The sequence below is a fragment of the Hyla sarda genome, chromosome 2 (genome assembly GCF_029499605.1).
Source record: "Hyla sarda isolate aHylSar1 chromosome 2, aHylSar1.hap1, whole genome shotgun sequence".
Classification (NCBI taxonomy): Eukaryota; Metazoa; Chordata; class Amphibia; order Anura; family Hylidae; genus Hyla; species Hyla sarda.
The window spans coordinates 65,148,816-65,220,904 of NC_079190.1; the positions used below are offsets into that span (position 1 = coordinate 65,148,816).

The 72,089-nt window shown below is 42.7% G+C and overlaps 1 long non-coding RNA gene across 1 annotated transcript; it reads right to left on the bottom strand.

The window, feature by feature from the left end:
• Nucleotides 1-32,739: 32,739 nt before the first annotated feature.
• Nucleotides 32,740-60,637, bottom strand: LOC130357624 (uncharacterized). The gene is made up of 4 exons (XR_008889198.1): nt 60,516-60,637; nt 41,048-41,151; nt 40,161-40,266; nt 32,740-33,141 (listed from the first exon to the last, which is right to left on the bottom strand). It is a non-coding gene; the product is annotated as an uncharacterized LOC130357624 (long non-coding RNA).
• Between the last annotated feature and the right edge of the window lie 11,452 nt (nt 60,638-72,089).

A 72,089-nucleotide genomic window follows, 5' to 3' on the forward strand; every position in this document is an offset into this window, starting at 1 on the left:
CCTATGCATTTTGCCTTTGCAAATTTGTTAAAGAATGGGTCCTTTTAAAGAGCTCTGTGAATTCAGGTGTGGTTCTGTTTTTTCCCCTCGTAGGCTAGGTTCACACTATGGAATTTCTGCCTGCAATTCCGCTTTGATATTGCAGGCAGAAATTCCACTTGCCAAAATGTACTGTATAGTGAATGGTTTTCCGTTCACAAATTCACACTTTGGAATATGTGAAGTGGAATTCGTGAACAGAAAATCTGCTTGGAAATTTCCGCCTGAAGAATGGTGTTGCTCATTCTTCAGGCGGAAATACTTGTGAAACACATTGCAGTCTAATGGAGACCGCTGGCCGCATTCCGAATCTCCAGACGGAAATTTTCCACCCGGAGATTCCACAGTTTGAATCTAGCCTTAGGGTCTATTCACATGGCAGAATTCCACCTCGTGGAATTCCACCTCAAATTAAAGCTCATAGACTTATATGGCCTTTCGCACTCCCATTTACACTTCTGAATTTTCGCTTGCAAAATTCTGCAAGTGGAAATTCAGAAGTGTGAATGGGAGGGCAGCATCCCATAGAAGTCTATGGGCTTCAATTTGAGGCAGAATTCCTCAAGCGGAAAGTCTGCCATGTGAATAGACCCTAAGGCTAGGTTCAAACTGCGAAATCTCCGGGTAGAAAATTTCTGCCCTGAGATTCCGAGTGTGTCCAGCACTGACTGAATCAGTCGGCGCTAGGACCGTGCAGACACTGCAGTCTCCAATAGACTGCAATGTGTTTCGCGATTATTTCCGCCTGAAGAATGAGCAACGCCATTCTTCAGGCAGGAATTTTCAAGCAGATTTTCCGCTGTGAATGGAAACCCATTCACTATACAGTACATATTAGTCATGAATTTGTGTTGACTTCCAAACTGCATTCTTATCCAGCAATCTGGGAAGAGGTTCAGCCACAGTTGCTTTATCTTTTAGAAATAAATGATAAAAATTTAGAAGACCCAAAAATACTTGTAATTATGTTTTACTTCTGGGAATTGGGGCTTCACGAATTGCTTTGACTTTTTTGTCTGTGTAATGAATTCCGAACGCATCAACCCTGTATCCAAGGAATTCGACACTAGGCACCCCAAACATACATTTTTCTTTTTTAAAGTTTTAATCCAACATCTTTAAATTTCTGTAATACTGTGCTAATACTTCTATTGAGTCTGCGGCAACAAGGACATCATCACAATAGGGAACAACAAGTCCAGCTAGTAGGTCATCCATTAAACTTCTCTGTAAGTCTGTCCATTTTAAGATCTGTCCAGAGTAGGAGAAAATCCTCATAGCAAACATATGCTGCTCTGGACAGTTCCTAAAATGGACAGAGATGTCAGCAGAGAGCACTGTGCTCGTGATTCAGAGGAGAGCACTGTGTTCCAAAAAGAAAATAATTTCCTCTGTAGTATTGAGCAGCTAATAAGTACTGGAAGGATTAAGATTTTTTTTTAATAGAAGTAATTTACAAATCTTCAAAAGAAGAGTGTAATGTCCGGCACTGCTGCTGATATTCTCACGTTACTGGACTATGGGGACGTGTAGGAGTGTTCCCCGAAGTGTTGGTGGTGCTCTGACTGTTGGTAGTGAATCACAAATCTTGAAGCAAAGAGGAATAGTAGAAAAAGTCGGCAGACTCACCATAAACTTCTTTTCCAGGGTAATTTCTTTATTGCATACTCACATATAAAAAAGCTGATACAAAAAGAGGGAGAGAGGGATCACTGTGGGGGCTATTCACTGTCTGGCGACAGACTCTGTTTCGCTCGGTGCTCGAGCTTCTTCTGGCCTCTTTCCCTCTTTTTGTATCAGCTTTTTTATATGTGAGTATGCAATAAAGAAATTACCCTGGAAAAGAAGTTTATGGTGAGTCTGACGAATTTTTTTACTATTCCTCTTTGCTTCATAATTTACAAATCTGTTTAACTTTCTGGCACCAGTTGATTTAAAAAAACAAAACAAAGTTTACCACTGGAGTACCGCTTTAATGACGAAGGGCATACCTGTATGCAGTTAAGTCCTTGAGGGGTTAAGAGACATAACTTTTATTTTTTCATCCACAGACCCATATGATGGCTTATTTTTCGCACGACCAATTGTACTTTGTAATGACACCCTTTATTTTACCATATACTCTTACAGCAAAACAAAAAAATATATTATTTTTGGGAGGAAATTGTTTTTAAACAGTGCACTTTATCCTCTTGGGGACTCCGGAGTTTTTCCGCTTTTGCACTTTCGGTTTTTCCTTCTCACCTTTTAAAAACCATAACCCTTTCAATTTTGCACCTACAGACCTATATTATGGCTTATTTTTTGTGCCACCAATTCTACTTTGTATTGACATTAGTCATTGTACCCAAAAATCTATAGCAAAAAAAAAATAAAAAAAATAATAATAATTGTGCTTTTTTGTAATTTTTGGAGGCATCCGTTTCTACGCAGTGCATTTTTTGGTACAAATGACACCTTTTCTTTATTCTGTAGGTCCATACAGTTAAAATGATACCCTACTTATATAGGTTTGATTTAGTCTTACTTCTGGAAAAAATAACTACATACACGAAAATTAATACGTTTAAAAATGTCATCTTCTGACCCCTATAACTTTTTTATTTTTCCGCATATGGGAATGTATGTGGGCTCACAAAGTGACCCAAAATACGCTATTGTGGACTATGGAATTTTTTTATGTGTACGCCATTGACCGTGCGGTTTAATTAACAATATATTTTTATAGTTTGGACATTTACGCATGTGCCGATACCACATATGTTTATATTTATTTTTATTTAAAAAAAAAAATTTAAATGGGAAAAGGGGGGTGATTCAAACTTTTATTAGGGAAGAGGTTAAATCACATTTATTAACTCTTTTTTTACACTTTTTATTTTTGGAATGTTATAGTCCCCATAGGGGGAACTCAGGCTTTGAACAATCAATCGCCAATCAGACGTGCTGGAGGCAGGTAAGGGACCCTCCGCTTGCGTTCTAGCTGATCGGGACACCGCGGTTTCCCCGTGGTGGTCCCGATCAGCCTGACTGAGCTGCCGGGAATGCTTTTTTTTACATTTTAGACGCGACGATCAACTTTGATTGCCGCGTCTAAAGGATTAATAGATCGGTGACGCGCGCTATTAGCCCAGGGTCCTGGCTATCATTAGCCGCCATGACCTACCCGATTTCACCGGGTGACCACGCGTTATATTGCGGGAATGGGCGCAGGACATATAGGTACCCAAAAATCTACTGCAAAAAAAATTAAATAATAATAATTGTGCTTTTTTGTAATTTTTGGAGGCATCCGTTTCTACACAGTGCATTTTTTGGTAAAAATGACACCTTCCCCAAGAGGTTATAATAAAAATGACATGCTATCTTTATTTTATTGGTCAATGCAATTAAAATGATACCCATGTTATATTGTTTTTCTATTATTGTACTACTTAAAAAAAGTATATTATTTATTTATTTTGCTTTTTAAATTGATTATCTTTTTATTGACACGCTGTTTTATATATATATATATATATATATATATATATATATATATATATATATATCAAAAAGGAACAGTAATATCACAGTAAGGTCATGAGAGCTCATACATAATGATGAAAAAGTAGACAGTCCACTTAAAGTGAAAAATCAGAAAGGAAATATCAGTATCGCAATTAAATAGAGCAACCGGCATAATTATCTTTACAAAGATTGGGAGCTCATGTAACAAAAAAAAAAAAAAACAGAATGTAAACAACGTAACCAGGGAGAAGGGAGGAGGGGGAAGGAAAATGTAGTGAGGGAGTGGGGTAGAGGTAGGATAGTTCCCTACTGAGGCATTTTAGGACTTCAGGTTCCACTTCCAGATGGGGAGGAGGAGGTAGTAGACAATGTGGGTAAAGAAGGGTTGTAGTGTGAGAGTTCCTCCAGGGGGGACCAAAGGGCCACAAAACTCTCATGGGTCCTATTAGACCAGCTAATCAATTGTTCAAATCTGCAAATATCCTTAATTTTATCCGACCACGCGAGGATGGTTGGGGGCGAGGTCTGTTTCCACTTCAAAGTAATATTAAAACTTTGGCAGTAAAAAATTTTAAACAAAATGTGTAATGTGGAATTTTTATCAGTACTATCTTTGATGGAACTTTTTTTTATCACTTTTTATTCATTTTTTTCTTATATATAATGTGACCAAAAATAAACATTTTTAGCATTTGGTATTTTTTTTCATGTTTACGTCGTTCACTGTGTGGTATCATAAACATTAAATATTAATGGTTTGGACATTTACACATGTGGCGATACCAAACATGTTTATTATTTTTATTTACTTTATCTTATTTGTAAAATGGGAAAAGAAGGGGGGATTTTCTTTTTTATTGGGGGGGGGGGAGGGGCTTTTATATAATTTTAAAAACATTGGTTTTTTATTTACTCTAAGGTTTAAATAGATTTGAACAATAAACATCCCATTCTCTGAATGGTGGGGGGAAGGACTGTCCGAACATTTTCTGCTTTTTATTTTGTAACGGCAATGACAAAGCACAGATACATTTTTACCCCTGTGAGATATTTGGTGTCCCATTCATTATTCCTAGAAGGATTTCATGCCTAGTAGACTTTGTCGTCTCATGACCGCTACAAGTTGTCACTTGCCCTATTGTCTGTACTACCACAAGGCTCCTCTGGAGAATAAAAAGACCTCTAAAAGTTCAAATGGAGTTCATTGGATACGTTGCGGATACAGCTGGTTAAATAATGAGACTTACCAAGGTATTTATTGGCTTCCACAACGCATCTTTTGCATTTTTTCTCCTAAAATCCTTTTACACAATTGCCCCAAGAAACATGTCAAAGGTGATCTCACACTCATCCATCTTTTCTACAACATCTTATTCATAATAAATGACAGGGCCATGAGATAACTCTTAGGAAGTCGACTGGCTGACTAAATGCCCTCAGTGCATTGCTTGGTACCGGAGTTATCCCTCTATAGACATAGACACGTTCCTTAGGATCCTTGTCAGACGCAGACATTTGTATTGTGTATATTTCTGCCTGAGGCTATTTTAAAATGTCTTTATTTTCTCTATTTCCCTATTGTATTGACTCTGTACACCAACCATGATTTATCAATAGAAAACAAAAGCAAGAAAATGTAAACATTCAAACAAACTGGTGGATAACTGCATAAGAAGATACATGTAAATATACAAAATACATTGCACAAAAAGTAAAGGTGGTCGTACATATTAGATGAGTTCTGGCCAAACACAATGGATTTTGGAGGATTTCCTTTCTATCTAATGTGTGTGAAGGGTTGTACCTTTCAGATGCACCTGATTCACCTTGTTCCCTGTTGAAAGAAACAAGGGATCAAATCTATCAATATCTATCAATGTTTATCTATCTATTTATCTATCTATCTATCTCATATCTATCTATCTATCTATCTATCAATCAATATCTATATATCCCATATCTATCTATCTATCTATCTATCTATCTATCTTTCTCATATCTAGCTATCTATCTATCAATATCTATCTATCTATCTCATATCTATCTATCTATCAATATCTATCTCATATCATCTATCACCTATCTATCTATCTATCTATCAATATCTATCTATCTTATATCTATCTATCAATATCTATCCCATATCTATCTAGTTCATATCTATCTATCTATCTTTCTTTGTTACCTTTTTTCTTTTTTTCTATATTTATCTCAGCTAGATAGATATGAGATAGATATAGAAAGATAGATAGATACTGTATGAAATATATCTATGTCATCTCTCTCTCTCATATCTATCTATCTATCTATTTCATATCTATCTATCTATCTATTATCTATTTATCTATCTCATATCTATCAATCTATCTCATATCTATCTCATATCTATCTATCTATCTATCTCATATCTATCTATCTATCTATCTCATATCTATCTATCTATCTATCTATCTTAAATCTATCTATCTATCTCAAATCTATCTATCTATCTATCTCATATCTATCTATCTATCTCATATCTATCTATCTCATATCAATCTATCTATCTATCTATCTCATATCTATCTATCTCCATTTCCATTACCCCTGCTACCCCTTGTCCCCTTAATGTTTGTTTGCTCAGTATAAATTATAATTCTAAATACACTTACCAGAGTAAACAGCATTAAATAGCTGTAAGACACAGGTCACAGGGTTATGGCTGTTATGGAGTTATTTATGTTAGAAAGTAAAACAAAAAATGTTGAGTGCAAAGTAAAGGATAAGTATTCCCTAGGGAATGTATATCACATGCCATATGGTGTCACTGTTTAGCTGCTCTTGTTCTCAGTGGAAAAAAACTCAGGGAAAACAAAAAAACAAAAAACAAAAAAAAAAAATATATATATATATCATAAAAAAATTATTATATATTTCTGTTACGTTATGCGCTCTGTTACGTTATGCCACACACGCTGGCCGTGAGCGCATGGTCCCCTTACTTACTCAGTTCTGATGAGATCTGCAGATTTGATGCTGAGGTCAGTCATTTAGTTTACACTGAAATCTGCACTGTACATTTGAATACATCCTAAAACAAAAACAAAAAATGGGGTTAGACGATGAAATGAACACTGGCGTGAGATATACTAAATCATGTCAATGTTCAATATAATTTATTACCATCCTATGGAAAAGTTTATTACATATATATGAGAGAACAAAATAAATAAATAAACAAACAAACACATATGACGCTTAAAGGAAGCAAAGTGAATCATAAAGTCAATGATTTATGTTAACTTTTATGTACTTTTTAGACAGAATGTTAAAGTAAATTGGTTACAACACAATGGAGGTCGGGGAGTAAAGCTTTCTAATTATGTCTCCTCATTTGCAGTTAAATTATATGGTAGTAGATAAAAAGTTCATTTCTGTTTGTATACATTGAGTGCTGCCTAAGCCGCAGCTTCCTGGTTCACAATACTTAATATATTAAAATGTGAGGAAGTTTGGGAAAATCAGGGGATTGTCAAGATAACAAAGTATCAAGTATCAGACTCGCAAGTTCCATGCGTGATATTTTTGAAATATGATTGAACCCCTAATACACAATATATTTTGGACCTTATGGGGAATAGAGTATCTGCATATTTACTGTATGAATTAAGTTATACAACTTTTAATTTAATTTATGTAATGTCCTTTTATGTTTCTGTTCCTTTCCATTTTCAAGATATTTATTTGCTGTCAGTGAATCAGGACACAGTTAGGGTCCATTTTCCTCGAAAATTTTGGTACAGCAGCCTGGTATTGTTTTCAATGGGATTCTGCTGAACCATTCACACTGCGGCGGACATGTTCATTCCTAGCGCCGGCTTGTTCCGCTGGTGCCTGCTGCCCAATTTGACCCAGGATTTCTATGGACCCTTAAATGCCAGGAGCAGGAAATCCCTACATAGTTAGTTCTGCTGTCAGTTGTCAATGTTATCCTGTTTAGTTGTTGCCCTACAAGCAAGACATTTTGTTTTGGGTCCGGCACCCTTGGCTGCACAGTTGTCTAAAGCCTTTTAACAGTAACCGTAAAGGGCATATTAGCCACCATAAAAATATTAAAGGGTATATTGCATATATTGTTAAACATCGGAAACAGCACTTGTAATAAGGTCAGCAGGTCACTAGATAGCAGAACTGGACTTCCTCTACAGCAGTCACCTTCTTGGGTCCTAATTGTAGCTCCCAGTACTCAGCTACCCTCAGGACTTACAGTAGAGCCTATCTGTATGACAGTCAGTCACAGGAAAAACATGCAAAGCACATATGAAGACTTGCAGGTAACAAGAACAAGAATAGAAACTCCCCAATAGAAAACAGAAATGAAAGATGATAGAATGGAGGATGGCACAAATGAATGATTTTAAAGACTGGGACCGCACACTGGGACCCCCGCGATCTCCTGTACGGGGTCCAAGCATTGCCGCAGCTGTGCACGGCAATAAAACACATGAATGCAGCTGGGCTGAAATAAAACAAACAAAGCTTTAGGATTAGTGATGGTGAGTGTCCATGATATAGGCAAAAAAATGTAGTTCTTCTTTAAAAGGGTACTCCGGTGGAAAACTTTTTTTTAATTTTTTTAAATCAACTGGTGCCAGAAACTTAACAGATTTGTAAATTACTTCTATTAAAAAATCTGAATCCTTCCAGTACTTATTAGCTGCTGATTAATACAGGGGGAATTATTTTCTTTTTGGAACACAGAGCTCTCTGCTTACATCACGAACACAGTGCTCTCTACTGACATCTCTGTCCATTTTTAAGAACTGTCCAGAGTAAGAGAAAATCCCCATAGCAAAAACATACTGCTCTGGACAGTTCCTAAAATGGACAGCAATGTCAGCAGAGAGCATTGTCCACAAGATGTCAGCAGAGAGCAATGTGTTAAAAAAAAAAAAAAAATTCCTCAACAAATTCAGTATTCAGTATTCAGCAGCTAATGAGTACTGGAAGGATTAAGATTTTTAAAATAGAAGTAATTTACAAATCTGTTAACTTTCTGGCACCAGTTGATTTAAAAAAAAAAAAAAAAAAAAAAAAGGGTTTCCACCGGAGTTCCCCTTTAAGTACAGTTCTGCATTGTTCACCCACTCCAGATTTATGCACACCTGTCAAAAAATCTGGTGTCTTTGAGGCTGACACCAGCTCTGAGCTAGTGTAGCTTTTTACTACAATTTATGCCTCATTGGAAGGGTAAATTGAAATCAATTCGGTGCATTGCAAGGCTAACCCCCCTTTAAACCACGCAGTGCCCCCGCCACTTGGTAAGTGCGTTGCAAACCATGACTTTCTCATAGGTCTGCACCTGACATGGCCTTCATATATCCGGGTCCCTGTTCCTGTTTATAAAAAGAAATACATCTGAGCAAACAGGAGTACTTGTGTGTACTGGTGGGTGAACAGCACGCTAAGTATGCCAAGCAACAAGTGTAAAAAAGAAGTTAATTCTATGTTTGAATAAAACCAACCATTATGTGCTATACTGTCTCCTACAGAAAACCTGGCAAAATCTTGAGCACGAAACCGTAAGAACAACAGAAGAGAGTTGGAATGGATTCTTTGGTGGATTGATGGAAGATGCTTACTTTATAATAAAAGGAACAATTTGTATTGTTTAGCTTTAGAAAAATGATTCATTGGAAGTGACTTTATCATAATATAAAAAATATGTCGAGACAGAGACAAGAATGAATTGGGATGATTTCATTTGGGAAGGCACAATTGGACTCAAATGCACAGATGTTTCATTTTTTTCATCTTCCTGTTAACCACATTTGAGAAAAACATAAAGACATTTTTAATAATAAAAACAAGTGGTATGCACAGTTTTTACTAAGCTGCAAAGATAAAATAAGTCTATTGACACGATAACAATGAAATCAGTTTTGGCAATAAGCAACTGATAGGCATGAAGCAATATCCTGTGACACATCAACCTCTGGGAGAATCTCCTCAGCCAAAAAGAAAGGAAAAAAATTGGAACAAACAATTCTAGCTGTAAGCACGTTGTTATTGGAAATAGAATGCTGGAAATATTAAGTGAATTCTTACTTTTAAACTCACGTTTGAATGTTGGCGAAATATTTTACCATCCAATCATCTTCCAATGTATTTCCTGTCAAACTATTAATCCTCCTAATTTTAAGAACATCACTGGGTCGAGGGTTCAATATGCAAACTTATGTTAAATCACTTTCATACTTAGAATTTTTTTTATTATACCTTTATACCTTCTCATTTTCTGTATTCATATGTACTCAATTTTAATTACGGCTTCATACATCTTATCCCCTATCCAAAGGATAGGGGATAAGATGCAAGATTACAGGGGTCCCACCATTGTGAACCCCCGCGATCTCGGTGCAGCCCTCAGCATTCTGTGTCGGGTACTGCCTCTGAAACAAGGCTGTCTTGCCCCCTCCCATAGACATGAATGGATGGGGCATGGCGTGATGTCACTAGGGGCATGGTCGTAACGTCACATCCTCATCTCAGAGGCAGCCCCCGGCACAGAATGTATAAAGCCGGAATACCCCTTGAAGCTGAATTACATTGTGTTCAGACCTATTGGTGCACATGAAATGATCCAAGCAGTAGTACTCATTTGTATGGTCACAGCGCAATCAAAGTTGATCGCGGCATCTAAACCGGGAGAATACACTGCCAGTTAGTTCAGCAGAGCTGTTTGGGACTGCAGCGGCGAAATTACAGCATCTCGAACAGCTGAGAGGACAGCGGGAGGTGCCTTACCGTGCTTCACGCTGTCCGATCGGTGTTTGATTGCTCCAATCCTGAGATTGTTCAATGTATGCAATCAAAGTATTGCAAGTAATAGTCCACTATGGGGGCAAAAAAAAAGTGTAAAAATAGTTTTAAAAAAAGTGAATAAATGTGATTTAACCCCTTCCTAAATAAAAAATAGAATCCCCCCCCCCTTTTCCCATAAAAAAATAAATATATGTATGTAAACAAAAATAAAAATAAACATATATGGTAAAGGTCCGTGTGTAAATGTCCGAACTATAAAAATATAATGTTAATTGAACCGCACGATCAATGGCGTACACAAAAGAAAAACTTCCAAAGTCCAAAATTGCGTACTTTTTGTCACTTTGTATACCCTATAAAAAATTATAAAAAGTGATCAAAAAGTCAGATCAAAACAAAAATAGTACCAATAAAAACCTTTATGTCATGGAGTAGTCTGAAATTATGGAGACATCCATCACAATTGGTGTCTTAGTCTGCATAGACATTGTCAGGGCTGAGTACACTATTCTAATGCATCTCATAAATCATGGATTTTTCTGCTAGGGAATATGTGTAACTTTTATCTAGGTGTTTATTTGTGATATGGAAATGTTCTTAGATTGTTCTGATAAAGCCTCTGGATTTCCATCTGCTTCCAGACATAACAGTCATGAGTCTGACCCATAGTTTACAGGCATCAATAAATTTTACTTAAGAGAAGGAAGGGTCATGTGGTTTTCCAGCAGGCAGAAACCTGCACGTTGAGGGATCTATATTGCTTTCAAGTTTGGGGTTGATTCAGATTCTTTGCTCACCATCTGCAGAGACTGAATTGTGTGTCTTATATTTGACACATCTGTCAACAGAATACTTGGAGCAGCATGTTCAAAGACACTTGTGTTTGCATAAATGTCACAGAGAGAAACTAGTAAGAGCATTGGATGGGTTTAAATATGGTCAGCAATGTCTTTAAACTTATCCCATATGTCCATTTTGCAGCCACATGTGTCTGGTATTTGTACTTATGATTCTTATCACAGCGGCATCAGATAAATAATGATTTTTACATTTATTGTTGTTGTTCTGCGTGATACAGTACTTCAAGGGAATACTTAATTTATATAGTGCCGACATATTCCACAATGTTGTACAGACACAGAGAAACCTTTTTCCCCTTAAGGACTGAGCCCTTTTTTGCAATTCTGAACACTGTCACTTTATGCATTAATAACTCTGGGATGATTTTACCGATTATTCTGATTCCGAGATAGTTTTTTCGTGACATATTCTACTTTAACATAGTGGCAAATTTTAGTTGTTATCTACATCCTTTCTTTGTGAAACATCCCCAAATTTCATGAAAATTTTGAAAATGTTGCATTTTTCTAACTTTGAAACTCTCTGTCTGTAAGGAAATGGATATTGCAAATAAATTATATTTTGATTCACAAATACAATATGTCTACTTTATGTTTGCATCATAAAGTTGACATGTTTTTACTTTTGGAAGACATCAGAGAGCTGCAAAGTTCATCAGCGATTTTCCAATTTTTCACAAAATTTTCTAAATCTGAATTTTTCAGGGACCAGTTCAGTTTTGAAGTGGATTTGAGGGGTCTTCATATTAGAAATACCCCATAAATGACCCCATTATAGAAATTGAACCCCAGAAGTATTCAAAATGACATTCAGAAAGTGTGTTAACCCTTTAGGTGTTTCACAAAAAATAGCAGCAAGGTGAAGGAGAAAATTCTAAATCTTCATTTTTTACACTCGCATGTTCTTGTAGACCCAGTTTTTGAAATTTTACAAGGGATAAAAGGAGAAAAAGCCCCCCAAAATTTGTAACCCAATTTCTCTTGAGTAAGAAATACCTCATATGTGGATGTCAAGTGCTCTGTGGGTGCACTACAAGGCTCAGAAGGGAAGGACCGACAATGGGATTTTGGAGAGTGAGCTTTTCTGAAATGGCTTTTGGGGGGCATGTCACATTTAGGAAGCCCCTATGGTGCCAGAACAGAAAAAAAAAAAAAAAAAAAAAAAAAAAAAAATATGGCATACTATTTTGGAAACTACACCCCTCAAAGAATGTAACAAGGGGTCCGCTGAGCCTTAACACCCCACAGGTGTTTGACGACTTTTTGTTAAAGTCGGATGTGTAAATGAATTTTTTTTTCACTAAAATGCTGGTTTTCAACCAAAATTTTATAGGGGGTATAGGAGAAAATGCCCCCCAAAATTTGTAACCCCATCTCTTCTGGGTATGGAAATACCCCATGTGTGGACGTCAAGTGCACTGTGGGAGAACTACAATGCTCAGAAGAGGAGGAGTAACATTTTGGTTTTGGAAAGCAAATTTTGCTGAAATTGTTTTTGGGGGGCATGTCGCATTTAGGAAGCCCCAATGCCAGAACAGCAAAAATAAATAAAAAAATAAAAACACATGGCATACAATTTTGGAAACAACACCCCTCAAGGAATGTAACAAGTGGTAAAGTGAGCTTTAACACCCCACAGGTGCTTGACAAATTTACGCTAACGTTGGACATGAAAATTAAAAATTAGATTTTTTTTCACTAAAATGCTGGTGGTACCCCAAATTTTTTCATTTTCACAAGGGGTAATTGGAGAAAAAGCCTCCCAAAATTATGTGTATAAAATATGTGGATGCAAAGTGCTCTGTGGGTGAACTACAATGCTCAGAAGAGAAGGAGCAACATTGAGCTTTTGGTGAAAGAATTTGGTTGAAATAAAAGTGGGAGGCCATGTGCGTTTACAAAGCCCCCCCCCCCCCCCGTGGTTCCAGAACAGTAGACCCCCACATGTGACCTCATTTTGGAAACTACACCCCTCACAGAAAAGGGGTGCAGTGAGTATTTATACTCCACTGGCATTTGACAGATCTTGGGAACAGTGGGCCGTTGAAAGGAAAAATAAAATTTTTCATTTTCACAGACCACTGTTCCAAAAATCTGTCAGACACCTGTGGGGCGTCACTGCACCCCTTATTACATTACATGAGGTGTGTAGTTTCCAAAATGGGGTCACATGTGAGGGGGTCCACTGTTCTGGCACTATGGGGCTTTGTAAACACACATGGCCTTCAATTTTGGACACATTCTCTTGCCAAAAGCCCAATGGCGCTCCTTCTCTTCTGAGCATTGTAGTTCACCTGCAGAGCACTTTACATCCACATATGGGATATGCTCTTACTCATACGAAATGGGGCTACAAATTTTGGGGGGCTTTTTTCCTATTCTCCCTTGTGAAAATGAAAAATGTAGGGTAACACCAGCATTTTAGTGAAAATTTTTTTTTTTTTTTATTTTCACATCCAACTTTAACGGAAATTTATCAAACACCTGTGTAGTCTTAAGGCTCATTTTACCCCTTGTTACATTCCTTGAGGGGTGTAGTTTCCAAAATGGGGTCATTATCTGGGTATTTATTGTTTTGCGTTTATGTCAGAACGGCTTTAAAATCAGCCACCTCTGTGCAAATATTTTAGACCTCAAATGTACATGGAACGCTCTCACTCCCAAGCCATGTTGTGCGCCCGCAGAGCACTTTACGCCCACATATGGGGTAGTTCTGTACTCAGGAGAAATTGCCTTACAAATTTTGGGTGTCTTTTTTTCCATTTACCGCTTGTGAAAATTTAAATGATGGAGCAACACCAGCATGTTAGTGTAAAAATATATATTTTTTACACTAACATGCTGGTGTAGACCCCAACTTTACCTTTTCATAAGGGGTAAATAGAGAAAAAGCCCCACAAAATTTGTAACGCAATTTCTCCCGAGTACGGAGATACCCCATATGTGGCCCTAAACTGTTTCCTTGGACATTTGAGGCCTAAATTGGGGATTTGAATCCACCACAAAAATACCCTATGGCAGTGTTTCCCAAACAGGGTGTCTCAAACTGACAGCCCCATTCACCCTTTTTTTCTGGGTCACCAGGTCACCAGAGACCCAATTGACCCGGAATAGCCGCAAATCGCAGTTCTGAATTGACCGGTGATTTACGGCGATCGCCGACATGGGGGGGGGGGGGGGGGGGTTCTCAGGACCCCCCCAGGGGTTTGCACGGTATGCCTGCTGATAGATATCTGGATATGCCCTGTGTCCTTAAGGACTCAGGATGCAGGGCGTATGCATACGCCCTTTGTCCTGAAGAGGTTAATTGCTGCAAGGAAAGAATGCTAACAACTGAGTGACTGTGCTGCATATAATAGAGATATATATTATTTTACACAATGTAAAGTCTATGAAAAGGATACATAGTTTCCCAATAGTAAGGAAATATATTGGTAAGAAGTGATAGAATATTTGCGTCTAACAGGCTGGCTGACAATTTATACTGCGTAAAATTCAACCACATATTTCATTTTCCCCACTGATTTTTTTTTGCCATAAAGCGAAGAAATCAGGAAATAAAATGTTTCTCATTGAGACTATAGCCTTAGCATGCAGTCCTATTATGAGGCATATATATACAGTAACCCCCCGACCTACGATGGCCCCGACATATGATAAAATCGACATACGATGGCCTCTCAGAGGCCATCGCATGTCGATGTCAGCATCGACATACGATGCTTTTAAATGTCGGGGCCATCGCATTAACTGCTATCCGACAGCGCAAAATGCTTAAGCTGCTGTCGGATAGCAGTTTAAGCATCCCTGGCAGGTTCCCTTACCTATTCCCGCTCCGGGTCCACTTCGCGATCCTGCGGTGTCTTGCGCATCTTCTCCAGGGTCCAGGCCTCGCTTTCCGGCGTCGTTATTATGTCACTATGCACGCCGCGCCGGCGCAGCAGCGTAATAACGTCACCAGAAAGCGAGGCCCAGACCTTGCAGAAGATGCGGAGGATCGCGAAGAAGACACCGGAGCAGCGGGACAGCATCGGGAGCCCCTGGGACAGCATCGGGAGTGGTGAGGACCTGGTCCGGAGCGACGGGGACAGGTGAGTACAGCTTCCTATACTTTACATTGCACGGATCCCTCAACTTATGATGGATTCGACAAACGATGGGTCGTTTGGAACGAATTACCATCGTATGTTGAGGGACCACTGTATATATATATATATATATAAATATATATATATATATATATATATATATATATATATATATATATTAGAGATAAGCGAATTTCTGAAAAATTCAATTCGGACGATTCGCAGAATTTTCTGAAAAAATTTGGTTTGGCGAATTGCTATTAAAAACGGCTATTTCTGGCCTACAGAGAGGCTCTATAGGGGTGTAGAACACATTTGCCTTGTCCTAACACGCATAGGGAGTGTGCTGTGTTAGTGAAATAATACTGTTATTCAGTATGACATGAAAATTACAGGCATCACTATTAGAATCACTGCTGCAGAGTGTCTGGATGTGGTAGATTTTTAATGTAATTTTTTTTTTATTTGAATTTATTTAAATTTTTTGATTACCCATACTGGTGAGCCTCGAGCTGTTGGTCCTCTGCGCCAGACAAGATACCACCTGTTCCAGCCCCTACCTCTCAGGGCCCCCCTGACTGTGAAAGTGCAAATGTTTAATTTAATCAGTTATGGTTCATTGTTATCGCTCCAAGCTGTTTAATTGGATTCTTGTGATAATTCCCCATGTAATATGACGATGAAAAGACTATATCAATTTTTTTTAAATTTAAGTTTTATGTTAGATTCCAAGTTTAATGTTCTGGTGTTTAACTCGAACTAATACTGTATGACCACAAACCCAATCTAACAAGGAATCACATGGCTGCACAAAAACAGAGCCTAGAGGTGGCAGCAGCATAAGGAGACCATAATCTGGTAGAATGACACAGCTTGAAATTGGCGGAAGGAAGAGGAGATAATAGGGCTTCACAATCCATAAGATTAAAAAATGAATTTTCTATTTTAAATTGAAGATTTATGCTAGCTAGTGCTTCCATAAAATTATTTAGGTAATGTTCCAGGCCCAGCAGCTTCAGTAAACCATATAGTGGCTGAATGACAAAGCCTGAATCTAAAGGCAGCATGAGGAGACAATAGGGCTTCAAAATCCCTAGGATTAAAAGAAGATTTTTCAAATTTAAATTGAAGATTTATGGTAGCTAGTGCTACCATAAAATGTTTTAGGTAATGTCCCAGTCCCAGCAGCATGAGTAAACCATATAGTGGCTAAATGACACAGCCTGGAGATGGCGGTAGCATGAGGAGACCATATAGTGACTGAATGACACAGCCTGGAGTTGGCGGCAGCATGAGTAGCACACATAATGGCTGAATGGTACAGCTTGAAGTTGGCGCAGATGAGGAGACCATATAGTGGCTTAATGTCACAGACTGGAGTTGGCGGCAGCATGAGGATAACATATAGTGGCTGAATAGTACATCCTGGAGGTGGTGGAAGCATGAGGAGACCATATAGTGGCTAAATGACACAGCCTGGAGGTGGCGGAAGAATGAGGAGACCATATAGTGGCTGAATGGCACAGCCTGGAGTTGGCGGCAGCATTAGTCAAACATATAGTGGTTGAAAGGCACAGCCTGGAGTTGGTGGCAGATGGGAAGACCATATAATGGCTGAATGGCACAGCCTGGAGTTGGCGGCAGCATGAGTAGAACATATAGTGGCTGAATGACACAGCGTGGAGGTGGCAGCAGCATGAGGAGACCATATAGTGGCTGAATGGCAAAGCCTGAAGTTGGCTGCAGCATGAGGATAACATATAGTTGCTGAATCGAACAACCTGGAAGTGGTGGAAGAATGAGACCAAATAGTGGCTGAATGGCACAGACTGGAGTTGGCGGCAGCATGAGAACAAATAGTGGCTAAAAGGCACAGCCTGGAATTGGCGCAAGCATGAGGAAACCATATAGTGGCTGAATGGCAAAGCCAGTAGTTGGCAGCAGATGTGGAGACCATATAGTGGCTAAATGGCACAGCCTGGAGTTGGCGGCAGCATGAGAAGACCATATGGTGGCAGAATGAGACAGCCTGTAGGTGGCAGCAGCATCAGGAGTCCTGAAAGTGACCCTGTGACAGAGTGATGAGGTGGGTGGCAATACCAGTACCTGGTGACAAAGGAGGGTGAAAAAAGGTCTGATGCGGAGGAATGTTTGTAACTGGGGAGCAGCGCCTTAAATCTGTTTGGCAAGTGTGGGTGGGACACCATGGTCAATCTACTCTAATGCATCAGGCATTGGTCGGTGGAAATCCAGGCTGATCCATCCCTGATTCATCTTCACAAAGGTCAGTCTCTCCACATTTTTCGTGGACAGACAAGTTCTTCTTGGGGTGACTATGGATGGTTCCTGATGCACTAAATACCTGCTCTGATGGCACAGTACTGGACGGGCAGGACAGCTTTCCAGGGCAAACTCTGCTAGTAGCGGTCACAAATCAAGTTTGGCTGCCCAGAAGTTCAGTGGATCTTCAAGATGTGTTGGCATGGGCATGTCAAGGTATGCCACCACCTGCTTGTTCAGTTCCTGCTCCAGGTCTACCTGCTGCTGATGAGTTTCTTCTCTATGCGGGTGAAGAAAGGAACTCATCAGCGACTGTAGACTCAGGCTGCTGCTGATGGAGCTTGTAGTGCTCCTGCCACCCCACCCTTCCCCAGCAGCCATGGCAGTGGAAGGTGAGCGCAGAGGGCCCCCCGATTCAGATCTGCGAGAGGTTTGATGATGGCGCCGATAGGACTCAGCCAACTTATTACGTAGGATGTCTCTGTAGTAGGTCAGTTTGTCCTCCCTCTCAGTGGGTGTATAAAAAGGCCATCATTTTGTAGCGTTAGCGAGGGTCCAATATGGTGGAGAGCCAGAAGTCATCCCGCTGCCGAATGTTGACAATTTGGAGGTCACTACGTAAGCAAGTGTGCATGCATCGTGGCATTTGCGCAAGTCAATCCGAGGGACTCCCTACCTCCATCTCCACTGCATACTGCCACGGTGTGTCTGGGTCCTCTGTCCCGCTTTCCTCATAACCCTCTAGCTCCTCTGGCTGCTCCTGCTCCTCCTCTCCTGTCAGATAACTAGAAAAAATGTGGGTTCATGGCTCAGTCTTCTTTGTCACAGCGCAGACAAGATGTTCTTCCCATTATCGGTCACCATTTCCAGTTTTCGTGGAGCAAGCCATGCTCCGATTTCTTTATAAATTACTTTTAGCAGTTCTTCCCCTGTGTGACTCCGTTCGCCAAGGCAAACCATGTGAAGAACAGCGTGACACCGCCGTGCCCTGCACACATAGTATGCTGAAGGGCCACTAAGACTTGTCCGTGCAGTGGAGGCACACTTTCACAGGACCAATGGCCTGAGAGCGTGGAGGAGGAAGAGGCGTGACCTGTCCAAGTTGGTCTTGCTTGTGGCTGTGCAAGAACCACATTCACCCTGTGTGCCGTAAAGGATATATATTGTCCCTGACCATAGTTACAGCTCCAGACGTCGGCGCTGCCATGCACTTTGGTACACACCGACAGGCTCAAGGACTGGCCCACCTTCTCTTCCACAAAATTGTGCAGGGCTGGTACGGCCTTGTTCGCAAAGAAATGATGGCTTGGGACTCTCCACCTCGGCTCGGCACAAGCCATCAGTTCTCTGAAAGGTGCAGAGTCCACCACTTGAAAAGGGAGGGACTGCAGCACCAGAAACTTGGACAGAAGCACATTCAACTTCTGCACCGTTGGATAAAAATTACTGACTAAAATTAGGAGGAGCAGGAACATCTGGAGCAACAGAAGGAGGGTATGACACACAGCTCCCTTCGGCTGAGGTGGTGGAGCCTTGGCTGGCTGAAAGAGGGAGCGGCATGTCACTGGGTGATGCAGCAGCCTGGGCCACCACATCAGAGCCATGGTTCTCCCAGGCTGCTTTATGGTGGTGTAGCATATGTTGACGCAGGGCCATGGTGCCAACATTGGGGGCATGGCCACGCTTCACCTTCTGCCGACACATCTTGCATGTGGCTATGTTAACCTCCTCCGGATGCCTGATGAAAAACTGCCCCACCGCCAAGTAGCTGATTTTCCCACCCACAGTCCGCACTAATTGACTGCTACTGCCGCCGTCTCCTGGAACCCCTGTTCCACTACCTCCTGGGAACGTAGGCTGCCGCAAAGCAGGTGGTCTCCCCTACCTCTTATCCTGATGATGATGAAGCCCCTTCTGCACTCGGCTTCCAAGTGCGATGTCACTGGTGTCCTCGTCAGGTTCCTCAACAGTGTCTGCTTCAGGACCCTGAATGCTGGCAACACCACCTCCCACGTCACTCTCCTCCTCACTACCTGCCCACCTAGCGGAGAAAGCGGAGGATGTCTCCTACACTTCTTGGCTGGGCAGTAGTGACGAATTGTACTTTGTAATGAAACCTTTCATTTTACCATAAAATGTACGGCGAACCCCAAAACAGTTTTTTTTTTATGGAGGAAATTTAAATGGAGGGTTTTGTTTTCACAGTGTACACTTTACAGTAAAAATTACATGTATTCTTTATTCTGTGGGTCAATACGATTAAAATGATACCCATGGCTAGATACTTTTATATTTTTGTACCGCTTAAAAAAAATCTAAAACTTTTTGTACAAAATCAGTAATCTAAAATCGCCCTATTTTGACCACCTATAACTTTTTTTCCCGTATATAGGGCAGTATGAGGGCTCTTTTTTTGCGCCGTCATCTGTACCTTTTTTATCGATACCACATTTGCATATATAAAACTTTTAGATCATTTTTTATAAATTTTTGGGGACTAAAATGTGACAAAAAAGCAGCATAATATTTTTTACGTTTACGCCTTTTACTGTACGGGATCATTAACATTATACTTTGATAGTTCGGACATTTACGCACGGGGTGACATCAAATATGTTTATAAAAAAAAAGTATGCTTATTTTTTTTTTACATTTTTCTACTTTTTTTTAAACACTTTTTATGTCCCCATAGGGGACTATCTAGAGCAATCATTTGATTGCTAATACTGTTTAGTGCTATACAAAGGACATAGCACTGATCAGTATTATCGGCAATCTTCTGCTCTGGTCTGCTCGATCTCAGACCAGAGCAGGGGATGCCGGGAGACGGACGGAGGCAGGTGAGGGGACCTCCATCCGCCATTACAGATGATCGGATCCCCGCAGCAGCGCTGCGGGCAATCTGACCATCTTTTTTAATATGCGCATTGCTGCAGATGCCGTGATCTGTACTGATCATGACATCTGAGGGGTTAATGGATGACATCTGCATGATCATGTTGGCCATTACCGGCTGTGTATGACGCGAGCAACGTTCTGATGCTCGCGGTCATACACAGGACGTAAATGTACGTCCTGATGTGCCAAGTACCGCCAAACCAGGACGTACATGTACGTCTGTGGTCGTTAAGGGGTTAAGGGATGTGGGGCTTAACCTCTTGGCCCACCCTCTGTTTAGCTTAGAGTAGTCAGTCTGTGAGTGGAGCAGCCTCACAGTTGTTCAGGAAAGTTGTAGGAGTTAATCAGTGAGGACAGACAGATGTTAGTCTGTGAGGAAATAAGTAGGATAAGGACCTTTCAGCTATTGATTAGGCCCTTCATACCTCCGTTTGGGCTTAGCAGCTTTGGCAGCTGATACTGCTGCATTTGTGGAATACTTGCACCTCACATTTGGAAATTGCAGTCCACAAGTTGTACACCCTGCAGATGGGAATTGCACTTCAGAAAAGTGACTGGGGATAAATTACCATTAGAGCTTTTGCTTGCCTATACCTGAAGAACCTGACTACTGAAGGCATAGAGAGAGAAAAAGAGAGAACTGTAAAGCCTGTCTAATACTGTTCCAGTTCAACCAGCCTTGTTTTGGAACTGTGTTGTGAAAAGACTTTGACCCAGATTTATCAGGTTTTGTTTCTCAAAAGAAGCTGTAATCCGTCTAAGACAAAAATGAAACACATTTTTGTCTCAGACAGATTGATGAATCTGTACCAAAAGTTTGTGTATGAAATGTGTACAATTTCTATTTCTGCATTGCTTTACATGAAGAGCCATATTTATTAGATGGAGGCTATAAAGCGGTTTAGGTTTGACATGGAAACAAGATGATTATTTTAAATTAGAAAAGCTTTTATTTTTTCCAGCCATTTTCTGATATTTATTAGCAGGGAGGTTGAGTCTTCTTGGTGGATAGGAACAGTATACTTATCGTGGATGAGCAGTGGGTTATCCGGGTTCTTTAGGGTGTTATTTTGAGGTTATCTCAAATATTAAATTCCCCAATTTAGTAAAAGTGGGGAGAAATGAATAGTATATGGCAATCTGCATGCAATGGCCTTGTATTAAAGGGGTTACCCTGGAAAAAACTTTTTTTTTATATATCAACTGGCTCCAGAAAGTTAAACAGATTTGTAAATTACTTCTGTTAAAAAAAATCTTAATCCTTTCAGTACTTATGAGCTTCTGAAGTTGAGTTGTTCTTTTCTAAGTGCTCTCTGATGACACCTGTCTCGGGAACTGTCCAGAGTAGAAGCAAATCCCCATAGCAAACCTCTTCTACTCTGTGCAGTTCCCGAGACAAGCAGAGATGTCAGCAGAGAGCACTGTTGCCAGACAGAAAAGAACAACTCAACTTCAGCAGCTCATAATTATTGGAAGGATTAATATTTTTTTTAATAGAAGTAATTTACAAATCAGGATAAAGTGTGCCAGTCCTCAGTACATTAACTCTTCAAAAAGTTAAATGATATCTGTCTTGTATCACCAGGAAAGGAAATAGATATATTGTTCCAATGACTATAGATTTATTATATATAAAACTCAATATATGAGAATGAAATATTGATAAAATACAATTAAAAAATTATAATAATATTGGGCCTTACGTGGGGCCCCACGTAGGCACCAATAGGATAATTAAAAAACGTATGCCGCAAAATTCACATACAAATAGTACAGAATCAGTATGATTCCATATGGCCACCAATTCACATAAAAATAATAAAAGTTGGATAGATCACAATGTATATATATTGTGATCTATCCAAATTTTATTATTTTTATGGAAATTGATGGTCATATGGAATCATACTGATTCTATACTATTTGTATGTGAATTTTGTGGCATCCGTTTTTTAATTATCCTATTGGTGCCTACGTGGGGCCCCATGTAAGGCACAATATTATTATAATTTTTTAATAGTATTTTATCAATATTTCATTATCATATATTGAGTTTTATATATAATAAATCTATATTCATTGGAACACTATATCTATTTCCTTTCTTGGTGATACCAGACAGATATCATTTAACTTCTTGAAGAGTTAATGTACTGAGGACTGGCACACTTTATCCTTTTTTGAATAATCTCCTTTTTCCTCTGTTGGGTGAGAGGGACCCAGTTAACCTCGTACATTTTTATGTTGTAGAGCTACGCATCTCTATTTTTAATTTACAAATCTGTTTAACTTTCTGGAGCCAGTTGATATATATATATATATATATATATATATATATATATATATATATATATATATATAAACAATTTTTTCCTGGAATACCCCTTTAACATATGTTCATATTGTTGTGCTCACTAATTTGTGCCCCTCAGAGCCCTAATTTTAATTGTCTTTACACCAATGTTTTTTCGATATTTAGTGTTTTTCCTTTTATCTACTTGTGATAACCATATTGTGTACAGACGTAGCCCAAGTTACATTTATTTGTACGTGACAAAAGAGACCATATGGTGCCTTTAATTTAATTCTGAAAATACAAACATATGTGTACCAGATCTGGTGAGTATTTATATTGCATTTCTATCACATATACTGTATGACAGAGTCAATTGGCAAATGTAATATTTTAACATTTTGAAACCTGATAACTTATTGAGCCATCCAGGCAAGCATGATTCATGAATACATTCCACTATGAATGCAATTTATACTAAATGCTGTGTTTTGCCTCCAAGGCCTAAATAAGATGCTTTTCTTGATATCAATGGATACAACGGACTCCGTTAAATTAAATTGTAGCTATACAGACCCACTATAGCCAACAATGTAATGATCCAGATTGTTGTTTAGAATATTATTCAGCATTTCAAATTAGAGCTATCAGGTTTGCAAGACCAGGAACCATTACAAATCACAATACTAATAAGCCAAGTCTATAGCAGAATTTTGCATTATATTGCTAAACACTGCTTTGGCAGGACATAACGTGCCCTGTCATGAACAATAAGGAAGTTGTCCATAGAGAGTATGTGTTAGATTTAGTATGAAACACAAGCTTAATGTTTTGATTTTTATAACATAAAACACAGTAATAATTCGATTGAATAGATTATATTATTTGAATGGATTCGATTTACGGTCATTTTAATGATCAGATTTATTATTGTAAAAAACAATCTTTAGAGTCTTCATGGGGGATTTATTATGTGTTTTGAAATATAAAAGACCCAATTTTTGTGCAAGACTTTGGTTAAGAGGGGTGTGGCCTAACTTCACGCCTCATTTATTCCAATATACGCCAGTGAGCCAGCGTATAATGTACCTGAAATCTTGGATGTCTCGGCATGTGGGCCAGATGCAGCAAAACCTGATTTATTAACTGGTCAGAACCTCCTAATAAGTTGTCCTAATCCTATGGCCACCGTAATTTTACTAAAGACTGGCGTGAGAATCTGCATTCTTAGTAAATTCCCCCCATTGTGCTTCCAGTTCTGCAATGTGTCTATGTTTACAAGGAATGATTTCTTATGTTTTTATTTATACTTAAGACAAGTTTACAACACGGAACAATTTATACTTGCAGAAAAACAGCTGCAAAAAGGAAGTTAGAGGAGACCGCACACTAATCTATGTTATGATTGGTGATCCGTATGTTTCTATAGACTGTAATTCCTCGGGAAGTGTATAAATGTTTCTCTAGTATATACTGTATGTACATACTGTTTACCAGCTGAAAATTTGACTTACTCGAAGAGTCATGTCAAAGTAAAAATATCTGTTTAGCTATAGGAGAGGATTCCCTCGGTACTCACAATGGGTGGCAGGCAGTGCAGCTGCAATAGGGCCAAGCAGCTGGAGGTCCAATTCATAATCTCCCTGTGTATTGGAAAGAGAAGAAGCTGTTTGTTTAATATCAGGTGCCCTAAGGAGTGTAAATCCATCAACATAGTTAAAGAGTTACGTAGTATGGTTGAAAAATGACACGTCCATCAAGATCAACCAAATAGGTAAAGGGAGGACGTATGGGTAAATAAGGGGGAGGGGATGTGATTCTATATTTATACATATGCATTAATGTTATTTTGTTCTTAGAATGTATCTAAGCCTCAGGTAGACTGCACTGCTCCACAGATTCACAGATCTTATGGTAAAGAAGGATTGTCGCCCCCTCCAGACTAAACAGTTTTTTTCTTCAGATGGAAACTGACAGTCGGTTCACCTGCACTGGACCAAATACACAGGGTTATAGTGTGGGTGAGTGAACCGGATTAAAATGAGGTATAATTTATCCGAGTTTGGGGTCCGGTTACTGAGATACACCGTTATTAGCCAGTATTGCTAATAAATGAATCTCTGGTTTTGGAAATGGAGGTGGGGCCCCACCTCCAATGTGCAAAGCCGACGATTAACATATTAACAATGCCAGCTAATAAAGAGACTATCACAGAACCAAACCACAGATCCAGGTAAGCTATACCTCATTTTAATCCAGTTCACCCGCACTATAACTGATAAACCGGTTGTCAGTTTCCCTAGTTCACCCACAGCCTCTGTACCTTCCTATTGCATACCCGTCCTAGATAATGGTTCAAAAACCATGAAGATGTTCCCTTGCCTGCTACATGCTGGCCCAGAGTAGGTCAATACAATCAGTGGCGTTGCGACCCGGGTGCGGGAGGTGCGGCCCGCACAGGGTGACACCAACCTAATGGGGTGACACCAAGATGCTCCGCAGCACCCACCCCCCCTCCCCAGCTACACCGACACTCCCCATCTGTGCCCGACCGGCCTCCCGTCCGTCAGCATCCCCCCCGCCTTCACCTGCACTGTGCGGTGGGCCAGTCCGTCAGCACCCCCCTCCCGGCCTTCACCTGCGCTGTGTGCCCGTCCGTCAGCACCCCCCTGCACCCCCCCGGCCTTCATCGCCGCTGTGCACCCGTCCGTCAGCACCCCCCTCTCCCAGCACCCCCCGGCCTTCAGCTGCGCTGTGCGCCCATGCGTCAGCACCCCCCTGCCCCCGGCCTTCATCGCCACTGTGTGCCCGTCTGTCAGGACCCCCCTCTCCCAGCACCCCCCCCCCCGGCCTTCACCTGCACTGTGCGCCCATCCATCATCACCCCCCTCGCCTTCACCAGCACTGTGCCCGGCCTCCGCTCCCACATCTTCGGTTGCGCCGGCCTGCGAGGCCGTCAGTGACGTCACTCGCAGGGCGCCCGGAGAGAAGGATCGCTGCGCTGGATGGGTGAGTGTGTGTGTCTGTCTCTCTGTCTGTCTCTATCTCTGTCTGTGTGTCTCTGTCTGTGTGTGACTGTCTGTATGTGACTCTGTGTGTGTGTTTGTGTGTGGGACTCTGTGTGTGTGTGTGTATGTGACTCTGTGTGTGTGACTGTGTGACTATGTGTGTGTGTGACTCTGTGTGTGTGTGACTCTGTGTGTGTGACTCTGTGTGGGTGACTGTGTGACTCTGTGTATGTGTGTGTGTTTGTGTGACTCTGTGTGTGTGTTTGTGTGACTCTGTGTGTGCGTGACTCTGTGTGTGTGTGTCTGCCTGTGAGTGTGTGTCTCTCTGACTGTGTGTGTGTGTGTTTGTTTGTGTGTGTGTGTCTCTCTGTGCTGTATGTGTTTTTTTTGTGTGTGTGTGTGGGGGGGGGGGGGGGGTTTGAACCAGCGATCTAATGTGGGGAGACTTTGACCCATTGTGGGGAACCTGCAAGGGAACCTGCGGCCTAATATGGGGAAACTACTATCAAATGTGCTGAGTCTGTGCTACCTAATGTGGGGAGTCTATGCTACCTAATGTGGGGAAACGGCTACCTAATGTGGGGAATCTGTGCTACCAAATGTGGGGAGTCTATGCTACCTAATGTGGGGAATCTGTGCTACCGAATGTGGGGAATCTATGCTGCCTAATATGGGGAAACTGCTACCTAATGTGGGGAATCCGTGCTACCTAATGTGGGGAAATTGCTACCTAATGTGGGGAATCTGTGCTACCTAATGTGGGGAAATTGCTACCTAATGTGGGGTAACTGGTACCTACCTAATGTGGGGGAACTGATACCGAATGTGGGGAAACTATGCTGCCTAATGTGGGGAAAATATGCTACCTAATGTGGGGAAACTGCTACCTACCTAATGTGGGGGAACTGCTACCTACCTAAAGTGGGGGAACTGCTGCCTACCTAATGCTCCCCCCCTGGCAGTAGCACCCTCATCATCCACTAGCAACACCCCCCCCCCAGCAGTAGCACCTCCATCAGCAGATCCTGATGGTGGATGATGGCGGTGCTCCTGCCAGGAGGATGATCCTGCCGATGGATGATTGGGGTGATACTGCCAGGTGGGATGGCCAGTAGCACCCTCATCATCCTCCAGCAACACCCCCCAGTAGTAGCACCCCCATCATCCACTAGCAACACCACCAATACCCCCCTCCCGTGGTAATAGCATCAGCTAATGGATGTTGAGGGGTGTTACTGTGGTTGTGGTATTATATTCAGAGGGTGCACTGTATGGCAACGTTATATTCAGAGGGCGCAGTTTGTGGTAGTATTATATTCAGAGGGCGCAGTGGGTGGTAGTATTATATTCAGAGGGTACAGTGTGTGGCGGTATTATATTTAGGGGTACATTATGTGGCAGATTTATATTCAGAGTGTACAGTATGTGTTGGTATTATATTCAGAATGTACAGTGTGTGGTAGTATTATATTCAGTGGGTATGGTGTATTAAATGTTTATAATCAAAGAGTATAGTGTATAGTAGTATTATATTTAGAGGATACAGTGTCTGGCAGGTTTATAATAATACTTGTTTTCATATAGAGGATGAGAATGCGCTGACATATGTTCAAAGCATATAAGTAAGCCTCCTTGGGATATTTAGTATATGGGATATGTTGACCTACGTAAAGAAAGATTTTTTTTGTTCATTGAGTGCTGGCCCTTTTGTGCAGTATTGCTGCATGGAAATACTCAGGTCATGGCCCAAAATGTGGTGTCTGACTGGAACCAGCTGCACAGGCATGAACTCAGTATATACATCATGCACTACTTTGCCGGTCAATATCAGGTTCAGCTGTAAGAACTAGAATCCAAAATTAATAAAGCCAGAAACTATACCAAGATTTCAGAACAGAATCATTCATCAGGGCTAAACGTGCCCATTCACTTTCAATAGGTGTTGTCAAACAGCTATCCCTCTCCGTATAATCACATGCATGCTCAGTAAGAGTAGGCACACCCCAATATAAATAAGATAGTTGGCTGATTCTACACAAAAAAATTTTATGCATACTGTAAAAAGATAATCCAATGTGAAAGGACGTGTATAAATATTGATATAAATATGATATACCATTTCTCCTTCCTTCCTTCCTTTTCAAGTGTTAACAACTTACTCTTGTTTCCCTATGTAAATTGTATGGTTTAAGTAATTCCCAACACAGGGTTGATAATACAAAGGTTTATTCACTAATGCACTATAAATACCACTATATAACTTTAGCTAACATATATATATATATATATACATATATATATATATATCCATACAATATCAATGTAACTCAGTGTATACAACAAAGACACCTTCAATACATTCACATTATAATATATCTTGTATTATCTGGTTTTATCTTTTTTCTTTCCCTCTTCTTTTATCCCTTCACCCTCAACCCTCCCCCCACTCCTTTTTCCTCCATTCCCCCCTTCCCCCCTTCTTAGCAACTATTTTTAATTTTTAACTTTTTTTTTTAATGACTTTTCTATTTTTATTTTCATTTTTCTTTTTCATTTCTTTCTTTTTTTCTTTTCTTTTCTTTTGGGAATACAGTATGTAATGATTTACCAAAATATAAGGAAGTGATGTGAGGTGTTGATTTTAATTTTTCTTTTCTTTTATTTTGTAGGCACTTCCTTATAGCACTTCATGATATTCACATATCCTGACCAATTGGAGAAGACTACACATAGGGGATTCCACAAGTTAATACATTAAGTTCACAATCAATTACTGATCATCTTCAACATGAAAAGGATCATCATCCCTCTTTCTAGGATCCCTTTCCGGATCCTGACAGATCTATTGCGGGATCTAACGGACGTAACCTGTCAGATGGATCTTCACATCTGTTCCAGGACAGCTGTATTTAGCACTGTGTATTAGCACACATGAGGGGAATCCTCTATACACAGTTAGACGACGAATTTTCTGTCCGGCTGCAATCACTTGTGTGATTGCTGCGCAGCCACAGTTGTAATTTTTACAAACGGAAGGACGGAGTGTGGATCTATTGCGATCCCGGCGTTTACTGTAAGTTATGAGACATCAGATATTTGTACTGATGGTATGGAGTCCCCTCTTGTCTGTCACTCCAATTGGTCTGGAAATAGCACTTTATATTTATGGCATATTTTGTATGTTTTTATATTTGACAGCTCTTATGTCACATGATCACAACCCGAGCCTATTAAATCTGTAGGGTTGGCCTAATGAATAATGCTGCACTACATGCACCTGTGTTTTCACCTATCACATACCTTTGCTATCTATTTATGATTGTTGTGTTTACATATGTACTATGATTGAGAAAGGCTTATTAGCCGAAATGTCGCATTTGTATGCTCTGATACAATAAAGACTTTTAGCCTTCACTTAACTGGACCTTGTGACTGGCGCTGTTTCCTGGAATGGAGTTGCATTTGAATACAGCATTTGCAGGCTGGTGGATGCTGTGCACCGCACTTGAGGCCATCCTGTGCTGATTCCTCTATACTGGACTTAACATTATACTAGTTACATTACAATTTACACCAATACACTCACACAAGCACTCAATCCAGAACAGCTTTCTGTCCCTAAGGCTATAGGAGTTTGTGATATCAATGAGATGGTCAATGCTTGATACAGTTAACAGGGATATAAGGGGTTAATGCAGGGTCTTGGTAGAGAGGGGTGAAAAGAGGTTAGTGAGTCTTGCGATAGGTGGGTAAAGGATAGGGTTAGACTGTGGAGTGTAAGCCAAGAGAGAGTGGAGGTTACTAAGAGAGGGAAGTTGGGGGCAAAGGAAGAGGTTGAAGGGAGGAAAGATGGTGCCCAGGATTATACTTAGCAGATTACTAGCTGAGTACCCGGTGTTGCCCGGTTTTTCCTTCCTAATCCTTGTTGGGGAGGAAAATAAACAAAGGAGGAAGCTTTTGACTTCATATCCCATCCTCATATATTGTTGTCATATCCGGACCTCCTATCCCGTCATCATATCCCGACCTCCTATCCTGTTTTCCTATCCCGTCCTCCTATCCCATCCTCCTTTCCCGTCCTCATATCTCGACCTCCTTTCCCATCCTCCTTTCCTGTCCTCCGATCTCGACCTCCTTTCCTGTCCTCCTATCTCGACCTCCTTTCCCGTCCTCCTTTCCCGTCCTCCTATCCCGTCCTCCTATCCCGTCCTCCTGTCCTGTCCATCTATCCCGTCCTCCTATCCTGTCCTCCTATCCCGTCCTCCTATCCTCCTATCCCGTTCTCCTTTCATGTCCTCCTATCCCGACCTCCTTTCCCGTCCTCCTTTCCCGTCCTCATATCTCGACCTCCTTTCCCGTCCTCCTTTCCCATCCTCCTATCCTGTCCTCCTATCCAGTCCATCTATCCCATCCTCCTATCCCGACCTCCTATCCCGACCTCCTATCCGGACCTCCTATCTCAACCTCCTATCCCAACCTCCTATCCTGACCTCCTATCCCGACCTCCTATCCCGTCCTCCTATCCCGTCCTCCTATACCGACCTCCTATGTCGACCTCCTATGTCGACCTCCTATGTCGACCTCCTATCCCGACCCGTAATATGTGTACCAGTTATTGAAATATCTCCAGCCATACGGAAGTTATGTGGGAACATACATTTCCCATTGATTTGCATGGGACTTTAAACAAAAACCCCGACCCTCACAAATGGGGGTAGTTAAGGGTTAAATTAACTCTCCTATATTTTAAGTGGATATATAAGTAACATGTGATCAAGTATTATCGAAATATCTCCAGCCGTTTGGAAGTTATGCAGTAACATATATTTCCCATTGACTTGTATGGGACTTTAAACATAAACCCGCCCCTGGCAAATGGGGGTGAGTAAAGGTTAAATCACCTTTTCTGCTTGTTGTTGACATATAAGTAACATGTGTGCCAAGTTTCATGTTAATATCTTTAGCTGTTTGGACGTGATGCTGGAACATACACACATACATACACACATGCATACACACACACACACACACACACACACACACATTGAGTTTTATATATATATAGATCAGAGTGTTGGGATCCCTGGTGCAGGAGATGAGGCAGGGCAGCAGTTTGATGATGGTCTCTCTTTCTTGGGCCTGGATCCTCACTGCCTCATGATGTTGCTCCCTGTTAGGGCGACTGCCTCTCAGGATGACTCCCTCCTTTCTACTTAGTTTGGTTTATATAGGTAAGAAATATACATTGCTATAGACATTCCTATAAAGGTCTTTTATAGGGCGTTGTAAGAGGCTGGGTAGTGGATCCGCTGGCCTGCGTGGACAATGACTGAACCATACCAGGGAGCAGAGTCTAAAGTGCCGTTGTATTTCACCACAGCCCGCCACTGCGGGATGGACTTGCTGCGGCAGGCGGCACCCAGGTCGCTACCCCTGGCATGATCTGTCCACACAGGTTGCCCAGATGTAACTCGGCACAGCTAGTAAGACGTAGTCAGATGAAGCACAGGTCAGAAGGGCAGGCAGCTAAGAAGCGTAGTCGGGTCACAGACACTAGATCAGGAGGCAGGCGGCAAAGGAGCAAAGTCAGTTCACGAGCTGGAGGTCAGGAAAACTAAGTAGACAAACACTACAAGTCTTTTTGCGACTTTCAAGAGGACTTTAAGGTTCCCACGGAAGCGTTTTTTCAGTACCTCCAGCTGCGGCATGCGTTTATTGCTCAGTAAAAATGTATCTCTTTATCAGTAACTAGGGATCTTGCCCTGGATTTTATATTAAAATCACAGAAATAGAGGGGGTTTATTTCCAGAGTATATAATTTATTACACAGAAATAGCTCTTTAAATACAATACCAGCATTTCCTAAATGGTAATGGGAAGCGAATGTCACTGGGGACCAATGGAAATTGGTCCTCGACAACATTCCAATCCAGGCAATTGGGGAAGGGGCTAGATTAAACCAATTATATATTCTATATAGGTCTTACATGACTCCTGCTCTTCTCTATAAGATTGGCTACCGAAAGGACGCAAAATGCCCACGGTGCTCACATGATATAGCAGATATTAAACATATGTTTTGGGACTGTGTATATATTCAGAGTTATTGAAAATCTATAATTGAATATGTATGGGAGATTTGGGAAATTGTTATACCTATGGAGCTAAAAACTTGTATACTGCGATATTTGGATAATCTTATTATATCAGCTCATAGTAAAATTGCTCTTGGTAGATTATTATATATTGCGAGAAAATCAATAGCTCAATTTTGGAAAAACTGGAATCCCCCATCCAAGATACATTTTATTAAGAAGATGGAGAAGATAGTAGCTTGGGAAAAAGCAAAATATTTAAAAAGGGGTTTGGTAGATAAATTTAATTTAATTTGGAAGAACTGGATAAATAGAGGCTGAGATGGACTTTGGCATTCTCCACCCCCCCTCCCTTTTTTATGTTTTTTTTTCTTCTCTTCCCTTTCTCTCTTTTTTTTTCCTTCTATTTTCTTTTATCTCTCTCTTTTTTCTCTTTTGGTAATTCTGCTATTCATAGCTAGGTAAGAAATTAACTATGTAAATTGATATGTTGTATGAATATGTATTTTGGTGTGCATTTATGAAAAACTTTGTTAAGATTGAGAACATAATAAAATATCTTAAATAAAAAATAAAAAAAAAGTAGGCAAACACTGAGGAACGCTTTCTCTTGGCACAAGGCATGAAGATCCGGCACCAAGATAGCGATGTCCCGGAGTTAAATAAGGTCCACCGTGGAGCCACTGGTGCCGGCAGGGAGGGAGCGTGGAATGAATGGCCGGAGCGCTGCCCATAACAGGCATAGGTTGATGTGAGAGAGATCAATATAAATCGAGATTTTCCTAGCTTGTGACGGAAAATATAAGTTATATGAAGACAGGAGGCGAGTATCTTATGCATTAAACTTTCTTTATTAATGCCCATAGCAGAATTACTATCTTCATTTCAATGTAATTCCAACAGAAAAAACTTTTTAAAGACTTAAAAGACTACAACTCCCAGCAGTCCTTGCAATCCCGATAGCCCCTCCTAGCCAGGTGGCTCATATATAAGGGACTGTCCGAGTATAACCCTTGATCTTTCTTTATGCGAAATCACAGCCGAACGGGAACTGCGAACGCCATCCAGACTTGGCACTGCAACATGGATCTTCGGCCAGCCGGCCCGCAACACTCCGACTCTGGAAACTGGAAAACCTGGACAACAGTAATGCCAACTGCATCCCAACAGGGATTTAGACTTCATCCCAACGGGGACCTAGGAACCAGAAAGCCTGTCCACAACAGGTTAGCCGCAAATGGGGATCCACCATCATTGTTCAGTAACCTGAAAAGAGAACAAAGAAGCGTAAAAGGGATGGGTCAGGAGGGAAGATACTCGCCTCCTGTCTTCATATAACTTATATTTTCCGTCACAAGCTAGGAAAATCTAGATTTATATTTCAGACAGGAGACTCATGTCTTATGCAAGTTCAAATCTAAAAGCGTACAGATCATTAAAAGATATACAAGGTACCATGACAACAACAATCATAAAACCGACATGGAGACATGGTCCTCCGGTCTGAAGTAAAAGTGGTGAAAAGTGGTCTCAGAAGACCAATCTGCCGCCATTAAGAGATCGGAGAGAGAACACCCCGATGTGACCACCTTAGTAGCCATCGCACCTCTGGAAGAGTGGGCTTCAAACAGGGATACTCGACGATACTCGCCATTCCCATGGGGGAACGCACCCACCGCGCTAAAGTAGCGGAGGTAACCGGATGATGAGGTCTGACATAGGAGACAAGGAGTTGAGAAAAGTCCGGGGAGCGCAAATCGACAGTTTGCGTCTCGTATGCCTGCAGGCAATGGACAACACAGAGCCGTGGATGCGCAGGAAAAAACGGATAAAAAAACGAGTGGATACCCGTTTTGGTCCGACGGACCACCGAAAAAACTTGACTCCCTGAGGCGAAAATTGTCGCCTAGAAATGTCCAGGGCTTTAACGTCCGAAACCCTCTTGATCGAGACTAGACATAAAAGGACAGTCAGTTTATAGGACAACAATCTTAACGAAAGATCACTATTGTCTTTCCATGAAGAAAACATATTTAGCAATCTGGAAACATCCCAGGTCGCTTGATATTTGCGACGTGGAGGCCACATAAAAGTATACACACTAGTGGATGTTTGCCCAACGGCAAAGAATCCACAGGACCATGTTAAGCCGAAATAGCCGACCTGAAAACATTAATGGAGCTAAAAGACTTACCGGATTCAAAAGACTCCGAAGATAATTGACCACTACAGACACAGGCACCTCTACGGGATCAACCTGTCGTTGATCACACCAATGCACCCAGAGTGTCCAGGCTGATCGATATGCCGATCTAGTCCCGGGGGCCCTAGCCGACTTTGAAAGATCGCTATCCGCATCTGGCACCCCGAAACCAACGATGCTAGGAAAGGTAGGTTGCCCTCCACTACTAGAGGGTGAAGACCCTTGGTCGGATTGGTGAGAAGCTGCGGGAAGTGAGGAAGCAATCTGGGATAATCCAGGGTCATCCCCAGAAGAAGAGGGAACCATGATTGCGTCGGCCACCAGGGAGTGATCAACACAACCGTCGCCCTCAGGTTCACTATGTGTAGAAGAACCTTGGGGATCATCGGGAACGGGGGAAACGCATAGTGCGTCCCCTCCGGCCATATCTGGCGGAAAGTGTCTACCGCAGACACCTCCGGGTCCGGCCTCCAGCTGAAGAAGCGAGGCAGTTGATGGTTGAGGCGAGAAGCAAATAGATCTATGCCGAACGGACCCCAAAGCCGCCTCAGCTGTAGTAAAACCGAACGATCCAGATGCCAATCACTGGAATCGAGGAGATAGCGGGAATTCCAGTCGGCTACCATATTGGAAACCCCGGGAATATACTCTGCCATAGGAATAATGTCGCGGGACAGGCAGAAGTGCCAGAAGTACTTCGCGATATCCGCAAGGATCTTGGATCTGGTGCCCCCCAAGCGGTTGATGTACTGCACCGCCGCCACGTTGTCCATGCGTAATAACACGCAGCAATTGGATGCGTGTGGCATGAAACACCTGAGGGCGAAGAACGCCGCCAGAAGTTCCAACGCATTGATATGCAGGGTGGATTCTGTTACGGACCACCTCCCTCCTGTGGAGGCATCTCCACACCGAGCGCCCCAGCCCTGTCGACTCGCGTCCGACTCGATGATGACGTCCGGACTGAAGTTGAAGATGGTCTTGCCGTTCTACTCAACGGCATGGCGAAGCCACCATCGTAACTCCTCCGTGGCCTCTGGGCAGAGGGGTACCTCGTCCGCATACCTGAGGCCCTGTTGTAGATGAAGAATCTTGAGTCTCTGGAGGGCCCTGTAGTGAAGGGGGGCCGGAAAGATAGCTTGGATGGAGGCCGCTAGAAGACCTACTAGTCGCGCCAGCACCCGAAGCGATAAGCAACCCTTGCGCAAAACCGCCCTGATTTCCTTGTGGATGAGGGCCAATTTTGTCTTGGGCAGACGGAGGATGGCTTGATTGGTGTCTACCAAGAAGCCCAAGAACCCCATCTCCTGAGCTGGGATGAGAATCGATTTCTCGTGATTGATTATGAATCCCAGCTCCTGCAATTAAGATATTGTCCACCTCATATGGAGGGAGGCCTGCGCCTTGGAGTGAGCCATGATGAGGAGGTTGTCCAGATATATGATCAGACATACCCCTCTGCTCCTCAAAGATGCCACCACTGGTTTCAAAAGTTTGGTGAGACACCACGGGGCTGACGAGAGGCCGAATTGAAGGCAAGTAAATTGCCAGATTCGATCCCTCCAGAGGAAATAAAGAAACTGCTGAGAAGACGGGTGCATAGGGACGGTGAGATAGGCGTCCTTCAAGTCCACCTTCATGAGCCAGTCTCCTGGTTGCAAAAGATCCCGAAGGAAGTGGATTCCCTCCATTTTGAAATGTCGATAAGTGACATGTTAGTTTAGATCCCGAAGGTTTATCATGGGTCGATAGCCGCCCCCTTTCTTCTTGACTAAGTAGAGGTTGCTGATAAACCCCGTGGAAGACGGACTGACTTCTAGAACTGCCTGTTTGGACAGAAGATCTTGTAGTTCATTGTCTATTAGAGCAACGTTCTTGTCTGAAAACCGGATAGGGGGAGGAGGTACATCTAAATCCGGTATGGATTGAAGTTCTATGAGAAAGCCTGCCACTGTATTGAGTATCCACGCGTCTGCCGTAATCGCAGACCAAGCGTGGATAAAATACCTCAGTCAGGTATGTGAGAGTGTGGAATGTGTGGAATACTCACCAATAGGTGGCCGGGATCGGGGGTAGCCTCTGCCGCCACATCCGCGCCAAGGTTTGCTGCGAGGTGGAAAGAACGGTGCCAGCTGCGCCACTGGCATAGAATAGGATGGAGAAGCCTGAGGGTATTGATGTTGAGCAGGGGCTCTACCGTGTGGCCTGTAGGTTGAATTGCGGCCGGCAGATCGGCCTCTACTTCTGCCGGCCCGGGGAAAAATTTGATTGGCCCCAGATTTTTTCAGTGAAGACTGGGCCTTATCAAGGCTGGTGAAGCGCCCAACAAATTTGTTTATATCTTTAATAAGGTTGTCCCTGAAGAGCATACCTTCCGCCGATGGACCCGGCTCGGACTAGGCTAGGTGGGATAATTGCGGAATCAAGCCGCATGAGGATGGACCGATGCCTCTCAGTAGAGCACGCGGTGTTGGCAGTTCCCAATAAACAGATAGCCCTCTGGGCCCACCCCCGAAGCTGGCACAGATCGACGGGTTGGTCCGTCGCCGCCGCCTGCTCGGAGAGGTTCAATATCTTTGTAAGGGGGCCGATCAGATCCAGGATACGATCCTGGATGGTTTTAAAGGATCTCTCTATCCCTTTTTTGGGGAACTTCCCGACTTCGTGAGGTACTTAGATAATATAGGATCCACCTCTGGGGTAGATGCTACCTTTTTGGGGAAAAAATGTCTGGGGCATTCTGCCTTCAGCTTATTCCTGTCAGCTCTTTCAAGGGACCTGCGTGCCCAGAATTCTACGTACTGAGATACGTGGGGAAGTGGTGTCCAATTGCCAGAGTGAGGGTGGATGTCGGTGGTGAGCGCCATGGTACCAGCATCCATATCAACGGATCCAGACTCGGAGACCTCAGTCTCAACAGATTCTGCAGATGATTCCTCATCCGAGGAGTCTACAAAGGAATCGGGTTTGGCCCGCCTAGCGGACTTGCGCCTCTTATCAGATGTCTCCCTGAGACCCAGGGGTCGGACAGAGTCTGGGGGATGCGGGGGTCTGCAGTCTATGGTGGGGGCTGCCTGGAGCATAGATTGTTCTTCCCCTGCCGGGGACTCGGATGCCGCTACGGTGTGCTTACGCTTATGGGAGGCTTTTCCTCTCTTGACTGGCGGCTCACCGCTTTGAGGTAGTGGAACTGGTAATAGGGACAATGTCTGCTGAGAGCCAGCAGGCGCAATGGTGGATGCCAGAGCTGCCTGAACAGATTTATTAATAAGATCCTGGATCTGAGTGGCACTCAGGAAATGTGCCGTATCCAGGGCTAGCTCATCCCCTCTGGGGAGAGCAGAAGTAGATTCATCAGCCATATGTGAGTCTAGAATACTGTAGTATGCCTTAACACCATAAGATTATTACTAGGGCAGGGGAACTAACAATTATAGAACTCTAATTAGTGTCCCTTTCTAAAACCTGCAGCACACCTTACAGGCAGAGAATACGATATGAGAAGGAGGACAGGAATAAATTCCACCTCCACAGTAATATATATCTACTATGAAGAACTCTTACACTGCTCAGATATTATCAGGCTCCGTCCTCCACACCACTAGCGCTGAACTGGCGCTGCGGTGGGAGGAGGACCTGAACCTTAGCTCCCAGGGACGAAGTCTCGCGAGACTACGCTCCCTCAGAGCTGTGATAGGTCGTCGCCGGGGGCGCCCACTAGGTACGTCAGGCGGGCACGCCCCTTCCACAAACGAAGGATGTGGAGAAAGGAGGTGCGGTCGGCACATCGGCGGACACGCCCCGAGCCCGCGCGCGAAAAGAGGAGACGCGGGTAGGAGAAGAAGATGAAAAGAGAGAAAATGGCGTCCTAGGTAAGATGGCGACCGCCGGAATATGAAAGAAGGAGAAAAAGGAAAGGTCAGGAAAGAACGCCGCGACCGGACGCGCCGATTCCGGCGTAACCCCTAGAATACCGGAGCAAACTGGCACACAGGAGACAGAATAAGAATCCCAAAGAATATATATAAATATATAGAAAAAGAATAAATATAATATATAGCAAAGTCTGAAATATATAGAAAAAGAATAGTCTGAAAGGTATCTACAATGAGACAGAACATATACCTAATACCAAGATATGAGAAAGCACTTATCTTATACACTCTGCTATGAGCAGAAAGAAAGAGGGAGGGTTATACTCGGACAGTCCCTTATATATGAGCCACCTGGCTAGGAGGGGCTATCGGGATTACAAGGACTGCTGGGAGTTGTAGTCTTTTAAGTCTTTAAAAAGTTTTTTCTGTTGGAATTACATTGAAATGAAGATAGTAATTCTGCTATGGGCATTAATAAAGAAAGTTTAATGCATAAGATATGAGTCTCCTGTCTGATATATAAATATGATTATATGATGCTTTCCTTCACAGGTACCTTTAGGTCTGAACCAGGAGGACACAACTGTGTGGTACAATAGATGAGACAGATGAGACAGAAGACAGGGAGCAGGACTGGGGTGATCATAATATTTTTGCTCAATCCTCATTATTTCCTAATCAAAATATACAGCACAGATTTTGGTTTCTCAGAAGATTTCTACTTATTTACTTTATAAAGAATAATGTATATAATAGGTGAAATAAGTATTGAACATGTCCCCTTTTTCTCCCTATATATATCTTCAAAGGTGCTATTGACATAAAATTTTCACCAGATGTTGATAACAATCCAAGCAATCCCTACATACCAGAAATGAAAACAAATTAGCTCAGAAATACATTTTTGTGTAATTATGTGAAATTAAACATGCAAAATAAAAGGTACAAAAAGGCATGGAAAGCCAAGACAACAGCTAAAAGACATATCTCATAATGGGTAAAAGCAAAGGGCTGTCTCAAGACCATCGCAACGTAATAGTTGCAAAACATAACAATGGCGTTGTTTATTTCTAAGCTTCTGAATGTTCCAGTGAGCACTGTTGGGGTCCCAGCATTCTGACAGCATTCTGAGACGTGTTCAATACTTATTTCACCCTCTGTATATGTTAAATGATTGTGTGATACAAATCTTATATATAATTCTAAACTTAAGGGACCCCTGGCACAAAACAATCAACTTTGTAACCCAATTCAGAAAACCCCTCTGGAAATGGTTAAGAAATCTACAAAGGCAACTAGTTGAATTAGGGCAAGAGAAAGATGACTGAATCCATACCCCGTGTAAACTTCTAACAAAGTCAGATCTCAGTTTTTTGACAGATTGTATAATGTTGAGCAGCCTCTAATGTACAGGTCGTAGACCATGCATGCTGTCAGGTACACTTAAGTGCGCTTTTGGCTACTTATATAAATTATCTAGATATGTTTCATAGAGGTGTCTGGCAGCAGGGATATATACCCACATGTGATTATAATGGATACCTAAAAATATGTTGTCTATGACGAATACCGAAGTATAGGGTTAAGTGGCCAATATAAATAAATGAAAAAGCAGTGATTTTCAACTTCTCCAGCTCAACAATACCCGTATGCTTCCAATCTATCTCAGAATTCATGTGTTGAAAAGTGTAAAGGTATCGCACACGTTCTCTTCCCAAAAATGTATCATAGCTTACTTCTTCGCCAATTGATCAGTTACAGGCGCAATACCTGCAACTACTTTTTTCTTGTGTTTTTAATATATCACGTCCTATTTTGTGCTTTAAAGGGGTTATCCACCATAAGGTGAGTTAATACATACCTTCCCAGACGGTATTGGACATGTTTAGGAAATATCTGTGCTTGTCTTGGAGCTTAATGCCTATGTTTTGAGAGTACAATAAGGCTGTGGCAAGCTTTTTTGTGAAATGGCTATTTCCTGTTGTAGTTCCCTCCCTCCGATCACAAGTCCCATGATTCCTTGTTTGTAGGAGTGCGGTCACTTTTCTCCCTCCCACACATGTGTTTCAATTGGTGGGGTACCCATTGAAACACACCTGAGATCCTTCCATGCAATAGACAGTGTTTTTTAACCAGGGTGCCTCCAGCTGTTGCAAAACTGCAATTCCCTGCAAAATGATTTCACTCCCACCCAGCGGTCACCTTACCCATTGAAGCAGACAGCCTCCTTTCATCATCTGACTAGTGATGTGATGTCTTGCGCCTCACTGCAATCTGGGAATAACGACACTAAGACGACACTCATTTTGTATGCTGTTAGGAATAAACATTGGGGCAAAGATCACATAAGAATTGTGAAACCAGCCATCAAACACAGGTACAGACACTATATTATAAACTACACTAACTTTACAGCCCCTGTAGCATAGTCAAATAGTCAAAAATTCCTGGAATACCCCTTTAAGCTAGAACTATTAAGGTGGGGTCTTTGCATTGGTCAAAATTGCCATTTAGAACAGTGTTACTCCAGCTGTTGCAAAACTACAACTCCCACATGCCCGAACAGCCGTCGGCTGTCCGGGCATGCTGAAAGTTGTAGTTTTGCAACAGCTGGTGGCTCACCAGTTGGGAAACACTGCCCTAGAATCTAGCCTTTCATATAGAACTCTGGAATTCCTTCTATAAGGGTTGGAAAGTCTCTGGTGTCAGTCACTCTTTGGACTTTAAGAACAGTCTAATCCTTGAAAGAATCTAACATGTTTCCTAGACATATAATAACCTAAAGCATTGCAATAATCCATGCGTGAGTCTTCGGAAGGTTTTACATTTATTCAACGGTCTACATATCCATGAAACCTGCAACCTCTTCAGTAAAGTAGGAAAGTTGAAAGGTGTTCTTCAAAGAGACAGGAGCCAGTTTTGATAACCATCTGCGAAAGGATTGTGGGCAAACGGTAGTAATTCTCCTAATAAGATTTAAACAGCAGTCGTGCTGAAGATCAAAGGGAAGATGTTCTTAAAGAACGTTAAATACTTCCTGCTGTGACATAATTTAAAGTTGGATTTCTACAAAGGAAAACAAGAACATACATACCAGAAAATAATGATGTAGAATGCAGAAGACAACTGCACATGTAGACAAGTGTACTATGGAATACTAAAAGCCTGGAGTAGAGGGTCTGGTTGGTAATGCTATGGCTGAAAGTAAAGATAAGATGTATCTTAGCTATACATTTATACAAATAGATGAAACTAAGAAATAAAATGTTGGCTATGTCTTCTATTAGAGATTAGTGAATTTTTGAAAAATTTGATTTGGCCGAAATTTATTTGTGGCAAATCGCTATTAAAAACTGCTATTTCTGGGCTACAGAGAGCCTCAATAGGGGTGTAGAACACTTTGCCTTGTCGTAACACACATAGGGAGTGTGCTAAGTTAGTAAAGTAATACTGTTATTCAGTATGTCATGCAGATTACAGGCATCGCTGTTAGAATCACTGCCGCAGAGCGTCTGGATGTGGCAGCAGGGTCGGGAGACCATATGGCATCACAATTGAAGAGATTTAAGAGATTTTTTAATGTAATTTTCATTTAATTTAATTTGAATTTATTTTCCTTTTTTTAAATCCTTTTTTGAGGACCCATTCTGTTGAGTATCGAGCTGGGGGTCCACCAAGAGGTGGGCCGCCACCTGTTCCAGCCCCTGCCTCTCAGCACCCATGCCCCCCCACTGACTGTCTTACTCTGTGTGGAACTGTGAATGTTTAATTTAATCAGTTATGGTTCATTGTTATCGCTCCAACCTGTTTCATTCGATTCTTGTGGTAATTCCACAGGTAATATATGACAACAATCCTAGGACCTCCCAATTGAAAAGAATGAAGAGATTTTTTAAAATTTAAATTGAAGATTTTGATTAGATTCACAATCCTGGGTGCCTGAAGCGTTTACTTTGAGCTAATACTGTATGACCACAAAACCCAATATAACAAGGAGTCACATGGTGGCACAATGACAGAGCCTAGAGGTGGCAACAGTCTGACGAGACTATAGGGCCTTACAATTGAAAAGATTAAAGATATTTAGTAAATTTTAAATTGAAGATTTTATATAGATTAAAATTTTTTTAATTTAATTTAATGTGCCAACAGCATGAGGAGACCATAGGTTGGCATACTGACAGAACCTGGAGGTGGCAGCATCAGAATGAGGAGACCATATGGCAGCACAATGAAAGAGCCTGGAGATGGCAGCATCAGCATGAAGAGACCATATGGTAGCACAATGAGAGAGCCTGGAGGTGGCAGAAGCATGAGGGCCATGCCAACTGAGGGTTGAGTCTGAGGAACCCACCGTCTATTGACTGGGGGTGTCGGATGTCACTTGGGATGAAGTGGATGACCGAGTGAACCAATCAATCACGGCTACTGGGTTGCCGGTTGAGACACGACTGCTTGCTGACACCGGGAGCTCAGACCTCTCGCTGCGACTCCTGCTGCCACACGTCTCTACTCTGCTGCGACCTCTGCCCCTCCTCTGTGAACGCCCTGGCACTTCTCTGCCTGACATACTTACCAGCGGAGTGCGTTTATGTTACACTTATGAGAGGAGGACAATTCGCTCCTCTACAGAAACAAGTGTGTAGCTTGGTCTTGCCTTTCACAGTAACTAGGCCCAAATTAATTTAACAGGAAAACATATAAAGGATACCACGTAGGTGTACGTACAGTTTACACTTATGAGAGGTGGACAATATGCTCCCCTACAAACTGTATAAGGCTACAAAAACAAGTGTGTAGCTTTGTCTGGCCTTTCACAGTAACTAGGCCCATATTATTTTTTTCAGTAAAAAAACATACACCACGTAGGTGTACGTACAGTTTAAACTTATGAGAGGAGGACCACGTGCTCCACTACAAAGTGTATAAGGCTACAGAAACAAGTAGGTAGCTTTGGCTGGCCTTTCACAGTAACTAGGCCAAAATTAGTTTTACAGGGAAAAAAACGTACACCACTTATGTACGCACAGGTTACACTTATGAGAGGTGGACAATACGCTCCGCTTAAAACTGTATTAGGCTACAAAAACAAGGGTGTAGCTTTGTCTGGCCTTTCACAGTAACTAGGTCCAAATTAGTTTTTTTAAGGGAAAAAATACTCACCGCTTAAAACTGTGTTAGGCTACAAAAACAAGAGTGTAGCTGTGGATGGCCTTTCACAGTAACTAGGCCCAAATTAGTTTTACAGAAAAATAAAAACATATACCACCTATGTACGCACAGGCTACATTTATGAGAGGTGGACAATATGCTCCGCTTAAAGCTGTATTAGGCTACAAAAACAAGGGTGTAGCTTTGGCTGGCCTTTCACAGTAACTAGGCCCAAATTAGTTTTACAGGAAAAACTAAAGAAAGTGCACCACCTATATACGCACAGGTTACACTTATGAGAGGACAATAAGCTCCGCTACACAACCTATATTAGGCACTGTAATCAGGTGACTATGGCTTTTCGTGCTCACCCTAACTGGCCCCTGTTAGCTTTACAGTTGTTGTACACCCAACTGCAGCAGTACGGTAGAGCCCAGTACAGTATTATTAGCAGAGCCCAGTACAATATTATTAGGCACTAATAGCAGGTGACAATGGCTTTAAGTGCTCAGCCTAACTGGCCCTTATAATCTTTAGAGTTGCTGTACACCACTGCAGCAGTGGAGTCGCTGTGTATTACACCCAAAAGTGTGCTTTCTCTCTCCCTTCCCTGTCAGTGCTTTTCTGTTGTGATTTTGGCTTGCGATGAATCGCTGCTGTCAAGCTGTTTTTCTGTGCAATGCACACTCTGCTCTATCTTTCCCTGCAATGAAACACTCTCTCTGAAATAAAACGCTGGAATGCCTGGCCGCAATAAGGCTGCCAATTATATAGGGCTAAAACATCACAGGGGTGGTTGGCTGCTGATAGGCTGCATGCTGCATGTGATTCAGGGTCATCCCGCCTACCAGCCTTCCCAGAGTTCCTTTCCCCATGTCCTCACATGTGGATCCGCCATTTGAGATGCCCTGGAGCCTGGACCGCACTAAATGGAGTTTAATGAAGTGATTTGTGCAATCGAAATACAGCGATATTCGGATGTGTTGTGAAGCTAATTTTTCCTGAAATTCGTAACAAATTCGCATTCGTCAGATTCGATTTGCTCATCCCTATCTTCTATGTCACATTTGTTCTAATGTAAAAAAAAAAGAGCAAAATGCAAAAATATATAGGATATAAATATAAAACTTACTAGTGATGGGTTAGTAAGTAAGTAGTATTATACAGTAATGGACATGCTTACTAAGGATCGGTGCTTGTGTTGGTGGTAATTGGCTGTGTCCAGTGTCCTCCATCACACTGCTGGCTTGTTTGTGTGGGAACTCGTTACTTCCCTTTTCTATGGCCTCCCTCAGACTACAACCCCCAGGATCCTTTGTTTCAAAGTAGAAAGTGACTTAATTCCCTCCCACACATCAGTTGCCCTCACTCATTGCCGCACAACCACCTGGTTTCACACACAACAGAAGAAGCAGCCAAGCCCCCTTTCAGCACTTGACTTGTGATGTATTGTCTCAGGTTGCACAACAAGCTGGGAAAGGTCTGAGACAATACTCATTTTGTAGGCTGCAAAAAATGAAGTTCTGGGGAAAAGAAAGGCAAAGAAATTCTATACCAGACACCAAACACAGGTAAATGAATATATTAGTAACTAATAAATTAACACAATTTGTGTAAAACTCTTATATCTAGGAACACATTAACATATGTTAGCAAGTTCCCAGGTAAAGTAATATTACTAACAGCTAGTAATATTGCCTCACCTGTCTACCTCAATATTCCCAGATATAAGAGTTTTACACAAATTATGTTAATTTGGTAATATTGCCCACTGTCAGATTTATGTTAGTAACTAGATTTAACTTTGCTGCATCTGTCTCCCATTTAACCCCTTAAGGACCAAGGGCGTACAGGTACGCCCTTGGTCCTGCTCTCCTGATATAACGCGGGGTTACACAGTAACCCCGCGTCATATCGCGGCGGGCCCGGCGTCATAGTGAAGCCGGGACTTGCCTCTAATAGCGCGCAGTGGCGATCGCGGCGCCGCACGCTATTAACCCTTTAGCCGCGCGCTCAGAGCTGAGCCGCGTGGCTAAAAGTGAAACCGAAAGTGGCCGGCTAGCTCAGTCGGGCTGTTCGGGATAGCCGCGGCTAATCGCGGCATCCCGAACAGCTGACAGGACAGCGGGAGGGCCCCTACCTGCCTCCTCGCTGTCCGATCACCGAATGACTGCTCAGTGCCTGAGATCCAGGCCTGAGCAGTCATGCGGCAGAATCGTTGATCACTGGTTTCTTATGAGAAACCAGTGATCAGCATAGAAGATCAGTGTGTGCAGTGTTATAGGTCCCTATGGGACCTATAACACTGCAAAAAAAAAGTGAAAAAAAAGTGAATAAAGATCATTTAACTCCTCCCTTATTAAAAGTTTGAATGTGGTATCACCGCGTGAACATGTGGTATCACCGCGTGCGGAAATGTCCGAATTATAAAAATATATCATTAATTAAACCGCTCGGTCAATGGCATGTGCGCAAAAAAATTCCAAAGTCCAAAATAGTGCATTTTTGGTCACTTTTCATATCATTTAAAAATGAATAAAAAGTCCTATCAATGCAAAAATGGTACCGGCGCAAAAAATGAGCCCTCATACCGCCACATACACGGAAAAATAAAAAAGTTATAGGGGTCAGAAGATGACAATTTTAAACGTATTAATTTTCCTGCATGTAGTTATGATTTTTTCCAGAAGTCCAACAAAATCAAACCTATATAAGTAGGGTATCATTTTAATCGTATGGACCTACAGAATAAAGATAAGGTGTCATTTTTACTGAAAAATGTACTACGTAGAAACGGAAGCCCCCAAAAGTTACAAAACTGCGGGGTTTTTTTTCAATTTTGTCGCACAATGATTTTTTTTCCGTTTCACCGTAGATTTTTGGGCAAAATGACTGATGTCATTACAAAGTAGAATTGGTGGCGCAAAAAATAAGCCATCATATGGATTTTTAGGTGCAAAATTGAAAGAGTTATGATTTTTTAAAGGCAAGGAGCAAAAAACGAAAATGCCAAAACGGAAAAACCCTCGGTCCTTAAGGGGTTAAAGGACCAAAAATCCTGGATTACTCCTTTAAGGGAATATTCTAAACATTGCTGTAAATTTGTTAAGCTGCATTCGCATACAATTTGACCTTATGTGCCCTCTTTACATCGACATCTCATCAAGATAGTTTACCACCATATGCTGTCATGTACCTCCAATCACTCTAATAGACTGAACTTAGTTAACTACATTCGGGCCATTTCCTACATGTATATGTTTAATCTGTATGACTCAAAAGTGTGGTTTACTGCGCTATTGGGTCCTGCTAAATAAATATACACATGTAGGAAATGATTAAAACGTAGCTGCTAGTTGACTACATTTAGGAAATTGAAGTGAATGAGGCTACTGCCAGTAAGTCATGGTTTTCATTAGCATCTCATTTTGACAGGATGTCGATGTATACCAGGCACATAGGGTATAATTGTGATGGGATTATTCCTCAATTTAAGTACCACCTCTCTATTTTCCAGTGACCCTCTTTGCCAGCACTGCTCTATGTGATGCTGCCTTTCCTTACTTCCCATACTATGTATAAACCAAACAACAAGCCAATTTATAGGGTGTCAAGATATGTAAAGAAAAAATCAAAGTAGTAATCCTCACAGTGCCCTCTATTTGATCAAACAATATGCTATAAGGTGAACTCCATATGAAATGTAAACATAACATTAAGGAAATGAAGATACTTGTATATCCCTTAAAAAATATCTATCTTTATTGTAACAACAAGAATTCATTCTTGTTAAATAAAATAGAAGAATAAAAAAGAAGAATCCACATCAAAAATCTTGCTTCACTGGGACCTCCACACAGAAGTAATAATATATGACAATACAGTTGAAATAGATCACATGAGGAAATATTATTCAAAACAGTAGAAACATTAAGGTGCTATAGTGCCCATGCTATAGGAGTAAAATACACATGATAATGCACATAAACAAACATACCAACAATAGACAACAGTGCAAATAGCAGTGTGGGGCCTGAAATGACGTCACTCCAACGCACATTTTGATACGCACCTTTGTCCGCGAGTCCATACTGCTTTTGATATAGCCCATACATGATTATATATGTTATATAGGCTTTTATTGGATAAAATTCAAGATTTTCCTAGTCTTAATGACGGAAATATCGATTTTATTACAGACAGGAGGCGAGCATTTTGCATATTGTAAACCAATAGCAGCAAAATAATTGACAATAAAGATATTGAGAAAAAAAATTTACATATGCAAATGAAAGTAGCACGTAACCAATCAACTGACGGTACAGGTGATATAAGGAACAGACAACCGACTATTCCCTCTTTCTTGATGCAGTTAAACCAACAGTAAAGTGATAGAACAACTAATTCCTAATAGGAAATAAAAGGTCCTCAGAAGATCCCTCCGGTTATTGAATCTTAATAACCAGAGGGAAGGTAGATCTTTTCTTATCGAGAAGAAGCAGAGTAGATATGTAGAAGAGTCCTTTAAATAGCAGGAGAATTCTTGCACGTAGAACATTTGAGAAAGGGGGGCGTGGCTTGGCACACACAGGACATGGCCGCATATTGATGAGGCTCCCGCTCGGTGGCCATTTAACTTGTAATTAGACCCTCTTGGTGACCCTGCTCCTCCATGGGGAGGACCTCCTGGCAGGCCAAAGCATCCCCGGCACCTACCCGGCTGATCCCTGCAGCTTCCGGAGGCATTCTCCACTTTATTCAGCAGGGCCTGCGCTCACACTCCTGCAGCCAGGTGTTGCAGCTTCCCAGCACTCCACCTGTCTCCTCTCTGTTGCCGGCGGGGATGCTGGGTACCCCCTCACCTCTGCTGCTGCCTGCATCTGGATCCTCTGTGGTGCCTGGGGCTCCAGACCGGCCATCCTTGACGTCCGCAGCAGCGCTGCCCCTGGGGCCTCCATCGGCTGCTGTTCCCCAGGCTGCGCTTACTCCTTCTCCCTCCTCAACCCGGGACCCGGCGGTGAGTGACTCTTCCTGTCCCCTGGCGCCCTCAGTAAACCCCTGCAACCCTGCACAGCCACCTGTAGCCTCCCTCCCCTCCTCTTCTCAGGGCCTGGGGACACCATCTTGGGCCTCTCTGGTGAGGGGCTTGCCGTCCACTCCAACACGCTCCCTGCAGCTGGCAGATGACCCCCCCCCTGCTCAGCCTCCCCCTCCCTTGAGTCTCTGGATGGGGGTTCGGGGCCGGGCTCCACCATGCCGCCCTCCGAGGTTGGCTCTGCACCGACCTCATTTGGGTCCCTTCACCCTGCCCAGCTGAATCCCCTGGTTGCTTGCTACTCTTCCACCCGCTCTCCTAAGCCGCAGAGGCAGTGCACCATACCGTCCTCAGGGGTCCCTCACCAGCCTTCTCAGGGTACGCCCTACATCCAACCTGGCCCTGCTCCACCGGCTGTCCCGGTTGCGGCCTCACCATCTTGGGATACCCTTTTGCATTTTGATATTCTATGCTCTGGCCTTTCCCTCTCTTCTTCAGCTATGCCAGATCTGGGCCACCTACTTTCCCAAATTCCAACTAAAGAGGACTTCAGGGCCCTCCTTGCTAAGGTTAAGGACACCTGTCGGTCTGAAATAGCTTCCATGTGTCAGGATCTCCAACATGTTTCTGACTGTGTGGATGGTCTGGAGGGGAGCGCATGACACTACCAGGGAATATGTTGCTCAGCTCCAATCAGAATGACTTTCTCTCAGAATGACTTTCTCAGTGATCTCCATGCTCATGTTGAGGACTTGGACAATAGGGGGAGGCGCAACAACATCAGGGTCCGAGGATTGCCGTAGGCTACCAGTGATGAGGATCTCTTTCTTACTTTGGAAGCTATCTTCAACATTATCCTTGGAGAACCTGCCACACACAAGATTAATCTGAACAGAGCATACCTGGTGCTCTGCTCTTAATCTACTGTTGGGGCCCCACGAGATGTAATCTGCTGTGTTCATGATTTTCAAGTTAAGGAGGCTATCATGACCAAAGCCAGATCCCTAAGGAACTTTGATTTTGATGGGGCTCCTAGCCAACTTTTTCAGGACTTATCTTGGCTGACTCTCAGGAAGAGGCGGATGCTTCAACCCCTCCTGGGGGTCCTCCGTTCCCACAATGTGCCCTACCGTTGGAACTTTCCGTTTGCCCTGCATGCCCAGAGAGATGGATGCTCCGCTGTTCTATGTTCCTACTCTGACCTACTACCCTTCTGCTCCACCCTGGAGCTGCCTGTGCCACAGCTGGTAGATTGAAACTTTTCCTCACCACCTCCGCCTCTACCGCCCATCTGGCAACCTGTCTGGGCCCGCCGGTCTGGCTCCCAGAGTAAACCACCTTCTCCTGTCCCGAGGGCATCTCCTCGGGCCCCCCTGATGTTCCTTGATTGGATGTTTTCTATTTGATGCAGGACTGCCTCCCCTTGTTGTTCTCATTTTGTTTTTGCATAATTTTTTTGCTACTCTAATGTTACATTTTTTGGTCACCAATGGTTTTCTTTTTTCTTGACTTACAGTTGTCTTTTGCCATGGCCTCGGAGTTGGATGCCTTCCTTTTTGGTAGTTGTTCTTTGTTAGTGACCTTCCACCTCCCCACTCGAGGCCGTAGCAATGGATTGCCCATGCCTTGGTCCATGGCCCACTCCGGTGGTCTTGGCCTCCGCATTGGCTCCTTGATCAATGGTTCTCTCTTTTGTTTGGTATTGTCTTTTGTTTGATCTCTGTTGTCTGTCTGTCCGTCCTCTTGTTTCCCCTTGTTCCCTCTCTCTTCTTTTTCCCTTTTACTTCTAGGTTGCTTTTCTTTGCCTCTCCTCTCCAAGAACTGGGCTCTGTGGCTGCTGGTTTCCTGCTTCCTTGGGATCCCCCTGGACTATTTTGTGAGTATGCTTCCTCATAGGTTTTCTTGTTCTTTTAACCACCCACCATGGTCAAGTGTGTCTCCTTGAATGTTAAAGGGTTGAACTCCCCCTTTAAGAGGCGTTTGTTACAAAGGGAGCTGGTTGCCCTGCAAGCTGACATTGTTTTCCTTCAGGAGACACACTTTGACCATTCTGGTTCCTTTCAGTTTCTTACACACCTCTTTCCCCAAACATACTCTGCTGTCTCTGATAGGAAATCGGCTGGGGTGTCTATCTTAGTTTCTAGGTCCTGCCCCTTACAAGTCTCCTCTTCATATTTGGATCCTCAGGGGCGTTACGTGGTGTTAGAGGGGGTGCTGGGAGGGGTCCCGCTTTTACTTTGTAATCTCCATGCCCCCAACACCTCTCAGATCCTTTTCCTGCGTAGGGTGCTAGCTAAACTTCACAAATACCCCTCCTCTGTCTGGTTGTTGGGGGGAGACTTTAATCTGATCTTTTCCCCTTCTCTGGATCGCCATTCTCTCTCAGCTGCTCCCCCCTCCCCTGCCCAATTGCGCTTGCCTTCCATTTTCCAGTGGGTCATATGTGCCTCCCCATTATATGATCTATGGCATATTATTCACCCTACAGAGCGCTCCTTTAGCTTTTACTCTAACCCTCATAAGCTGCATACACGCATAGACTATTTCTTAGTAACCTCCCTATGGTTCGTATGCTCTCTGCCTCCTCTTTCGAACCTATCTCCTGGTCTGATCACGGCCCCATTCTTCTCTCCTTTTCTTGCTCCCCCTCTGCTCTTCGGACCTGCCATTGGCGATTGAACAATTCTCCCCTTATATTGCTGCCTTCTCGGGAGTCGATACAGAAGTGACTGACTGAGTAATTTGCCACTAATGAAGGTTCGGTCTCCTCTCAGGCTGTCCTATGGGAAGCCCACAAGTCTGTGGTACGTGGACACTGTATTGCGATCTGGCCTTGCACAAAGTTGACCGGCAATTATTGTTTGCTAAGCAACGTTTTCATGAAAAGGGCAATAAGGCCCATACTATGTTGGCCAGACTCCAGCATGACCGCACGGTTGCTCAGTCCCCTGCTGCTTTGAAAGACTCCTCTGGTACTCTTCATTATCACCCTGCTGACATCTCCCATCTTTTTGTTGACTATTATACTAAGCTTTACTGGCTCCCTTCTCAGCTTCCGTCCGATCCGGTGGAACGAGCAGCAGTACTTGACTCTTATCTCTCCAGATGTGGCCTGCTGACCCTGTCAGGGGTCGATCGGGAGGTTCTCAATGCACCTATCACAGAGGAAGAATTCTCAAAGGTCCTCACATCTCTACCTGCTGGTTGTTCCCCTGGCCCCGACGGTTTCACGTATTTTTATTATAAGACCTTTTCCTCTGTCCTTGTGCCAAAGCAAGTTCCCCTTTTCAACTCTTTTATGGGGGGGGGGGGGGGGGAGGAGGTGATCCCGCAGTCCTTTTTACACTTCTTGATTACCTTGATACCCAAACCTGGTAAAGATCCACATGATTTTATCTATTGCCGTTCTTAACTCGGACTTAAAACTGTTCTCCAAGGTGTTGGCGGTTAGGCTTTGTGCCTTTCTACCTTCCCTTATCCACAATGATCAGGTTGGGTTTATTCCCTGCTGGCTAGGTGGCGACAACACCAGGAGGGTAATAGATCTGGTGGACCTGGTCAATTGGAGATCCGAGCAGGCACTGCTCCTTAGCCTTGATGCCGAAAAGGCGTTTGATAGACTGGGATGGCCATTCCTTTTTGCCACGCTCTAAAAATTTGGTATAACGGGTAATTTTTTGACTGCGCTGCGGGGACTCTACTCCTCTCCCACTGCCTCTCTTAAGCTTCCCCATGCTCCTTCTCCGACTTTCCCCCAATTGTCCAATGGCACCCGGCAGGGCTGTCCACTGTCTCCTCTGGTTTTTGCCCTATGCATATAACCTCTGGCTGCCATGATTAGGGGGAACTCGGACATTGCTGGCATCTCCTTGCATGACAGAGTTTAAGATCTGCTTGTTTGCTGACAATGTCCTTCTCACGCTCTCCCGCCCCTTGCTCTCTCTTTCTAATCTGTACAGAGCCTTGACCGACTATGGGGTGGTTTCCGGGTACAAGGTGAACCTCTCTAAATCTGAGGCCCTCCCTCTCAATCTTCCAGTCTCTACCTCCACTCTTTTGCGCTCTATTTTTTCAAATGGTCTCCCTCTACTATTAAATACTTAGGGGTTCACATTACCTCTTGTTACTCTTCTCTATACTCTACTAACTACCTCCCGCTTTTTTGGGAACTTAGTGTCCTCCTGGAGAAGTTTTCCCCCTCCTCCCCCCTGTGTTCTTTCCTTTATCATCCCGATTTTCCTTCTGGTCTGTCTTCTACTATGGTGTGGGAATGGGGATCTAGGGGTCTTTTGTGGTAGACCCTCTCTCCTGCTCTCTTCTACCCTTTGACCAATTAGTGACTTAATGGGATCTTCCCTCCTCTGAGCGCTTTCACTACCTACAGTTGCGACATGATATGTTTTCCTCGACTGGCTCCTCAGTGGTTTCTTTTCCTACTGGATTTGAAAGATTGTGCCGAGGTGGGTCTCAGGCGAGGGGGCTCCTCTCTGACTTCTCCTGCCTGCTTCTCGACCCCCCTGGAGGGACCCCTCCCACTCACCAGTACATGGATCGCTGAGAGGTAGCTCTCAACACTACCATCAACCTTCCTCAGTGGCGGGCTATCTGGGAGAGGGCCTCTAATGCATCAATATGTACGGCTTATAAAGAAACCCAGTAAAATTGATTATGGGCTGGTATCACACGCCTGAATTGTTGAATAGGCTGAACCCAGATATCCCCCCTCAGTGCTGGCGGTGTGGGGTGGTTCTGGGTACCTTGTTTCATATTTTCTGGTCCTGCCCTCTTTTATCGGAGTACTGGGCTGGGGTTCAGCGGCGGCTGGGTGAAGTCTTGGGTGTCCTGGTCCCCTTGGACCCCCTTGTCTATCTCCTCCATCTTTCTCACCCTACCTTATCTAAGAAACCTTTCAAACTTTTTCAACATATTGTCTTGGCTGCTAAGACCCTTGTAGCCAAATACTGGAAGAACACTCACCCTCCCTCTGAATTGGTCCTCATGGCCTGTATTAGAGAAATTCACTCTCTGGAATTCTTCACAGCCTCCCTCAATAACTCCATTCCCTTATTTCTGTTGGTCTGGGAGCCCTGGGATCTCTTCACTGACTGACAGGCAGCCCCCTTGATTCCTCTTTCTCTTTCCTTTCTTCTCCCCCTCTATCTCTCCTTTCTTCTTTTCTCCCCTTCCCACCCTATCTTCTGTAGTTGTTGTGTGTCTGTTTTTGTGTATTTATTGTTCGTATCCCCTCCTTTGTTTGTGGTTTTTGTCAACCTTTTGTCCCAGATTGATGTTGCACGGTACCGCGCTTGTTTGGGCTATTTAATGGCTAGTACATCAAAAGTTATTAATACTAGCCCAGAATAAGAATCACCAAATATAGGCAAATTAGACAAATCTTTATTGAAAAAAATTACATACATAAAAGCATATATAAAAGAAGATGGCACAAGAAGATAACACCATGGAAGGCATATAGATGGGAAGGAAGTAACTAGTATTCTAAATCAATAACAAAGCAAATCACTCATGCTGGAGTAAGCAGTGTAGACAGACAATAGTAAATAACCAGACAAGGTGAACAATATAGTAGGCCAGTATCAAGTAATATGATGAACCTTACCCAAATATATGCCGAACCCCTACGTATGTTTCGCTCCGTTGAGCTTCCTCAGGGGGCGTGACATCTCTATCCGCTTGCCTTTTCAGCCTCTTCTGGTAGGATGAAGGCCGGGGTGGCAATCCTAATATCCCGGTCCTATCCCGTCCAGGTTTCCTCATCCTATACTGACCCCCAAGGCTGATACGTGATAGTAGAGGATTCCCTCGGAGGTAATCCTTTGCTTCTCTACAATGTCTATGTGCCCAATGCATCTCAGATCCCCTTTTTGCGCCGGGTCCTCGCTCGGTTAAGTAAATACCCCCCGGCTTAGCTGCTTGGCGGTGATTTTAATCTTGTTTTTTCTCCCGCTATGGATCGCCACTCGGTCCTTGGTGGTCCCGCCCCCCCCCCCCTGCCCAACTGTGGCTTGCTTCTTTGTTCCGTAGCCTGATTCGATCCTCCTCTCTGTATGATCTCTGGCAGATTAACCACCCCTCTGACAAATCATTCACTTTCTACTCCCACCCACACAAATTACATATAGACTACTTTTTTGGCAATCTGCCTATGGTTCACATGCTCTCTTCTGCCGCTCTTGACCCTATTTCTTGGTCCAACCATTGTCCGGTCCTCCTGTCTTTCTCTCCATTCCCCTCCTCCCCTCAGTGCTGCCACTGGCATCTTAACGACTCCCTACTTAAATCTTTGCCCTCCCTGGATTCGATCCAGGCCTCTATAGTTGAGTACTTTGCTCTCAACCAGGGAACCAGGCTGTTCTCTGGAAAGTGCATAAGTCGATAATTTGAGGGCATTGTATTGCCCTAGCCTCTCGTTTGAAGCGCGATACCTTAGCCTGAACCCGGGAGTTGCGATAACAAATCTGTACCCTTGAGGCGGCACTGCTTTCTGCTCCTTCTCTCTTGGTGCTGAGGCGTCTGGTTGCTGCCCGTGCCCAATTGGGCGAGCTTGCACTTCATAGGGTGGACCGGCAGCTTCTCTATGCTAAACAGAGGTTTGATGAGAAGGGTAGTAAGGCCCACTCGATGTTGGCTAGACGTTTAAGAGACCGTGCAGCGTCCCAGATGCTCTCAGCCCTGAAGGACCCCTCTGGCACTCTCCAATACAATCCTGATGCTATCTCTCGCCTCTTTCGTGACTACTACTCTAAGCTTTATTCTCTTCCTTCCTAACTGCCTTCTGAACCTGGGGATCGTGAGGCTCTATTAAGCTCCTTTCTATTGGAGTGTCGCCTGCCCTCACTCACGGCGACTAACCGGGCTGCCTTAAATGCCCCGATCACGCTTGAGGAACTTACCAAGGTCCTAAAGTCCTTGCAATTGGAGGCTCCCCAGGCCCAGACGTCTTTTCCTACTTATACTATAAGACTTTTTCCGCTTCTCTTCTTCCCCACCTAGTCTCTCTGTTCAATTCCTTCATGGGGGGGGGGGGGGGGGCGAGGGGATTCCGCAGTCCCTTTTGTACTCCTTGCTTACCCTTATCCCCAAACCGGGTAAGGATTGCATCATTGCCCTACTCAATACTAACCTGAAGCGGTTTTCTAAACTTCTAGTGGCCCGTCTCGGTTGTCTCTTCCCCTCCCTTATCCATAAGGATCAGGTAGGCTTTATTCCTTGCCGCCAGGGGGGGGGGGGACAACATGGGGAGGGTCGTGGATCTGATTGACCTGATTAACCGATGGTCTGAGCAGGCTGTGGTCTGAGCATTGCTATCCTTTGAGGATTTTGTTTCCCGGTATGGTCTTCCCTCCTCCGAATGGCTCCGTTATCTCCAACTCAGGCACTTCATGTCGTATGAGCTTGGCACTCATGTGGTTTCCCTGCCTACGGCCTTTGAGTGGTTATGCTGATCGGGGCCGCAGATGAAAAGGCTTCTATCTGACATCTACTCCATTCTTAATGCCCCCCCGATGGGCCTCCCCCGTCGCACCAGTACATGAGCCCTTGGGAGGAGGGCTTGAACGCCACTATTACCCTACCCCAATGGCAGATAATTTCGCAGAGGGCCTCTAAGGCTTCTATTTGCACAGCTTACAAGGAAATACAATATAAGATGTTAATGAGCTGGTATCACACCCCTGTGCTGCTTAACAAACTGAACCCTACTATTCCCCCTCAATGCTGGCGTTGGGGAGTGGGGCTGGTTACGGTCTTTCATATATTCTGGTCCTGCCCTGTTATTGCTCCGTATTGTGATATGGTGAAACGATTGATATTAGAGGTCCTGGGAGCTGAGGTCCCTTTGGACCCCCGGGTTTACTTATTGTACCTCTCCACTAAACTCTAACCCAAGAATCAGAAGTTGCTAAATGAATTAGCTGGGGGTCCAGTTTCATAAGTACAGATCTCTTTCTCTCTGTACAGATATAGGAGTTAACATTGCTGAACATGCATATAGCATGTTGGGCCCAGCCTTTCAATATGTTGACATCAACTGGTTCTCCTGAAGAGGTGGCCTCTTCCGACAGATCGAGGCCCCAGGAGGTCTAGGAGCCTATCATGAATTATCTTGAAAGATCGGTTAACCCATTTCTTGGGTTTTTTGCCCAACTTGTTGAGGTACATAATTAAAATGGGGTCCAATTCAGGGGTATCCGCCATTTAGAGAGAGGACTTTCAGAACAAAGCTTGTTCCTTGTTGCCCTATTCATGGGTTTTATGATCCATAGATTAATAAACTTTGTTTTTTGTGGGTGTGGGACCCACTTACCCGATCTAGGATGTTTAACCACTTGGGGACGGAGGGTTTTTCCGTTTTTGCACTTTTGTTTTTTCAACCTTACCTTTAAAAAATCATAACCCTTTCAATTTTGCACCTAAAAATCCATATGATGGCTTATTTTTTGCACTACCAATTCTACTTTACAATGTCATCAGTCTTTTTACCCAAAAATCGATGGCAAAACAGAAGAAATAATCATTGTGCGACAAAATTTAAGAAAAAACGCCATTTTGTTAATTTTGGGGGCTTCTGTTTCCATGCAGTACATTTTTCTGTAAAAATGACACCTTATCTTTATTCTGTAGGTCCATATGATTAAAATGATACACTAATTATATAGGTTTGATTTTGTCGTACTTCTGGAAAAAATCATTACTAAATTCAGGAAAATCTATACGTTTAAAATTGTCATATTCTGACCCCTATAACTTTTTTATTTTTCCACGTACGGGGCAGTATGAGGGCTCAATGCTTGTACGCCTTGACCGTGCTGTTTAATTAATGATATCACATATGTCTATTTTTATTTACACTGTTTTTTGTTTTAAATGGGAAAAGGGGGGTGATTCAAACTTTTATTAGGGAAAGGGTTAATTGATCTTTATAAACTTTTTTTTCACTTTTTTTTTGCAATGTTATAGCTCCCATAGGGGGCTATAACACTGCATACACTGATCGTTTACATTGATCAATGGTTTCTCATAGGAAACCATTGATCAATGATTCTGTCGCTTGACTGCTCATGCCTGGATCTCAGGCACTGAGCAGTCATTCGGCGATCGGACAGCGAGGAGGAACGTAGGGGACCGACCTGCTGTCCCACAGCTGTTCGGGATGCTGCGATTTCACCGCGGCGATCCCGAACAGCCCTCTGAGTTAAATTAGTTTACTTTCACTTTAGAGACGGTGTCGAAAGGGATAATAGCATGCGGCACCGCGATCAGTGCCGCTCGCTATTAGCCACAGGTCCTGGCCTCCGTCCCCAACAGATTAATCAGATCTGGGTTAAAGAAAGGTATCCCAGCACTATCCAACACAATAGATTTAGGGTCATCAAAACCCAATAACTCCTCTCCCTCATCAGAGATGTCTTCGTAATCTGAATCATCCTCTTTGTCAGAATAAAAATAATATCCTCATCAAAGAACAATTGGTCCGGGGAGGAAACATATGAATCAGGCTTTTTTCTAGCAGAAGCCTTAGAAACTTTAGCCGTCTTTCGACTATCTCCTCATGGGTAGAGGCTATGGGGTGCTGTGTAGCATCAGCTCTGCCACAGTGATTCTAATAACGACGCCTCTAATCTTCATGTGATACTGAATAAAATTTCACTAACCCAGCATGCACACTATGCATGTTACAGCAAGGCAAAGTGTTCTACACTCCTATTGAAGCTCTCTGTAGGCTAGAAATAGAAGTTTTTAACTCCTTAAGGACTTAGGACGTATGAGTACGTCCTAAGTCCGGTCCCTGTCTATAACGCGGGGTCCCGGCGCCTATTCACAGTCGGGACCCGCGGCTAATAGCGCGTGGCCGCGATCGTTTGGCCACGCGCTATTAACCCTTCCGTTGCGGCGCACAAAGCTGAGCACCGCATCGAAAGTGAAAGTAAATGCTTCCCGGCTGCTCAGTCGGGCTGATCGGGGTCATCGCGATAAAATTGCGATGCCCCGATCAGCTACCCGGAGAGAAGAAGGTCCCTACCTTCTTCGGTCGGCGTCCCGGCTCTGATTGATTGCTCCATGCCTGAGTTACAGGCTGGAGCAATCAACCGCCGATTACACAGCTTGTTGCCATGCAACGGCAAGGCAACAATCTGTGTATGCAATCAGCCATTGCAAGCTCATAGGTCCCTATAGGAGCTATGAGCTCGCAAAAAAAAGTGTAAAAAAAAAGTTAACCCTTTCAGGTATTCCCTTCTGAATTAAAAGTTTAAATGACCCGGCATTTCCTAGTAACAAAATAAAGCAGTGTAAATAAAAATAAACATATGTGGTATCACCGCGTGTGGAAATTTCCGAATTATAAAAATATACCGCTTTTGAAACCGCACGTTCAATGGCGTGTGCGCAAAAGAAATTCCAAAGTCCAAAATAGAGCATTTTTGATCCCTTTTTATACCACAAAAAGTGAATAAAAAGTGATTAAAATTTCTGATCAGAACAAAAATGGTACCACTAAAAACTTCAGATCACGGCGCAAAAAATGAGCCCTCACAGCGCCCTGAACATAGAAAAATGAAAAAGTTATAGGGCTCAGAAAATGACAATTTTAAACGTATAAATTTTCCTGCATGTATTTATGATTTTTTTCTGAAGTAACACAAAATCAAACCTATACAAGTAGGGTATCATTTTAACCGTATGGACCTACAGAATAAAGGTAAGGTGTCATTTATACCAAAAAATGTACTGCGTAGAAACGGAAGCCCCCAAAATTTGCAAAATGGCATTTTTTCTTCAAGTTTGTCGCACAATAAAATTTTTTGCCGTTTCGCTGTGGATTTTTCGGTAAAATGACTAATGTCACTGTAAAATAGAATTGGTGGGGCAAAAAATAAGCCATAATACAGATTTTTAGGTGCAAAATTGAAAGGATTATGATTTTTTAAAGGCAAGGAGGAAAAAAACGAAAATGCAAAAACGTGAAATCGCTCAGTCCTTAAGGGGTTAATAGAGATTTGCCGCAAATAAATTCGGAGCGAACCAATTTTTTTCGAAAAATTTAGTGAATCGGCCGAATCGAAATTTTCTAAAATTTGCTCATCTCTAATGACAACAAAGATGAAGGCTGTGTAATTTATGTTACAGTAATATTAATAACGCCTTTTATCACCACATTTTTATAGCTCATTTGTCTTGATTTTAAAATATGTTCTGTTTCAGACCACTTTTTTTCCACTTTGCGTTGAAATTTTCAATTTTGGCCCCGATTTAAAATGCCCCCAAAAAAATAAAGTGGAAAAATGCTAACACATAATGAGATTGTGAGAGGGTTCAGGAGTCCACTGAAGAAGATTCATCTGAAACATCATAATCCAAATACAATAATAATGTAAGAACACACCTACTAAAAAAAGTCAAAATAGTAACAATTTCCCACAAAACTTTTTTGCATGTTGAAAAATGTATAATCATATACTTGCTGAGGAGGTAATTGAAACACATTGCATTTTATTGGTGGTACTTTGTGGTTTCATCTTGGCCCCATCAGTTTTTAACCACAATATTCCACAGTTGCAGCGATTATGCAAATTGCATTAAAACAAACCATTTTTGCATGGATTTCAGTCAATTGGCAAAAAAATGCAGCAAAAATGCACATTGGCACCGCAACAGTACAGCAAAGCAGCTAAGCTAAACAAGCCCCCAATTTAAAGTAAGTCGCAACAGATGGAAGGTTCAGACCCCATTTAAAAATAAATAAAGTTTAAAAAATACTTATAGTAGTATTTTGCAATGTCAAGTTTAAAAATGCAATGTAGAACATTGGAAAAAAAAACAACAGATAAATAAAAAAATGCTATTTTTAAAAATATTTTTTACATATGTGGTACACCTCGGGGGTTGTAGGGTAGTTGGGGTGTTGCTTTTCTGAATAATAAAGGGTGCTGTTAACCCTTGTCACTCGTGACGCCAGGTTGAGGGTTAAATATTGTAACGGTGCTGGGCCTATCGCCACCCTTCCCAAGAGCGATAGGTGAGTGCGTAATAAATGGATTGTCCACAACCACTGTATAACTGTAAACTTGCAGGAACTTTTACTGAAGATTTTCTGTAGTAGGCAATATCAATAACAGTCCAGATAACAGAGTCTATTTACAGTTGAGCAGCGATTGACAGTTGGTTGGGATCAGATAAGCTCAATTTAGCTTTTAGAAGATTCCATAGCATAGATCCGCTGGATTTAGGGGTGCATTTAGGTCCAGTGATCTTGCGGAGAGTAGCGGGGAATTGTAGATGTACAATAGCTTTGGTATAGGCCGAGGCCGCAAGGCTTTGGCCTAGTAAACGTACTTGAAAGTTGCAGAGGTCCTACCTTGTTCAGTGACAGCAACCCAAGAGAGAGAATAATGGCCGCAGCTACCTTATATGGGCAGGGGCTGAACCGTTTTGGATTGGTCCATAACAACTGTCACTCACCGTTACACGGCATTATGGGTGAACATGTGACACAAGAACCACATAAGGTCCTTCAACATACCATAGAGTTCTGAGCAACGTGTCACATGACTTAAGGTCCTGCGACACCAAACAAGTGAGTAATGCAATATACATATTTACAATGATAATTTTAATAAATATTAACTTACTAAGGGGTGACTAGGGGCTAAGTAGGGAAGCGGACGCCGACAGTCCTAGGGACTCTGACTTTGGGGACCCCCCCACCAAGGCACAGTATGAAATACGGTGCCGAGACACCACACATACATTTTTTTTTACATTTTTACATAACAATGGTGAAGTAAACTTTATGTCATAATTTTCAAGTAAACACACACCGGGCTTTTTCCATTTTTTCATTTTCAATTTTTCCTCCTTAACTTTAAAAAATCATAACTCTTTAAAATTTTCACCTAAAATTCTATATGATGGCTTATTTTTTGTGTCACTTATTCTACTTTGTAATGACATTAGTCATTTTACCCAAAAATCTACGGTGAAATGGGAAAAAAAATCAATGTGCGACAAAATTGATGAAAAAACACTATTTTGAAAGTTTTGGGGGGCTTCCGTTTTTACGCAGTACATTTTTTGGCAAAAATGATACCATATCTTTATTCTGTAGGTCCATACGGTTAAAATCATACCCTACTTGTATAGGTTTGATTTTGTATCACTTCAGAAAAAAATCATGAATATATGCAGGAAAATGTATACATTTAAAATGGTCATCTTCTGACCCCTATAACTTTTTTATTTTTCTGTGTTCAGTGCGCTATGAGGGCTCATTTTTTGCGCTGTGATCTGATGTTTTTAGCTGTACCATTTTTGTTCTGATCAGACTTTTTGATCCCTTTTTATTCACTTTTTTGTGGTATAAAAAGTGATAAAAAATGCGCTATTTTGGACTTTGGAATTTTTTTGCGCGTCGGCCATTGAACGTGCGGTTTAAAAAGCGGTATATTTTTATAATTAGGACATTTCTGCAAGTGGCGATACCACATATGTTTATTTTTATTTACACTGTGTTTTTTTTATTCTTGGAAATGCCGGGTGATTCAAACTTTTATTAGGGGAAGAGATAATTGAAAGGGTTAATGATTTTTTTTACACTTTTTTAATGCAATATTATAGCTCCTATAGGGGGCCATAACATTGCATTAACTTATCTTTAACACTGATTGATTCATCTCCATAGGAATGGATCAATCAGTGTTTTCGGCGATTGAATGCTCAAGCCTGGATCTCAGGCTTGAAGCATTCAATCGGCGATTGGACTGCAGGAAGGAAGGTAAGAAGACCTCCTCCTGTGCTACAGCTGTTCGGGATGCCGCGATTATACCGCGGCGATCCCGAACAGCTCCCTGAGCTAACCAGCACTTTTTACTTTCACTTTTAGCCGCGTGGCTCAGCTTTGAGCACGCGGCTAAAGGGTTAATAGCGCGCGGCACCGCGATCAGTGCCGCATGCTATTAGAGGCGGGTCCCGGCTTCACTATGACGCCGGGCCCGCCGCGATATGATGCGGGGTCACCGTGTGACCCCGTGTTATGTCGCAGGACCGGGACCCAGGACGTACTCATACGTCCTGGGTCCTTAAGAGGTAAAAAATGTCCCGTAATCAAGATAAAATCTGACACCACGCCCACTTTTGCAAAACTGGAAGGTATTGTGTAAACTTCTTTAAAAATGCATTGTGATTTTTGTACCACTGTTTACCACTTTTTAGACAAATATTTGGTCTGAAAAGCAGTAAAAAGTGACACAAAAATCACAAGTATTGACTATGTTCCCCAAAATGTGGAGTTTTCCTTTTAATATTTTTTTCTATTTGTTCTGTGAAATTTGTCAAAGAAAGAAATAATTCTCAGAAGTAATAACCTCATTGTAATGACCGATGGGTGACTGGTCTTCCCAAATGTAATAATGACTGAGAGCATAAATAAACAAGAATACTTGAGCCTGAAAAACTGCATGTATTGTTTTAAAGGTTTCAATTCAGTGTTTAAATAAGAGAAGAATTGTTTCATTGCCAAATGAGAACGCTCGGCTCTTGGCGGATAACTCCCAGTATGGATTGCCAATGTTTATTTACGAGTGCTGAGAAAAGCTGAGAGAAAGCAGGTGGAGGTTAAGAGTTTTCTAGAGATGTGGAGAACTTGGAAGAGTCTTGAGTTTATTCAGTCGTACAGTGCAGTAGAAGACATCCATACGTTAGTTATTATGCTTTATACTCAGAAATTATTTTCCAAAAACGTTTACCATAAAATAATTAACCTCAAAAATGTTGCCACTGCTATCAAGGGGTACTGCGCCCCTAGACATCTTATCCCCTATTGGTTGCAATCTCGACTGCGGCACCCCAGACATCCGGTGCATGGAGCGAACTTCCCTCTGTGCCGGATGACTGGCGATACAGGGCAGAGGCTTGTGATGTCACAATCACGCCCCCTCCCATAGGCTTGCATTGAGCGTTCGTGGCCTTGACATCACGAGCAAGGCCCAGCCGTGACATCACAAACCTCTGGCACTCTGGTGCTGCACCCAATGTTCTAAAAGAATGCTGGGAGCAGCAGGGAGATTGGAGGGTCCCCAGTGGCGGAACCTCCGCTATCAGACATCTTATCCCCTATCCTTTGGATAAGGGATAAGATGTCTAGGGGCTGAGTACATCTTTAACCTGATAGACTGTTTGATGGAGGAGGGTGTGTGATTCGGCTTCAAGAATGAGTCTTGTGATGGTTAAACTTCACAACCTTAGTTACTTGTGTGTGTAATTTTAGGTTTTATGTCGAGTGCTTCTCAAAACAAACATTAGGATGTAAAGTGTGGAATGAATTTGCAATATATTCTAATGTATTCAATATCCCTATTTTTCCAATATGGAGAACTGATGGTTTGGCCCTTCAGTTCTCTGTTCTTGAAGAAGCAGGTTCCTTTCTTCCCTCTTTTTCAAAGATTTTCATTTATAACCATTTTCTACCTCAACAACATTGAGAGGAGGAAAATATTTCCTCTTTGTACAATGTGCCAGACTAAATATATATACTGACCCATAATTGAATCTTACAAGAGGTAAGCCACATGTTCAAAATAAATAATTACCTGTAGGAGCAAAAGCAGAGCATGTCAGATATGCATTACTCCTGTAGAACATGATCTCTCTCTAGGGCACTGCTAAGCTCAAATGGGAAAATTTACTTGTTTAATGTGCCAATGAGCCACAAACATATAGTATCTCACATAAGTGAGTCCACCCCTCACATTATAAACAGTATCTCATATAAGTGAGTCCACCCCTCACATTATATACAGTATGTCAAATTAGTGAGTCCATCCTCACATTATATACAGTATGTCAAATTTGTGAGTCCACACCTCACATTATATACAGTATCTCCCATAAGTGAGTCCACACCTCACATTATATACAGTATCTCCCATAAGTGAGTCCACCCCTCACATTATATATACAGTATCTCCCATAAGTGAGTCCACCCCTCACATTATATATATATATATATATATATATATACAGTATCTCCGATGAGTGAGTCCACCCCTCACATTATATACAGTATCTCCCATAAGTGAGTCCACCCCTCACATTATATATGCAGTATATCCCATAAGTGAGTCCACCCCTCTAATTGTATATACAGTATCTCCCATAAGTGAGTCCACCCCTCACATCATATACAGTATATCACATAAGTGAGTCCACCCCTCACATTATATATACAGTATATCACATAAGTGAGTCCATCCCTCACATTATATATACAGTATCTCACATAAGTGAGTCCACCCCTCACATTATATATACAGTATCTCACATAAGTGAGTCCATTCCTCACATTATATACAGTATATCCCATAAGTGAGTCCACCCCTCACATTATATACAGTATATCCCATAAGTGAGTCCACCCCTCACATTATATACAGTATGTCTCATTAGTGAGTCCACCCCTACCATTATATACAGTATCTCACATACTGTAAGTGAGTCCACCCCACACGTTACATACAGTATCTCCCATAAGTGTGTCCACCCCTTACATCATTTATAGTATGTCACATAAGTGAGCCCCCCCTTCTCATTATATACAGTATTATAAGTGAGTCCACCCTCAGATTTTTGTAAATATTTTCTTCTATCTTTTCATGTGACAACACTGAAGAAATTACTCTCTGTTACAATGTAAAGTAGTGAGTGCACAGCCTGTATAACAGTGTATAATGTTGTGTCCCCTCAAAATAACTCTAAACACGTCCATTAATGTCTAAAGCTTGGCAATAAAAGTGAGTGCATGCCTAAGTGAAAATGTTGACATTGGGCCCAAAGTGTCAATATTTTGTGTGGACAACATTATTTTCCAGCCTTGCATTAAGCTTCCTGGGCATTGAGTTCACCAGAGTTTCACAGGTTGCTCTTCCTATTCTACTCCTCTATGATGACATCACGGAGATGGTGGATGTTAGAGACCTTGCACTTCCCAACCTTCCATTTGTGGATGTACCACAGATGCTCAATAGGGTTTAGGTCTGAGATATGCTTGGCCAGTCCATCACTTTTACCGTCAGCTTCTTTAGCAAGGCAGTGGTCATCTAGGAGGTGCGTATGGGGTTGTTATCATGTTGGAATACCGCCCTGGAGCCCAGTCTCTGAAGGGAGGGGATAATGCTCTGCTTCATGTATGTCATGTGTGTCACAGTACATGTTGGCTTTCATGGATCCCTCAAAAAACTGTAGCTCCCCAGTGCCATCAGCACTCTTGTAGGTTCAGCCCATGACACTCCCATCACCATGCTTGACTGTAGGCAAGACACACTTGTCTTTGTACTCCTCACCTAGTTGCTGTCACACATGCTTGACTTCATCTGAACCAAGTGAACCAAGTAAATGTTGGTCTCTTCGGACCACAGGACATTGTTCCAGTAATCCATGTCATTAGTCTGCCTGTCTTCAGCAAACAGTTTGTAGGCTTTCTTGTGCATCATCTTAAGAAGGCTTTCTTTAGGGAAAACAACCATGCAGACCAATTTTATGCAGTATGTGGCATATGGTCTAAGCACTGACAGACTGACCCCCCCCCCCTCACCTTCAACCTCTGCAGCAATGCTGTCCTGAGAAGCCACCTGGTCAAATTGCTGAAGCTCAGTTACAGAGTCTTGGCTAACTTCTTATAGCCTAAGCCATCTTTATGTAGAACAACAATTATTTTGTACTTTGTAGTAGAGTGTCATTCCTTCAGTGTTGAGAATATAGAAGAAAAAAGGGGGAGGACAGCGCCTCGCGTAATTCTGTGGGCTGAGTGGTTTAAAGAGCCCTTTTATGAAAAGGTGCTCACTTTTGTGAAGCTTAATGCACGCATCAAACCCAAATGTGATGGGTGGTAGGTGTGTATCCTGGGCTGCAGCCTGCAAGGAGAACCGGGCTTCTGTCCGAAGTCGGTGGAGATGCAGAGGTATGAAGAAAAGAAGAAAAATCCTGCGCTGGTGCTGCCTCGATGGATACGTAAGGAGTCAGAGACGGGAGGATGAAGTTTCATGTATTTTATGCATACATAAATACTTAGGATAACAGCAAGACGCGTTTCGAGGGCAAACTCCCTCTTTCTCAATTGCATACAGTTAGATAGAAGCAGTGCTTGTATATATACAGTTGTGAAATGGTGCCAAAAACAGCTGTCGGGAGTCACTGGGTCACAGTGGGCTGTACTTGGCATATGAAAAACAGAGTGCCGGTATGTAGCACTAAAATTATACATACATAATGCGTTGAAATGTACACACATTTTTAGTTAAATACAAGCGTGTATTCGGTGTGAAAATATATTCAGGAAAAAAGTCTGTGTGTTATTTGCACCGAGTGGGATTTTAAATTCAGGCGGGTATACAGTCAATTTCATTCACAGATAGTGGGGACCAATCTCAGGATAGTATTGTCGTGAAGTTTTTTTGTCAGGTAGGGTGGGCGCGACCAATGGGAGGCCTTGTTTGGATGTTCTAGAGGAGTATTGCGGCGTGTGTATATTTACTTGTGAAAGACTACGGGTGAGGTAGCCAATCAGATTGCAGGTACTTGATGGCGTATTGACCGTATTATCAGTGTAGTGCCTAAGGGGACGGTAGAAAAACCAACAGGAATGCATAGCCCATTGAGGCGTATGAGGAGGCGTACAATTACTCAGAAGATTGTTACGGATGTAGTGACCAATCAGATTTAGTTGCTTAATGGTGTTTGGACCAATCAGGCGCATGCCTACTTTGATGGCAAAAACCCGAAGACATCAGTACGGGCGTGCATAGAAGTGTATAGTGAGTATGGTAACCAATCAGATTCGAGTACTTGATGGCATTTTAGCCAAACGGAAGGATGCCTACTGGGGTAACAAATAAATTGATACACAAAATGGCCCCAGATGTGTGTATGAGGGCGTTGGTTTGCGGTCAGAAATGGGGATAAAACTAGCCTATCGGGTACTGATCTTTGATGGCCTGTGGGACAATCAGGAGGGCGCCTACTGTAAAAACGGTCTCAGGGCGCTGTCTCTAGTTAGTGTTGATGCGGTTTGGACCAATCAGGTATTAGCAAGGTTATAAACTTGTACCCTGGGAATTTACAGTGTTTTTATGTGCTGTGTATGTATTCATTCAAACCCAGCGGGGTGAGAGTTTTCAGTTTGAAAATCCAATAATTTTCATGGCGGCAGAGTTGTGTGAATCTTCTATTGCAAGAAGTGGGTATTTGTTCAATTGGAATCACGGAGAATTTGGAAAAGTCGCTATTGTGTTTATCAGCGGCATGCCTAGAAACACTGTGGAGTTGGTAGCTATTTTTAACATTTGAGCGATGCTTGTTTAGTCTGCTACTGAGCGTTTGTGTCGTTCTGCCGATGTACTGTATCCCGCACAGGCATTCCAGGAGATAGATGGTGTATGTGGTTTTGCAGTTCATCATACTTTTCAACTGGTGGTATTCACCTGTGGTTTTTGAGGTGAAACCCTGGCATCGGTTCTTGATGTTCAGATAGCATTTGCAGGTTTTTTTTGCCACATTTGAAAGATCCCACAATGCCTCCACTCAGGAGGTTGGTTTTCTTGATGTCCTTTAATTTGCTAGGAGCTAAAATATTTTTCAAGGATTTATTTTTCCGGAACGTGATTTGTGGTCGTGTGGGTAAGGTTTCTTTGAGAAAGGGGTCCAAGAGAAGGGTGTTCCAGTGGGACTTAAGGATGTTCCTGATTTTCTTGTGGTCTGTAGAGTAGGAGGTGATAAAGTTGTAGGTGTATGTTTTGTCCGTCTCTTTGGTCTCTGCGAGGGGTTTAGGAAATAGACAGGTATTTTGGTCAAGAAGGCCAGCTTTCTTCTTACTGTCTTGAATTAGGGATTTTGGGTATCCCTTGGCTTTGTTGGTGGTACAGTTTCTGCGTATACGCTAGTATTGTCCATAAGGAATGTTGTGAGTCCATATTTTGAAATGGCAGCTGTTATAGTCCAGGTAACTGTTGCCGTCTACGCCAGCACTGTGGAACAGCGATAGGGACCCGTTTTGCCCCCAATTTCGCTAATTTATTCATGGGACATTTTGAAAAATCACTACTCTACAGTCATCCCCTATTTCATCATTGCAAAATCTACGAAAGATACATCGATGACATTTGTATCGTGTGCGACGGAAGCACCGACTACCTCAATCAATTTTATCACTTCACTCAATGATAATACATGGAATGTCCATTTTTCACATACACATTATCAAAACCACGCAGAATTTCTGGACGTAGTAGTTTCACACAATTCTGACAAAATCACCACCAAGACTTTTTTCAAAAGCATAGACGGCAACAGTTACCTGGAAAAATATTTTAGCTCCTAGCAAATTAAAGGACATCAAGAAAACCAACCTCCTGAGTGGAGGCATTGTGGGATCTTTCAAATGTGGCACAAAAAACTGCAAATGCTGTCTGAACATCAAGAACCGATGCCAGGTGTCAGGATCCGGGCTAGCGGCTGGTGATGACACTGGAGGTGGATCCCCTGTACCAGAGAGGCGATGACACGGGCCGTACTGGGGAATCGGTTCTAAGCAGTTACTGGTGTTCACCAGAGCCCGCCGCAAAGCAGGATGGACTTGCTGCGGCACTAACTACCAGGTCGTGTTCCCCAGTAGCGACTCGACCTCTCTGGCAGCTGAGACTGGCGCGGTACACAAGGACTAGACAGAGGCGAGGTCAGACGTAGCAGAAGGTCAGGGCAGGCAGCGAGGTTCGTAGTCAGGGGCAACAGCAGAAGGTCTAGGTACACAGGCTTGGGACACAGTATAACGCTTTCTCAGGGCACAAGGCAACAAGATCTGGCGAGGAGATGAAGGGGAAGTGGATTTTTATACGTTAGGGCGTGATTGGGCCAGGCACCAATTAGTGGTGCACTGGCCCTTTAAATTTAAGCAAGTCGGCGCGCGCGCGCCCTAGGGAGCGGGACCGCGCGCGCTGGGAGGAAGCAGACGGGCGGACACGAGCCGTGCCTCGGATCGCGTCCCCTCCGGGGACCAGAGAGCAGCGCTCGCGGTCAGCAATGCCAACCGGAGCGCTCCGGGAAGGCAGCGGCACCCGGAGCGCTCGGCGTGACACCAGGGTTTCACCTCAAAAACCACAGGTGAATACCACCAGTTGAAAAGTATGATGAACTGCAAAACCACATACACCATCTATCTCCTGGAATGCCAGTATGGGATGCAGTACGTCGGCAGAACGACACAAATGCTCAGTAGCAGACTAAACAAGCATCGCTCAAATGTTAAAAATAGCTACCAACTCCAAAGTGTTTCAAGGCATGCCGCTGAGAAACACAACGACTTTTCCAAATTCTACGTGATTCCGATTGAACAAATACCCACTTCTTGCAATAGAAGATTCACACAACTCTGCCGCCATGAAAATGATTGGATTTTCAAACTGAAAACTCTTACCCCGCTGGGTTTGAATGAATACATAGAACACAGCACATAAAAACACAGTAAATTCCCGGGGTACAAGTTTATAACCTTGCTAATACCTGATTGGTCCAAACCGCATCAACACTAACTAGAGATGGAAAAAAGGAGGAGAAAAAACAACGGGGCGCTCCCTGTGTAGTATTTCTTAGAAAATGGATGATGAAAATACCCACCACCAAAACCCAAGGTGACGTACTGACCTTGAGTCGATATGCACATAGGTGGGTGGGCTGCCTGTGGTATGGTGGGGGGGTGACAAAATTGAGATAGCAACAGTCTGCTGCTCTCACACCTTATTTTTCCGTATTCCCGAGGGAGACAGACAACAATGGCAGTGTAAAGAGTAAAAAATTGGGTTTTTTGAGAGCGCTACTGTGTTGCGACGGGGGTCACATGAAACAGAGGTATGAGCCAGCACTTACGCAGGAATAACTTTTATTAGAAAAAGAAGTCTTGAAAAGAGACGTTTAAGGGGGGATATGATAAACGTATATAAGTAATAACGTAATATATATAAGTATATAAATGGCCCATACAAAAAATATGGAGAAAAACTGTTCCAGGTTAAACCCCCCCAAAGGACGAGGGGGCACTCCCTCCGTCTGGAGAAGAAAAAGTTTAGTCTCAAGGGGCGACACGCCTTCTTTACCATGAGAACTGTGAACTTATGGAACAGTCTACCTCAGGAACTGGTCACAGCAGGAACAATTAACAGCTTTAAAACAGGATTAGATACATTCCTGGAACAAAATAAGATTAATGCTTATGAAGAAATATAAAATCTCATCCCTTCCCCAATATCGCGCCACACCCCTACCCCTTAAATCCCTGGTTGAACTTGATGGACATATGTCTTTTTTCGACCGTACTAACTATGTAACTATGTAACTATGTAAGTCAAAGGTAAAACAGGACAACGCGTTTCGACGCACACTCGCACCTTCCTCAGGTCCACAATCACAACTTTGTGTGGTCCTGTCCAGGGACAACCCCGCAGGAACCCTGGCCAGGACCACACAGAGTTGTGATTGCGGACCTGAGGAAGGTGAAAGTGTGCGCCGAAACGCGTTGACCTGTTTTACCTTTGACTTCTTTTTCTAATAAAAGTTAGTCCTGCGTAAGTGCTGGCTCATACCTCTGTTTCATTTGACCCCCATCGCAACACAGTAGCGCTCTCAAAAAAAAACATTTTTTACTCTTTACCCTACTAACTAGAGAAAGCGCCCTGAGACCGTTTTTACAGTAGGCGCTCTCCTGATTGGCCCACACGCCATCAAAGATCAGTACCCGATAGGCTAGTTTTATCCCAATTTCTGACCGCAAACCAACGCCCCCATACACACATCTTGGGCCATTTTATATATCAATTTATTCGCTACCCCAGTAGACGTCCTTCCAATTGGCTAATATGCCATCAAGAACTCGAATTTGATTGGTTACCATACCCACTATACACTTCTATGCACGCCCGTACTGCTGTCTTCGGGTTTTTGCCGTCAAAGTAGGCATGCGCCTGATTGGTCCAAACGCCATTAAGCAACTAAATCTGATTGGTCACTACATCCGTAACAATCTTCTGAGTAACTGTACGCCTCCTCATACGCCTCAATGGGCTATCCATTCCTATTGGTTTTTCTACCGTCCCCTTAGGCACTACACTGATAATACGGTCAATACGCCATCAAGTACCTGCAATCTGATTGGCTACCTCACCCGTAGCCTTTCACAAGTAAATATACACATGCCGCAATACTCCTCTAGAACATCCAAACAAGGCCTCCCATTGGTTGCGCCCGTCCCACGTGACAAAAAAACTTCACGCCAATACTATCCTGTGATTGGTCCCCACTATCTGTGAATGAAATTGACTGTATACCAGCCTGAATTTAAAATCCCACTCGGTGCAAATAACACACATACTTTTTTCCTGAATATATTTTCATACCTAATACACGCTTGTATTTAACTTACTGTGTGTACATTTCAACGCATTATGTATAATTTTAGTGCTACATATCGGCACTCTGTTTTTCATATGCCAAGTACCGCCCACTGTGACCCAGTGACTCCCACCAGCTGTTTTTGGTGCCATTTCACATCTGTATATATACAAGCACTGCTTCTATCTAACTGTATGCAATTGAGAAAGAGGGAGTTTGCCCTCGAAACGCGTCTTGCTGTTATCCTAAGTATTCATGTATGAATAAAATACATGAAACTTCCTCCTCCCGTCTCTGACTCCTTACGTATCCATTGAGGCAGCGCCACCGCAGGATTTTTCGTCTTTTCTTCATACCTCTGCATTCCTTCAGTGTTGTCACAAGACATAATAAAATATTTACACAAATGTAAAGGTTGTACTCACCTTTGTGAGATTTTGTATATGTATACATTTCTTACCTTTTATTTGAATTACAACACAAGATTCATTTTTAGGGTGTATTC